The following is a 69183-nucleotide window of genomic DNA, read 5'->3' as shown; positions in this document are numbered from 1 at the left end:
ATATTTCTTACAATTAGCAAAAATACTTCATATCTCTTGAACAAACAAATAATATTGACTAAAATGACATACATGTCAATGAAACATCAACCTCAATTTTAAATAATAAATTTAAATATTAAACAAAACTTATACTGAGACTACAAAATTAAACATATATCAAACATAGAAAAACACAAACAAATAAACAATATAGGAAAATTAGAAAAATTAATAGAAAATTTAATTAATAAATCAAATTAATTATGTTAAAGCTAAAAAAATTCATAATGTTATAGAAAGAAAATTCAAAAGTAAAAGAGTAAAATAGTAATGGACTATAAAATAGATTATCCTAATTAAAAGTAATATCAAATTATCAAAATATTATTATTTTATCGAATTTTGTTATTGTTATTTTATCGAATTTTTGAAAAAGGATAAATTGCACTTAAAAATTCTAAATTATAATTTTTATGGCATCGTACATCTCAGTAAAAAAAGCACAAGAAACAAGTATCTATATTAAAAAAATATATATCAAGCATATCCAAAAGAAACCTATACGGAACAAAAAATGTTATTCATGGTAAAATAAATATTGTCTATCGATATTGTTGTTTATTATCTATCAATATATAGAATAACTGAGGAAGAATATAAAGAATTCTTTGAATATTTCAGTACAAAATTCTTAGCAAATAAATAATTTTAATGCAAAACATAATTACTAACATGATTTCAGAACAAATAATCCTCTATAATATTCTATATTATTTTATAATAAGTAATAAATATAAAAAATCAATTAAAATGTTCTAATAGCTATTTTTGTCTGAAAGATCCGTATACGGGCTTACGAATACAAATAAAATACTTATTGTACCATATTATATATCGCAATTACTAGTACAAATTTCGATATTAATAATATATAATAAAGGAACTATTATTTGAACTATCATTTGATCGGATCATATACTTATGATTTTTGATAAAAAATTTTTACAAATAAGCCGCCAGTTTTTTCATGCAATAGTAATATTATCAATAGTATATAAAAGCAAAGAACAGTAAAAAAGAAATAAATATATATGTTATTATAAAAAAATTAAAAAATAATAAAATATTAAATTAGAATCTCATAATAATAAAGATGTTAAAGGGATAAAAGGATAAGGAATAACTTAGCTGACGCAATCTTGAAATAAAATATTTTCTATAAATTTGGAAATATGCAGAAATACTATTGCAAAAAATTCTAAGTTATCTTTTTTGTAACCGACTGATATCCCTCCTTTCAATTATTTTTAAGATAATAGAAAAAAGCATGCATAAGAAACTAATGTATAAAAATAATGTAAATGATGTATGAAAATAATATATAATGTAAAATTATTATCAAATAGTTAATCTCAGACTATTAATTTGGATTTAGGAAAAGTCATAATACATTAGCATAAATACAATAAAAAATACAATAAAATAATCCACATATGAAAGAAAATAAATATTGCACAGCAGTTTTTTCAGATGTAGAAAAAGCAATCAATAAAGTATGACATAGATTATAAAAAAATCAATATCTTCTATTTCTTTCAAACAGATACTTTTACATTAAAACAATCTCGTTGCTTAAAAAAATTCATATATAGTACCGCAAAAAAATGTCTATTTTATTCTTTATTTATTGATATATCAATCGAAGCAGACACCGAAATGTACACTTTTGCAGATGATATGATTAAACTTTTTATACACAAAAATATTGAAAATAAGAAAATTACAGAATCATTTTAAAAAGATTAAAAGATAATAAAATCAAAATAAATTCAATTAACTCTTATATTAATTTTACGCTTAATCGTAAGGAAACTGATTCCCAAAATCAGAAACAGAATCTTTCAAATATCTTATCTCTCTTATATCATTTAGATAGCAAATTAAAACTGGAAAAAATATATATAAGAAAAAAATAAATACAACAAATAAAAATAGGAGAAATATATATCGGAGAAATATATATAACCAATATAATATATATTGGTTCATAGCAAAAAGATTCAAATTAGATAGATATAAATAATAAACTTCTGATCTATGAAACTATAATAAAATCAATATGGACGCATGAACTGCAAATCTGTATAGAATCAAAAGTGCAAAATCAAATCATTAGAAAAATGCATAATTTTTTGTTTCAAAAACTATTTTAAATGCATCGTGATTTGTGAGAAATAATGATCAAAAAAACTCTAGAAATTTCTACGAAAAAAAATCAGACGATATTTAAAAACATATCAACAAAATTCTAGTCAAACATAGAAATCTACTAATTGCAAATTATTATTCGGATATTTCTACAAAACTTAAAAAAAAAACATTCATCTGATCTTATCAATTAAATTTAATAAATGATATAACAACTAATGTTGCTGTAATTGTAACAAAAAAAAAAAATAAAAAGAAAATAAATATTACAAACAAACACAAGATTTATTAAGAATTAAGAGAAATTTCATGTATTTTAAACAGTGAATTTGTTGACTAATCGATGTATGTGCCAACATTGCTTGAATAAATTTCAATATGCATTGATCATATGATATGAAACGATTATTTTTAGCGTAAAAATTTTTATTAATTTCATCAAATGCTATCAACTAACATTATCATATTTACAAAAAATTGTAATTTATTGTTATTCTAAGTATAATACATTATAACTATAAAACATTTATTCATATTTAATATCATATTTAACTTAATATAATACAGGTCAAAAAAATATTTTTAAGTAGAGATTTTTGAAATAATTTGAATATTTTTCTTTACAAAAACTTTCATACTAAATTAGATTATGTACTACGTGATTATATTTTTTTGTTAATAATTCATTAACAAAGCTGTAAAAAAAGTTTTTATAAAGAAAAATATTGCTTGAAATTATCGAATTTTCAATTAATTATAATATTTTTGAGATATTTTGTATATTGTACATTTTTACATTTTTTTCATATAAATATCATATACATTTTGCATTTATCGTACATAAATATAAACAATCTAATAATGACACTTATTCATTTTTGTTAGCATTGAGTACAAAATCTTTTTGTGAATGATTCTTTTAAAATTAATAAAATATCTTAATAATTAGCATTCAAATTACACTATAATTAAAATTATAAAACTATTGTAAAACTGATTAATTATTTTACGTAATTTAGATATAAAGATAGTCTAAAATTTTATTTTATACTCTAATATTTTTAAATCACTATATTACATATAATGTTCGCGAACACTTATTATTCGCGAGATTTATAAAAGCTTATTTGAAAAAGTTTTTCATATAAAAAATTCTTTTTGTTCTTATGGTATTTGAGCCTCTATTAAGCCTAAACAAAGGACGATGTTATCTGAGAAGATTATGTTTGAGAATTTAGTCAACATTTATAATTATATTTGTATATTTGTATATTCGTATATAATTATATTTATATATTTTATTTATATATTTTATAATTGAACTATTTTATATATTTTGTATATTTTAGAATTGAACTGATCTTAATCAGTGATATATTCCAGACATGGCTGATTCAAAGATAAATAACATTCTAATTCGAGGAATATATAAGAGAGATGCACTGATCTGTTCCTATTTATCGTGAGATCTTTGTATACAGATCATTACGCGAAGAATTTCTTCGAATTTGATGGGTATCGCGAATCGGGCATCAGTCACGATATTATTGGTTATTGGCATGTTCCACCGAAAAACTGTAACCCTTTCAATTGAATCAAAAAAAGATTTTTCTAAGGGCACGGACATCATTTGCTAAGATCTAATTGTGAACACCTCATAGTCCGATACGATAATTACATTAGTTTTGTTTTAACACCTCATCGTGCTCTAACCGTGGATACAATTATCTATTGCAACTTTATGAGAGATCTGGCTCTCTAATAGATATGCGCTCCGCACGTGTAATCATTTATACAGTTCACTCATCTTTAAGAAGTATATTATATTTATTGCGAATTTGTCAACAAGTATCTAACTAATGGCTTATCACCAAACCATTGCAATACTATTATTGGGAGTGGGGGGGCGATATATAACATTCTATTATTCTATTATTAATATGAGCCAAGAAGCGCATATATGTACTTTTTTCTGTCTTTATGTCTTCTGTCTATATGATAGAGTGCGTTTGCAATTGCATTACTTTTGAATTAAGTATATGTACAATTATGACAATAATAGAATCTTTTTTAAATAAGCATAATGGCATCATTTTTATTCTGACAATTTTTATAATAGTGTTAAATTAGCATCTAGTTTATTATTAAAAAAGATTAAAATTTACAACAGGATTAAAAATAATAGAAAATTATTAATTTTTTTAAAAAATATAAAGTTGTAATCAGGAAAAAATAAAAGAAAACGAAACATATTATTGAGAAATCAAATAATAAAAATTGTTAATAATAAAAGTTTAAAAAGAACAAATAATTGTACAATGTCTATTCTTCGAATTATTAAAAAACTGTTAACTGATTAAAAATTATGATATTTTTTTATCAAATATAACTTTTTCGTAAAATTTTCAAATTTGTACTTGTCACCAATAGCAGGATATAAAATTTTGATACTATTTTGATGTGCATATTAAGATTGCGATGTTTTACAATGAATATAAGAAATATGTATGTCATATGTATATATATATGTCATTATATCATATTATCATATATATAAATATAATAGATTTTACATTAAATTAACTACATTAATTACATTAATTAAATGTGGGCATTTTCAATAAATTATCAAAAAAATATTTATATAAAATAAATATATAAGTAAAATAAATAAAATAAATAGAAAATAAAATTATTTATAAACAAAAAAATTGTGTTTTTATTTTTTAAAATCAAAATTGATATAAAAATAAAAAAATCTGAAATAATGTTTATTGACAAAAATGAATTAGTTTCAGAAAATTAATAACACATAAATAATTAATTGATAGAATTGAAAATTGTTATAATATTATTACTTCTGCAGAAATTATCAAGTTATTGAATTAATATTATTTAAAAAATAAATTGAACAATAATAATTCTTTAAGTAATTTATTAAGTAAGAGAAATTATTTTTACTAATAAATTTTTTCAATTTCAATAAATCTAATTTTTATAACTTTTTCATAATTTTTATAACTTTAAATAATATTTTTATAAATTATTTATAATAAGATAAATCTGAAATTTTATTTTTATTTCATTCGTATTCTATTTTTAATCATATTTAATTATTCTTTTATTTTATTATTTGTGTATAATATATTTTATGTTTCAATATTTCAATCTTTTTATTAATTTATGATTAATAATTATTATGAATTAATTAATTATGAAAAATTAATTTTTTAATTCATTTCAATGCATTTCAATCTTAAAGAAGTTTAAGATTGAATTTACAAGTTATTAACTTTATAAGTTATTGTTTCATTCTACTTAAAAAATTATGTATAATTAAAAAACAATTAAATGATCAACATTGATTTATTTACATATTCTAATTGATGTATCGTATTTCATATTATTATTATATTTTATAGCTATATAAATTTGTTATGTTTATTTAATTAATTTTTAATTATGTCAATTATTATTAAAATAAAAGTTATCAAATCATTTTTATTTCTTATTAATATTTTCATAATTAATTAATTAGTAATAATTTTAATACTATTATAATATATACATGTATATATATTATTACATATACTATAATATATATAATTAAATATAATAACAATAATATAATATATATAATAATAATAATAATAATAATAATAATATATATAATAATAATAATAATAACAATAAAATAATTGTAATATTTGAAGTAAAATTCAATAAAACTAAAAATCAGAAAAAAAATTTTATTTTATTTAATTAATCTCAAAAAATTCACACATATTATTTATAAAAATAACTACTATATTCAAATATTGTATATTATATATATAAAATTTAACTTTATATATTTATATTTATATATATTTAATTTTAATAAATCTATGTCTTTGTTAATTATAGAAATAATAAATATAATAATAAATTCAAATTTGTTTTGATAGAATATTTATTCTATTAAGTATTTTACAAAATACAATTAGCAATTAATTTATAATAAAATAAAAATTAAATAAAATCATAAGTAATTTTCTGGCACAAAAATATTTAAATATTTAAAAATTTAAAATAAAATAACTAGTAATCTATTACTAGTAATAACTAGTAATCTAAAGTAGTAATAAATTTTTATAAGAATTAAATATTAATTTTGATATTTTTTTGATTTTATAACCTTTTTTTTGTTAAGTAGTCTAAAATATTAAAAATTATTTTTTGTTAACAACTTATTCTATATTATTTTCTTTATTTCTGTTTTACACAAATTTGTTATTTTTTTTTGATATATATTGTTATTTCTTACTTATTCGATGATTCACTTGTTTGCATATGGATATTTATGCAATTTCATTAATTTAATATTCATTAAATAATTTAATTTAAAAACTTATAAAAATTATATAATATTATTAAAATTATATAATAAATTTATAATATTTTGGAATATTCTTGCAAAAATAAAAACGCATTTTTTTTTCAATTTTTCCTGTTCAATATAATGTTCCTATCTTCTCCTATAATGTTCAAATCTGCAGACTTTTCATTTTTTAGTATTCTACAAATTATACAAATATGCAATAAAATAAAAATTATTATTTATAATTTTATAATAAAATATATAGATAAAAAAAATAAAGAGTTTATTAATTTATTATTTACTTAAAATTAAAAATTAAAAAATTATTATTTGAATATTATAAGATAAATCAAAGGAAAATGAATTTTAAATTTATTAATTTACAATTATAATGAAACATATTGCGAATTTAGATTATCAAACTAAATTAACAAATATCGTACACTTTCATAAATATTCTCACAAATAATTGGACTATCGAATGAGCAAAAAAACAAAAATAACAAATTACATGTATAAAACCTAAATAAAATATAAAATATATTATAAACAAAAAATAATTTTTAATATTTTGAAGTGCTCAAAATATGTTATATAAATAAAATTATATAAATAAAATTAAGAAAATATCAATACTTAATTTTTATAAAAAATTACTATTTTATTATAAATTTTTAAAGTATTTTTCTACCACAAAATTATGATTTAATTTAGTTTTTATTATTTTATTATATCAATACAATATAACAGTATAATAAATGCTCTATCCAAAGGAACAAGTTTAAATTCATTTCTTTTATAATTAATAAAGATATAAATCGATATAATAAGATATAAAAAGATATAATAAAGATATAATAAAATTAAAATTAAATATATTATATATTGTATAAAAATAAATATAATTAAATAAATTAATATATTTTTTGTGAGCAATTATAATAATTTTCATATAAATAATATATTTAAAAAAAACTATACTATTATCTTATGAGTAATATTCAATCTAATTTCTTAAAAAAAATTTTAAATATATTTAGAAATATAAAATAAATTAATCATGTTATATAATTTTATTATTTATTAGAACATAATTTTATTTTATTTCTACTTTCAATGAAATATGTTAAAAATAAATATATATTTTATTGTATAAATTATTTTAGTGTATTATTCAAAATTTACATTTTTCCACATTTTAAAATTTTTTTTTCCAAATAATATATGATATATGATATAATTCTCATTTAAATTAAAATGTATTTTTTGATAAATGGTTCCATATATTTGAAAATAAATATATATTTAAATATAATAAAATGTACATATCACATAAATAATATTGATAATTTTAAAAAATAATATAAACTTTTAATTAATAATTTAAACTTTTTTAATAAAATAATTGTAAATATATATTATAACACTAATTTTTTTGTCTATTTATAATTACGATTCATAAATAAATATTTCATATTTCATATTACGTATATTAATCTCAATCGTAATCATTAATAAGAACTTTATTTTTAATATGCTTTATTTATATACTATTTTTAAATAATATATCTGTTTCATATCTCTCATTCCATCATTTTATTTAATTATGTTTCTTTCAAATTTTCACTTTAAATTAAAATAATTACTAAAATACTTATCAAATATTTGGCATGTGGTTATCAATAGACATGACATAATAATTTAAATAATTCTTATGATTTATCATGAGATCATTTATCATTCAATACACGCGCTCCGCACATGTAACGACTTATACGGTCCATTCATCTTTAAGAAGTATATGTATGTAATATGAAATATTTATTTATGAATTGTAATTATAAATAGACAAGAAGATCATTAGTGTTAAAATATACATTTACAATTATTTTATTAAAAAAGTTTAAATTATTTATGTTTTAAAATTATCAATATTATGTATGTGGCATGTATTTCATTATATTTAAATATATATTTATTTGTTACGATATCTATCAAAGAGCATTTCATCTAGCTATTAGTTTGCTACCAAATCATTATAATAATATTGTTGCGGATGCATTATCGATTCGAATGTTATTTATAAAATTAATGATATGCTGAATTTGGCAAATTACTAATTTATCATATTCATTATGTCTATAGTTTAATTAATAAATAAAATTATTGTCTGTATGTACATGATGATTATTTAGATATAGTAAATAAACTTTGATTGCATATATTGTAAATGTTTTATTTTTCTGATTAAATTAATATTGTTTGCAACTAAATATTTTTTTTTCAATATTTTCAATATCTTTATGTAATGAATATCTTTTCTAAATTTTTTTTTAAATATTCATTTTTTTCAAGTTTATTATATTATATTCTTATTTTTAAATAACAGAAGTATGTAAATTAAAGTTTTTTTTAATTCACCAACAATTTAATGAATATACTTATTTATAGGAATAGCTATATATGTAGCTATTTATAGGAAAATAATATATTACACAACATTAATTGATGTAGTTAACCGATTTCATTACATGCATTATGAAAGAAATTTTAAAACATAAATAATGTATGTTCATATATTTGTACAATTTAGATGAATATTATGAATTTAAAATCGAATAAGAAGAAAAATTAGTATTATATATTTTGAAATACTGATATGAAATAAGAAAATGCAAATTAAAATATTTTTTATTTTTAATATGAATAAAATAAATTTTCGTTATTAAAAAACATTAAATTTAAAAAATATATTAAAATATATTATTAAATAGCTATAGTTATATTATACATATAGTTATATTATTACAACTTATAAAATCATAGTTATATTTGTATTATATTTATATTATATTTTAAATAATATATAAAATAATATTTGAAATATGACAATATTATATTTTAAATACATGAAATGTTTATTTTCCAAATGAATTCCTCAGTTATATATTTTTGTTTTATTTTTATCTATTAATGACTCGGAGTAGCTAAGTTATTAATTTTTATTGAATCGCAAAAAGATAGATAAATACTTTGAATATATATGAATATTTGAAAAAATATAATTTTAACTGCTTTTGTATGCATTACTTTTTTATAAAATGTATAATTTTTAAATTTTAATTAATTCTTAATATACTAATATATAATTACTTCGGCTATATTAAACTATTAGGCATTATTTATTTATTTATTTATAATATATTTTTTGTTGGTTTTATTATTCTGTTATGAAATATTAAATATTTAATAATATTGTGATGTTTATTAATTATTGTATAATTACTGTGATGTGTCATTCTTTTATAGAAGAAAACATCGATATTTTACATATTTTTTTTACAAATGCAGTAAGAATACAAAGAAACGCATAGAAAAATGTATTCAGAAAGGGTAAAATCAAGTGAATCTAAATTTTTTATTGTAAAAATCAATAATTCACTTAATGTTAAATAAATATCAGTTGAAAATTTTTCTTTCAAAAAACAAATTAAAATTGTTATCACATTTTGAAAGACATTTATTTATACAAATTAAAAATTTATAATTACAAATTACAAATTAAATATCGCAAAATTCAAAATCTACAAGAAACAGATTGTTTATTGAATTTTGTAATTAATTTTTAATAAATATTATGAATAATTATAATTTTTATAGAAAAATATATTGGAAAATGAATAAAAATTTAAAAATGATTATATTATATTATTTATATTATATTTATTATATATTTATATTATATTTATATTATATGATATTATATTATATTTAAATAATTGTTGTATATTTAAATAACAAATTTTTAAATACAATTTAAAATGTTTGATGTTATATTTCTGATAACATAATATTGTGTTAGAATTTATAGATATATAATATATTATATTAATATATTATAGATATAATATAAAAAAATCACTGCAATGGTTTGTAATAATATATATGTATTTGAAGATATATAGATTATAATAAGGAAATCAGATTGACTTACCGATTATTATTCAATTTTCTGATTTTTCTTTTGTATAATTTTTAAAAGTTTTTAAAATTAAAGAATGTATAGTGCTGAATATAGATTTAAATATACTTTTTTAGAAAGATGTTCTAAAAATATAGAATATGTATTAAGATTAATTGAGAATTCTTGAATTTTTCCTTTGCAAAAATTTTTACGATTTTATGAATGAATTATTAACAAAAAATGTTGACCAATCGCAGAGCATGTGGACTAGATGAGCACAAATACAAATGTCAAAGAAAATATTTTATATAATAAATTCTTTTTATTAATAAATAATTATATTAAATTATATCTTATTTCGAAATAATGAATATATTAATTAATTGTTATTCGTATCAGATAAATAAATCGAATTTATTATTCAAAATTAATAATGTCAAATTGTAATAACAAAAAAATAAATAATATAAAACTTTTATAATTTTTCCAATATATGAAAGAAGAAAATAATATACATTTGAAATAAAAAAATTAACAATTACATTTTACATTAAATTAAAAAACAATTGACAAAATAATTAAATAAAATTTGTCACTCACAGAAAATTCAATTCGAGCTAAAATTCCAATTTTTTCTTAAATTCCAAATTCTTAACAGATTTTTCTTGATAGATAACAATTAAATACAGATGAAACATCACCGAAAAGTGACACATACGAAACGTCGTTAGATCAACTTAGATATCTATTATTCATTTTCAATTATACGAATTATTATCAACTATATGATCAGCTATAATCACTCGTAATCCAGAGATTTGAATTTAATTTTTCTTCTAAAATATTAGATTTTAATATTAAAAAATTATTATTATATTAAAAAAATTATTATATTATTATAAATTATTATTATTATATAGTGTATGTTTTAATATATTGTATAATATTTTGTATTTTAAAATTTTGAATTTTATTTAAAAAATATTAAAATAATCTTGTTTTTTATTCAATAAAAATATTTTTACCATTTATTTTCAACATTTTACAGATAGTGAAAAATAGGTATTATAAATCTTGATTACAAACTATAACTTGCAATCTTAAATGCGATAAACAAATTTTAAAAAATTTCTTTAAAATGACAATCACTTTTATTATGTTATAAACTTTTATTTCATAATAAAAAATTAAAATAAATTAAAAAAATTTTTATTGAATAAAAAAAGATTATTTTAATATTTTTTAAATAAAAATTATATAATACATAACATGATACTATAGTAATAAGACTATTTAATTACTATTGTGATATACTTTACTATTTTTAATTTTTTTAAATTTGTTTATATTATATATTTTTGTTATTTATATTTATTTTATTATTTGTATATTTATATTTGTATTCTTATATTAATTATTTAATTCATTATGAAATTTTATAATATTATTATAAAAAAAATAATATAAAATGCTATTATGCTATTTCTATTCTATTCTATTTTTATTTTATTTTTTTATAGAAATATATATATTTAATATACGTATATTATGTATTATGTAATATTTATATTTATAATTATTATATATTTATATATTTATATTTATATTTATTATATTTATTGTATTGTATGTATATATTTTTATATCTTTTTCACATCTTCCAATTGTGCTTTTTGATATCATTATAAATATTTTCATTATTACAATTACATTATATATATATATATATATATATATATATATATATATATATATTTATAATATAATATATATCATTTGTTGCTAATACTCCCGTTCAATGTTACAATCTATATTTTTATAATTTTCTAATATTGTTGTTTTTGAATGTAAATTCCATTGAATTAAATGAGATATTTTAATATTATTTTTTTTTTAGTCTATTTCGATTGAATGTTTTTACAGAGTTAATCATATCTATTTCGCCATTTGATGATTGCATATTTTAATCAATTTTTTATATATATTCGATTCGACTTTATTATTGATATGTACGCATTATTTCTCGGTCACGTCATTTTAACATCATCGTTCTATTCGCGATATTTTGATATTGTGAATAATATTTTTAATTATAAATAAATTTTGTTTTTAATTGTTATTTAAATATAGAACAAGAACAAAAATAACGATATTTGATTCTGGCTTTTAATTTTGTAACAAAAAGAGAAAAATAAAGAAACAATGGATATTTAGATGAAGCTTTGCATTTTATTGCCTTTATATTTTTAAATACACATTGTAGGACCAAACTAATAATTAAATTTCTTGCTTCGTTTCATTATTTATGTTTAAAAATGATATAATAGAATAATACAGTAACAGTACAATACAGTATAGCCTTAAAGTTAACGACTGCTTCTGCATAATATTTTAAGGCTGCCTATACTATATTGATGTGCAGTGACAGATCAAGACGTTGAATAAATCTTTTTCTTATAAAAAAAAAAATATTGATATATTTATTACATAAAAATCATTGACGTTAATATTTATCTTATTTCAAAAATATAGAGTTTAATTTTTAATTTTATGATTTAAAATTTACATAATATTTAAGAACATTAAAGTCAAAATTTCTTTCACGATTTTCACAAGAAAACACAATACAGCAAAGTATTGTCATTTCATTACAAATTGTTGCATTTATTATATGATACAATTGATAATATGATAATATATCTTCGACAGATATCATAACAAGTAGTATATTTTTTAAAGATAACATGTAAGACTTTCTTTATTAATAACGATAAGTAATCATATCTGACGATTAGAGCACGATGTATTCATGAATTATCTAATTGTCGTATCCTGCAATCAGAGTACGACGTGATCACCATTAGACTCTACTTGCAAGTAATGATAGGTAATTGTATCCAGTGATCAGAATTCGATATATTCACAAACTATCTAATTATCGTATCCGGTCGTGATGTGATCATCATGAGATTCTATTTTCTATAACGCTTGTATCCTCAGAAAACCTTAGTTAAATTAGGAGGATTACAATTTCCGGTGGAACACCAATAATATTGCGATCAATGGCCATCTGTCAATGGTGACGTCCCCAAGTTAAAAAAAAATTCTTCGTTTAGAATAATGATACAAAAATCTCAAGACAAGTAGAACAGAACAGTATTTTTTGTATAAATCTCTTCGAACAGTGCTAGTTATCGTCAAGTCAATTATATCTGGAATATCTTATCCTTAGGATCGATCCAGCCAAACTGGGTCACGTCAAAATACACAATTATAAAAGTCGACTAAACTCCCGAAAACGGCAGATCTCCCAATATTTATTCAGATCCAAGAGAAGTCTATAAACAATAATAACAGGAAGATCTTTTTTAGGAGGAACTTTTTTGAATAAGTTGTTTATGTAATCTCACGAGCAGTGTGTAAGTGTTCATAAACAAAATTAATTATTATATAAATTAATTATTATACTATTAATATTTTCTTATTTTTTATTTTATATAGATAACATAGATAACATGGGATCGATATTATTTGTTGATTCTATGTTATGTATAATATTTATTAAAAATATAAAATAAAAGATTTTTGATACGCAATAACAATAAACATGTTGGTATATTTAATTAAATGTTTATTTTTATATTATTTCGAGATCAAAATTACTACAATAATATTAATGCTTAATTATTCAATTAGATGTTCTGATTTTATTATAATTAATTTTTAATGATTTTCATTAATTATATAATCTTTACTATAACTTTACATACTTATTACTGCGTAACTTCATTCAGATATATTATTCCTATAATAGTCCATCTAAAATATAATAAATAATATTGCAATTTAGAAATATTAATAACATTTTTCATAACATTTAAAAGTATTTATTCTCTTCTATTATTTTTATTACAGTTTATGTGAAATTGTTAGCAAGTCTTTTGTTTCCACTCTCTTTAAGTTTAGTCAAATTATATATGCAAAAAGTTACTTCATTTCTCTTCTAATTCTATATAATAAAGTGTGTCCCAAAATTCACACAGAAGAAATAATTTTAAGAAAACACAACTTTATAATTAAAAGTTGTAAATTTTTTATTGATTTATAAAATATAGAATTATATATAGAATAGCATATTGGATAAATGGTTTCCACGGCATTGTTGGCACATATATACTTTTTTGAAATTTTCCATGATCATTTTGCACAAATATGGCTGAATTTGATACAGCGTTCAATTTCCTCCTTCAAGGCATAGATAGTTGTGAGTTTGTCGACATAAATCTTAGATTTTAAAAAACCTTAAAGAAAAAAATCTAACATTAAATCGCATAATCTGGACGGCTAATTTTAATCACCAAAACGGGAAATTACACGATCAGAAAATGACTCATGCTGTAATTGAATTTTTCAAAACATGTCCACATCCATATCTTGCAATTTAGGTATAAAAAATTGGATTATTATATCGTGATAGCGAGCATCATTAACTGTTGTCAGACGCATTTTCAAAGAAGTATGGTCAGATGATGCCTCCAGCTTAAAATCTATATCATACAATGACACATTGTGGATGCATTTGTTTCTTAACAATCATTTGTGGATTTTCTGCCTCTACAATTTTGTCTATTAAGTAATCCATCAAAATGAAAATGAATCTCATTGCTGAAGATGATTTTGTTCGAAAAATCAACATTCATTTGTTGTTGTTCCATAATCCATTTTATTTGCTGTACATGGTTAGGCTTTAGTTCTTGAATCAATTGAGTCATTTGTAAGCATGAAGATGTAAATCTTTTGTAAAAATATGCTAGAGAGTTTTTCGAAATATCCAGTTCTTGATCACGGTGTTGAATTGATGTCCTTGGATTCTTAGCAACATTTTCACGAACGAAGTTTCGATGTTTTATGTCGAATGATTTGTTGAAGAACGGCTAGATTGTTTAAGATCATTAATTGATTCATTCTCCCTAAATTTTTTAATTAATCTCTTCACAGTTGATGAAGTTAAATCACTATTCCGACCATATTTTATACGAAAATTGCGAACTGTAACTACCAAACCTTCATTATTTTTAAAATTTTGCTCAACAATGAAAATGTTATTTTTTCATGTAACACTCCATTCAGAATTTTAATAATTCTGAACTATCATTTTTTTTTTCGTTTTTTTCGCAACACTTTACCGCACAAAATTCAAATCTTATGTTAATTTTGGAACTTTTTATTTGATTATTTAATTTTAATTGCATCTATTTTCAATCTTAATGGTATTTTCAACTTCAATATTTCATGATATTTCAACATTTCAACATATATATTTTTAATATTATTTTCAAGATTAAATTGTGCAAATGTAAATTTTATTCAATAAAATTCATACTTATTAATTGCTATTTTTCTTTTGTAGAACCAATCTACATGCATAAATATAAATTTAAAATTTTAATATATATTAATGTTAATGAGTAATTAATTACTATTATTCAAAAAAATAATTTAAAAAATTTAAACAATTTACATTAATTTATAATTAATTGATATCTTTCATTTATTAAGATTATATGTATATCATATATCATATACTATATAAAATACCATGATATCATATAAAAAAACAAAAAATATATTTTTTTTTACTAGAAATATTTTTATCCTTTATATTATTAACCATTTTTTAACAATAATGGAAAATACATTGATTAAAATAAAAACAAAAAATTATAAGAATAGAAGAAAGAAATACTAATTAAAAAAAGTAAATTATTAAATGATATTTAAAACATCATTTTTGAAAATTATTCATCCTCAATTTTTTTAAAAGAAATACAATAAAATAATAAATCTGTTTTATATGAAAAATCGTACATAAATCAATATGTTATAAGACATAAAAAATTCATAAAAAAAGTTACAGAAAGTTATGTTTCTTAATTAATTAGATTAATTAATTAGGTTGAAAACACACTTAAAAAAATAAAATATATATTTTTTTCTCATACCAATTATTTCATTTTCTTAGATCATTTATAATGCAAAGATGAAAGATTGGTTAGTCAAAAAAATACAAACCTAATTTATTTCTGATAAATTTTTAAGTAAAATATTACGTTACACGACTAAGAAAAAATATTTATATTTTCATTATCTTTATGAGCGTTTGTTAATTGTATTTTTATTTTTATATGATATGATATGTTAAAATCATTTTTATATATTTTATTTTTTTAATTCATATTTAAGAATTTGTAAAATTTTCTACTTATTCATAATATACATATGTATAAAAATTTATCTTGCTATTTATATATATTTCAAAATTAAAAATATAATTTAAAATTTGAATTAATTTCTTCGAATTTACTATTAACAAATATCGAAACTATACTACAGATATATAGATATTATAAAAGTCGATTGAATTCAAAAAAATCAACAATCACATGGCTAGCATTAACAATTTATAATAATTTATAGAATACGTCAAAAAATGCACTTTATTTCTTTATAATTGATTGGCAAAAGCGACAACAATGGTGTAGTAAAACTTTCAACAGTTTAGAAGATATTATAGCGAATCTGAAATATAGTGAAGAAGGGAAGGTAAGATTTATATAATTTTTTTTAAATATAATTTTAGATAATTTTTATTAATTTAATTTAATTATTTATTTAAAGTTAATGACTATTTTAAAGGATTATATATTCATATATATTCATGTATTTTATTATTAAAATATTTTATAACTTTAATATCATATTAACAAGAAATATATATTGAATTTATAATTTTTATAATAATTTAATTGAATTATAATTGTTTTTTTATAATTTTATATGTAGAATAATAGAAATAATAGAATATTTCTATAAGAAAAAAAATTTATATTGCCAAAACAAAAGATAGCAAGATTAAGTTCAAGAAAATAAAAGGCCTACAATTGGAAATTTGTCTGAAATAGAATTAAATGCAAAAAGAGAAGAAAAAAATGCCAACAAGAAATGCTAGAATTCATTATATTAATAAACTCTGTTATATTATGAGTTATATTTATGATATAACAATATATATTTCATATATTAAATTTTTTAAATTACTTTTTTGAAAGATCTTGATTAATTTATTTAATAACATTATTATTTATTATATAAATTGTAAATTGATTCTATAAAAGGGAAATAGGAATTGACAAATATGAATTTTGTCCAGAACTGCAGAATTTGTAATTGCACAATTTAATCTTAAAATTGATATTAAAAATATTTATCATAAAGTGCTGAAGATGAAAATATCATTAGGATGAAAAAGAGATGCAATTGAAACTAATCAATAAACATATTAAATCTTCATAGAATTGAAAAAGGGGCAAAGTGATTTTTTATATGTTTGATCAATTAATTAAATTATTAAAAAGAAATAAGATTGAAAATAAATTTCCTCTATTATTCACTATAAAAATTTAATTTCTATCATAGAATCACTATTAATAAAAATGATTAGCAATAAGAATAAAGATTAATAAATATTTTAAAATAATATAAAAAATATTATTAATATTTTGCAATTGTAATAATATTTCAAATTGATCAGTCCATGATTTTTTTAGTCTAATCAATAAAAGGAACATTTTTATTGAAGCATTGCGAAATACTGTAATAAATATGTACAAAAGATAAAGGGTCGAAGTATTCATTTAAAATTGCTGAAAATAAATTTTTAAAAGATTTTATGCAATAAACATTCGAGTATGATGTAAAAATAAAAATATTTATACATCAAAAATATTTATAATAAAAAAAAAATAATAAATATTTGTAATAAATTATATCTTTTTATTTATCTTCTTCTAAAAATAATTTTTTTATGCATTTTTTGATGTAGTTTCATAAAATTAAGATAAATCTCAATATTGTAATAAACTTATAGTGAAAAAATGGGATTTCACAATATGTGATTATTGTTATTAATATTTGAATTAATTGAAATCTGCATCGAAATAAACATTATTTTTACAAATCTACCAATCAATATATGAATATACAAGAACTTATTAATATTGATAATAATTTACATTGATAAAATATATTTCATAAAATATTTGATCAATAATAAAGTTCTTAAAATAAATGGAATAAACAATAAATCATTGATTTTTATCACATAAAAATTATGTCCAAATAATATTATTTCTATTTTAAATATTTTTTAAATGTAATTTATAGATATCTAAAGAATACAATAACAATACATCAAATTATGATTAATGACGACGTAACAAGTGTAAACTATAACACATAATTAGGAATTAATCATTATAAAGTTAATATATTTACTTTGTAATTCAACTTTGTAATTCAAATAAGCATTAATATTACTATAATTATTATTAATTTCGAAATAATATGAAAATAAATTTTTAGTTAAATATGTCAACACGTTCATTGCAAATATCAAACACAATACGTAAGCATTATACATATGTTTGGATATATTTATATGTTTATATTATATATATCATATCTTATATTATAAAATAATATTATACGTAATATATAATTAATATAATAGTAATTAATATATATTATTAATTATTTATATATAATAATAATTGATATAAAATAATTTTTATTAATAATTTTATTAAAATAATTATATTAATCATTATATATTAATAAAAATTATTTTGTAATATTTCAATTCAAACTCTTATTGAAATGTACGAAAATATTAATCCAAGAAATTTATTAATGCAAGAAAATATTAATGCAAGAAAATATTAATCCATTAATCCGTGTTGATTTTTTATTAATTTTATATTAATGATATTTATTTCTAGAAATTAGCTTCAAAAATATTTCAAAATACTAAAAAAAGAATAATTAAATAGAAAAATAATTTTAATTAAATTTTTTAGTTAACTTTTAAGTAAATATTATTTAATTTTTTTTAATTTTTAAAAATTTAATTTATATAGTTTCAGTAAGTATAATTAGTTTTTTTTTTATATTTTATATTTTTGATTACTAAGAAAAGAGCATATATAATGATTTTTTTCTTTATATTTTATTTTTTATTAGAAAAAAAAGGGATACATTATAAAAAAAAATTATTAATATCAAATTATATTCTTCTTTAGGGAAAAATTTATCAAATTTCAATTTATTATATTTGAATGTATTTTATTAAAAATTTATTAAAAATATAAATGAAATAATTTTTTATTTTTTTATGGAGAACATAATAAGCAGAAAATAATAAGCATGGATAATTTTGATATATTTGAATTTTTTTAATATAACAAATTTTTAAGCAGATTTTAGGATACTTTTTTATGGATAAGACTTATATAATTTATGTATAATAATTTTAATAAAAAATTACAATATTTTTTCTTTTCTTTCTTTTTTTTTTATTATATTTATGACAAGAAAAAAAAATAGAAAAGTATATATCAAATATATATATACATATCAATATATATAAAATATAAAATATAAGTTTATATAAATAATATTTTATTATCTGGCTATAAATTAAAGTTTCAATTATTTTTTGATAATCTTTATTTTGTATATATTTGATATCTAAAAATTTGAAATACATAAATAATTTTCATTATTAATGATTTTATTTAAAATAAGATAAAATGTATCGAATTAATTGATATATTCATTTAATTATTATTATACATATTATTATACGTTGAATTTATTTATTCTTAACATTCTGAAAAAATAAAAAGTGAAAGATATTTTTAATACAATTTTTAATACATTATTTTTAATACAAGATTAATACAAAGAATAAATAGATGTTTCTGTATTTTAAATGCATTTTAAAAAAGAAATAGATTTCATTAGATTTTAAATTAAAAATCATAATTTTGTTCCTGATTTGAATTTTTTTTGTATATTTTGTATATTTTTTATATATTGAATATATATTGTTTTATTTTGATAATGTTTGATTTCTAAACTGTAAGTTTCTAATAAATGAATAAAAATCAATATTGATGAAAAAAATAAATAAAAAAATTGTTTTAAGTTATAAATAATTTTAAATAATTTTAAATTAAATTTTATTTAAATATTGAAAACTTCTATAAAGAATATATTGATAGTAGATATATACATATATATATATATATATATATAGCATATGACCATTCTTCAGTATATATTTTAAATTAAAATAATATCATATCATCGTTATAAAATCAAATATCTAACATATATGGATTTAGCATAATAATGCGTACTATTTTTGAAGTATTTTTAATAATGCAAAAAAAAAAAAAAATAAAAGTTAATCTTCTGTTTTCCTTTGTTATTAATTCGAAATCAATGCTATAGATATTAATAGTAATTTCATTTACAATAGATAATCGATATAATAAAATCTTTTATAGTTACAAAATTTTAACTTAACTTTTTGATTAAGTTCTTGAATTTATGTAAAATGTTAACGATTATTTTTATTTAAAAATTAATAAAAACTACTAATATACTATAAAAAATACTATATTAAATACTATACTAAAAAATATATTAATATTAATACCAATATTCACTTTTAATTCATTTATTAATAAATTTTTTATATAAAAAAAAAAGAAAAGTTCTTTTGAATTTACAAAATTCTAACCTAACTTTTCTAACCTAAATTTTTAAATTTATAGAAAGATATAGTGATTTCAAATTTTTTTCTTTAATAGAATATATTAGTTCTAACTCATTTTTGGAATTATGATACATAGTAATAAAACTAATTTATTACAAAATTTGCTAACAAGTTTTATTGTAAGACAAAAACAAGCAAAGTTCATATGTTAATGAAAGTTTATGTTTATCACTAAATTCACAATGTTCTTAAATTCGAGATTACAAGTTTAGAAGAGTTCTAAAAGTTTAAAGATTAAATGTTAAAAAGATTTCCAAAGTTCTGACTTCAAAAGTTCAAAAAATTCTGAAATTAAAAAAATTCTCTTAAAACTCTCGTATTTTTTAAAACTCTTTCCATGTTCATCTCGCGAGATCACGAGTTTTTGGTAAGCTACATAAACGATCAATAAAATTATGAAGTTTTTTTATTGAATGATACCTTTAATTTAAGAAAAATTCCTAGAATGAGATTGAGGAGCTACATCACCCACAGAGTTTGTTATTTCCTAGAAAACTGATTCGGAAATGTTTGTAATAATTGTAAAATTCAAGGATGTTGATTTCTGTTAAGATTGGAATGGCTAAAAAATGTTGTTTCAAATTCCAAGACTTACGTTGATATTCTAGTCACGACGAATTGTTTCTAACAAATATATAAAGTGAAGAGTAATTTTTATCTCGTAAACGGCATTATCCTTGTAACATTATTCTATACTCTCTGAATAAAATATAAGATAAAATTAAAACTAATAATTATTATGAAACTTAAAAAAATTCACTATGATTTGATATTTTTTATTTAAATCAATTTTTGTACTTTGATAAAACCATGATGACTTTGTTATTATCGCAACTCTGATGGCGATCATATTCTTTGAGATGTATTTTCTATTACTATGTTCTTGATGATTGAAGATGGCCATTCCAAATTTCCGCTTGTCTATTTTATAGTTGATGAAAAAAAATATGAAAAATGTTTAAAAATTATTTTCAGAGTCAACATCATTATGATCATTGACAATGTAAAAAGTTAATTAAATTGGTTAAATAATAGTAAAATAATAATTTAATATATAGTTATATATAGTAATTTAAAATATATTTGTCACATTTTACATGAAATGGATATAATAATATTTTCAATTTATTTATAAAATTACCGAAAGAAAAAAGGAATTCATCTCACAATTCAAGTTTTCATTATTTAACAAACAAATTTACGCTTTCTTATTATTCTTGGAAGAGAATTTGTCATTGTCATCATTTCGCTTGGGAAGAAATTAATCAATTGAAATTCTTAAAATTATACCACTTAAAATTTCGTTTATTTTATTAATTTTTTTTTTTAATAATTTATAATAATATAATTTTGAAAGAATTTTTAAAAAAATGTTCATTTTGCAATTACTCTTGATTCGCTTAATATTAATCGTTTTAAAATATCATTAAATTCATATGAGAAAATATTACAATTGACATAAAATTAAAATCTTACAAAAACTTATCATATAAAATTTTTAATATTCTTTATTTTCATAATTATTGAAAAATAATTTTAATTTTCAATATAAATAGCGATTATTTATTATTATCATTATTTACAGCCAGAGAATTTATTTTCTACAAGAAGCGATGATGAAGAGGCTTTTATGTGTCATCCTTAATCTAACCACTCTGACAAAGATCTTCAGTCCAGCAATGGAATACAGCGTTCTCACTGATCTTTTTTTAGATTTAGTCTGACCAAACATGAAGAACATTTACGAAATAAGTGATCATTAAATAGGATCAGAAACTTAGATATTCGAAGACAAGACGATTTTTAACTTGAAGTCGCAGAATAATTTCGAACTAAAGTGATTTTCATTTTCTCGCTGGATCATTTAATAAGAAAGAAATTGCCAGATGTTGTAGAGCGCCGTGTTTTCTGAATGTATAAAATATTGTTCTGAATGTATAAAATATCTTGTAGATACTAGACATTGGAATTGTCAACATTTTTTAACACTCTATGCGCATATATCCGCTTAAAATCCTTGGGTACTCTGAAAAGCTAAGTTTGGATTTAGATTAGTGATTATGCGAATATAGAATTGGTTTTGGATTAATGTGATGTTTAAGCTTTCGAACTTATTTTGTTATTAACTTGACATTGATTTTGTTTTGATATCTTCAAGTGTAAGTTTTGATATCTAAAGTTAAAGTATGAATTAAGAAATGTATGAATTATATATAAATGTTTTTTTATACTTTCTTTTTATAGTTAAATATAAGCGTTACAATATGCTATTTTAAAATATTAAATAGTTGAAAGTAATTTTTGAAATTGGTTTTTATTGATCAATTGATATTAATTATATGAAAATAAGTAAATAATTAGTAAATTCTCTACATAATTAAAAACTCTATATATCTTTACAAATGGTCTTAATAATAATAAGAATTCAAAATTTTACTAATTCTCATTAAAGCACAGGCCATTATTGACCCATGTTTTTGATAGCATAAATATTCAAATATTGATAGTTAAAACTTAAATACAGATCAAAAGCAACTATAAGTTGTCAATTTTATTTTAGACACATTAAATAAGACTCAATAATTAATTCTTTATTCCAAAAGTGTTTGATGACTTAAAACTTAATAAACTTAATAAATAAATTAATTTTTGTATTCTAATTTATAAAAGTGATCGACTTGAATAAGAATCAAAAGTGATCCTGAATCGGCGATAAAATTAATAAATATTTTAATTCCAGATAAAAGTGATCCATTTGAGCTTCTTGATGGATATAAATTCTCAACTCTAATATATGACCATTGATTACGCGCAGGACGGCTATGCGTATGTATACATTTCGTATAATAATAATAATACAGATTAATGCCATAATCATTTATAACGGCACTATCGATATCATATCACTTCCTGCATCCATGGTAGGATGCATAGACAAATCTGATGCTTCCTATAAAGCATCGATCAAGAAAGAAAGCTGCGATGCAGTCCTTTATTTTACTTTCCTCGAATCTAATAGAATGTTCGCAATTAAGACAGTAAAATTGAGATTTGGAAACGCGAATCCACAAAAAAAAACAAGATCATTCTGGATACCGACAAAGCGGCCCTATTTTCTTCAGAATTAATATGAAGAATTTTAGAAATTATACGAAATATAATAGTAATTTAATCATCTGTTCTTTTTTTTACATTATCTTCAATTAATTATAGTCTAGTAATATGAATGTAATATGAATAAATTGTTTAAATTAGAAGAATAATGTTTAATCGATCATAAATATATTATGAATATTATGAATTATGCAAATTATATGGTTTTTATTATATTGATACGTATTTTCGATTTTAAATTTTATCTTAAAAAATCAAGATTTATATATTTCGATAATTAAAAATATGCAATTATAAAATTTATATTTATTTTCATTTGAATCTAATTATTTTTCTAATATTACTATAAAATTTTAATCTTATGTTTTATATTTATATTTCGGTCAGTAAGATAATTATTATATTATGTATATGTATTTAATTATTTCTATTCTAATCACATATCTATATCATTAATATGTTTAGATAACTTACGTATTATAAATACATATTTACTTCAAAACAAGCAAAATACTAGAACATTCATTTTTGTTTCTTTTAGATGATTCGAATATTTATATATGAAATATCGACACATCTTTCGTGACAACTTTTTATTAATAAAAAAAAATAAATAAATCGTCTGTCAACGGAAATTATTCCTGGCTACAGAGATTTGGGTAATCGAAAAAAATTATACATTTATACAAATTATAATATATACAAATTATATTAGATAACAATCAATTATTTTGGAACATTGGTAGTTGTTCATCTATTGTTCATCTAATGAACTTTACCAAAAAATATTAAAAAAAACTAATACCAAAACTAATATCATTCCATATTATATGTTTCTCATTAATTGTTTATTAGTCTTTTAAGTATTACAGAATTGAGATTTATCCTACTTACTCTAATATTAAAAAAAATTTTAAATATTAAAAAAAATTTAATATTACATAATATAAAATGAAACTTAAGATTAATTTAATAAAATATATAATAATAATTTAATAAAAAAATGTAAATAAAAGTCATTTTAATTATTTTATAAATAATTTTCTTTAACTTAAATATTCTATATATATAAATGATCATTATCTTCTAATGTACAATTCAATAATCAGTTTAATTTAATAAAAGATTAATTTTATGAATAATTGACATTAATCTTATAACAGATATATAATGCTTTCAATGAGAATTTCAACACGAATATCTATTTGATCAAACTTATTACATCACAATCATGAACGAAAAATTTATTACTATAATTATTTGATTGATATATTAATCATTAAATATGAATTCATTATTATATTTTACATATAAGTATATATTTTAATTCTGTTTTTTTTACGTAAAAAATAACTTTTAATTTCTTTGTATCAATATACTGACTATTTTAATTTTTTATATATATCTTTTTCATTTATATTTTTAAAACATATCTTATTTAATTTTGAATATTCAATTTTGAATATTAAGAATGCTGTTTTTTATACTGAATCGATAATGTTAAGAGTAATTCTAAAATGACAATAATAATTTAAGTTTAAGCACAGTCTTATACGTGCTTTAGATTTAAAAAATTTGGAATATAAAAATGTTTTGTTTGATTATCATTTTAATGTCATTCTCAATGTTATTAATGTAATTAATGCAGCATAAGATAAGATTACAATTATAGATGAGAAAAAGAATAAACACATTATTTTGCAGTATTTTATATGTATCAATATTCAATTCATATCTATTTAATTAAAAATTAACTATAAATTTATATATTTAAAAATTTAAATTTATAATTCATATATTTGTTTATTAAAAATATAATGATTCTCATTATTTCTTCGATTCGGACTTATAATCGTTTATATGCTTCAAAGAAAAAGAAGATATATATTAATAAATAAAAGAAAACGGGAAATAAAAAAAAATAGAAAAATTGTGCAATTGAATTTTGTTACTGCCATTTTTCTTTATTGTAAAGAACAATAATTGTTCAGATACTGAACACTAGATATGGAACAGATAGGCTTCTGCAAAGACAGTGTCGTTTTTGAGAAAAAAACTTGATAACCCTTCGCTTTGTACATTTAAAAACAATTTGGCATAATTGGAGTGTCAATACGGTTCTGGAACCTAAGACTATACTTCTAACGGTACACTACACATCTCAACGGTAATAGAAGAACTTTACTGCAAATACGTGTGCAATAGCTTCTTGAGAAACGACGAACTTGTGAGTGGTCCTTAACTCATTCTAGGAATTTTTTTTGGATTAAGAATAATTACTCAATCAGGTAATTAATCCATAGAATTATTGAATAGTGTACCCTACTGAAATGTACCTGCAAGCTCGCGAGATTAATATAGAGAGGGCTTTAGAGAATACCACCATTTTAGGAGAACTTTTTGAATTGTTAGAACTTCGAGAACTAGAACCGTTAAAATTTTCTGAACTGTTAAATCTTTCGAATTTTTTGAATTTTATATCTTTCAAGAACTTTTTGAATTTAGAACTTTTTCTTAACATGTAATTTCGATTCTTAATGACAACTGTGATTAACATATAGACTAATATATATATAATAGCTAATCCTTGCAAAGAACTTCTCTTCCATCCTATTCCATCCTGTGAGGTTTTTTTTCAACAATGAATTATATATTCCACTTGGTCTAAGTTTCAAATTTGACTATTTTATTTTAATATTTCCTCTAACAAATTTTATTCTTTTCTTTTACTTCACTTATTTTTATATATTTTCTTTCAAAATTATCTACGACTAATATCTTCGAACGTCATCTTCATTTTCCAGATCGAAATCTTATATTCATATTTTAAATAGTTTGATTTATATTAAATCAATTTTTTTTTCAATTTTTTTCAACGTCCTGAATGATATTTCTTTTTTAAATCAACGATAAAAATCATCATACTCGACAAATAGTTAATCTTTCATTTCAATGATTAAATATATTTATATATATTATATAATAATAAAAGACAAAGAATAAAACAAAAATTTAAACTCTTCGGACTTTCGTTTCTTTTGTTTTATTTTCAATTTACATATTCTTTTTTCTTTTATATTTCGAGTATTAAGATATCGAAAATTAAAATTAAAATATGTTTTAGTCGTATTCTGTAGAGAAAGGGAACATTTTTCTTAGATTCTATATTTATAAAATTGCAAAATTATTTTTCTTTACCTAAAAATAATACCGAAGATAATAAATCCAAAGATTTACAGTAACGATTAACGTTTCAAAGAGAAATATTTCTTGTTTACAACTATCTTAAAAAATCACATGCATTTCCTTTATATTCGGAGATACAATGATTCAAAAATTCTGATTTTAAAAATTACAAAATTATATCATTTTTATTCGATGATAACACATCATCAATGTTACAAACACCACAGAAAATCATTTAAATATTTCAAAATTTAAAAAATTGCAAACTTATGTCTTCTTTCTTCTAATATAATCCCTTCTTCTAATATAATCCTTCTAATATAATCCCTGAAGTCATAGGTGTAGAGAAAGGATTGAGAGTCTGTTGCAAAATATTAAATAATATTACTACAAATTATTAATATAGAGAATTAAATCTCGTTTGCAAAAATATATTTAAAATAGAATATTATGAATAAGAAAGTTTACAAAGATTTATAATTATAAAAATTATTATGAGTTACAGTATGTCTACATTTTTATAATTAATTTAAATTTGTAATTATAACGTTTAATTTTAAAAGATTTCATCAAATCAACAAAACTATATAGATATAGATTAAGAATCTCCGTGAGATTAATATTTTTTTATATGTTATAATCCTATAATATAAACTATTGTTATGTTTCTAATGTAAATTTGAAAAATATTCATAAGGAAAATATTTAAAATATTTACACCTTTAAAATTATAAATTATACAGATAAAAAAACTAAATATACTTCAAAATGATTTGTTAAAACATTTATTATTTCATCGATTGATATTTGTTTTTCATTATTTCTTAATAACAAATCCTATACTTTCATATAGGTTATGTTCATTAATGTTACATATTATATATTCATTATATATATATACAATGTGTTAAAATTTTAAAACAAATGTTCTTACATTTTATATTTTATATTATATATTGGATTTTTATATATATTATTATATATGAATAAAAATTATATATTATATATTCGCAGAAGTTATATTAAAAAATAAACATGACGGCCGAATAAAATATAAATAATATAAATTTATATTAGTTAATAGCTAAAATAATATTCGATATCAAACTACTATACTTTAAAAATTAAACAAACGTGTTGCTAATATAATTTTAATACAATTTTTTATATATATAAATTATAAAAATTAATTAAGAAATATAATAATAGAAAAGTATCATGTAATTATTAACTGAATGAAAAATACCGATATCAACAAAAGATATAAAAGAAAATTTTTAACGATATATATATAAATAACGATAAAAACTATTTATTTCATCACAATTTGACGTTTATACGACAATTTTTTAGATATATAAAAGAATACAATACAAATTGCAAACATATATATATGTACATATATAGATATATTCACTTCTTTATTATTATTGAAGATAGAAAAATAAAAAATAAATTTTCAAAAAAATTTTAAAAGATCAAAAACGCTGCTACCGCGAATTCGGGTTCGAGAACAAGCAGAAATACGACATCGAACAAAAACTAGCAAAATTATGTGAAATTCAAGCATGAAAAGTTGATTTTGATCAAAATTGTAACTTTTCGTCACGAAAATCGAAAATCTTACGTTTGGCGAATTCTCCATCGAAAACGTTCAGAGAGATGTTATCCGACACAAACTCGCCCTGTCACGTTAAATTCTGGAACAAAAAATTGATTTCGATACGTTATTTACTGCTTTACTGCACGAAAATCGAAGTTTCGCCAAACTCTGCTTTGATAATAGTTCAGAGTGACGTTTTCTAGCTGACGCCCTCGACTTACGTTCAATTCTGCCACGAAAATTCGATTTTGATCAAAAATTGTAGCTTTCCGACGCTAAAAACGCTGCTACCGCGAATTCGGGTTCGAGAACAAGCAGAAATACGACATCGAACAAAAACTAACAAAATTATGTGAAATTCAAGCATGAAAAGTTGATTTTGATCAAAATTGTAACTTTTCGTCACGAAAATCGAAAGTCTTACGTTTGGCGAATTCTCCATCGAAAACGTTCAGAGAGACGTTATCCGACACAAACTCGCCCTGTCACGTTAAATTCTGGAACAAAAAATTGATTTCGATACGTTATTTACTGCTTTACTGCACGAAAATCGAAGTTTCGCCAAACTCTGCTTTGATAATAGTTCAGAGTGACGTTTTCTAGCTGACGCCCTCGACTTACGTTCAATTCTGCCACGAAAATTCGATTTTGATCAAAAATTGTAGCTTTCCGACGCTAAAAACGCTGCTACCGCGAATTCGGGTTCGAGAACAAGCAGAAATACGACATCGAACAAAAACTAACAAAATTATGTGAAATTCAAGCATGAAAAGTTGATTTTGATCAAAATTGTAACTTTTCGTCACGAAAATCGAAAGTCTTACGTTTGGCGAATTCTCCATCGAAAACGTTCAGAGAGACGTTATCCGACACAAACTCGCCCTGTCACGTTAAATTCTGGAACAAAAAATTGATTTCGATACGTTATTTACTGCTTTACTGCACGAAAATCGAAGTTTCGCCAAACTCTGCTTTGATAATAGTTCAGAGTGACGTTTTCTAGCTGACGCCCTCGACTTACGTTCAATTCTGCCACGAAAATTCGATTTTGATCAAAAATTGTAGCTTTCCGACGCTAAAAACGCTGCTACCGCGAATTCGGGTTCGAGAACAAGCAGAAATACGACATCGAACAAAAACTAACAAAATTATGTGAAATTCAAGCATGAAAAGTTGATTTTGATCAAAATTGTAACTTTTCGTCACGAAAATCGAAAGTCTTACGTTTGGCGAATTCTCCATCGAAAACGTTCAGAGAGACGTTATCCGACACAAACTCGCCCTGTCACGTTAAATTCTGGAACAAAAAATTGATTTCGATACGTTATTTACTGCTTTACTGCACGAAAATCGAAGTTTCGCCAAACTTTGCTTTGATAATAGTTCAGAGTGACGTTTTCTAGCTGACGCCCTCGACTTACGTTCAATTCTGCCACGAAAATTCGATTTTGATCAAAAATTGTAGCTTTCCGACGCTAAAAACGCTGCTACCGCGAATTCGGGTTCGAGAACAAGCAGAAATACGACATCGAACAAAAACTAACAAAATTATGTGAAATTCAAGCATGAAAAGTTGATTTTGATCAAAATTGTAACTTTTCGTCACGAAAATCGAAAGTCTTACGTTTGGCGAATTCTCCATCGAAAACGTTCAGAGAGACGTTATCCGACACAAACTCGCCCTGTCACGTTAAATTCTGGAACAAAAAATTGATTTCGATACGTTATTTACTGCTTTACTGCACGAAAATCGAAGTTTCGCCAAACTCTGCTTTGATAATAGTTCAGAGTGACGTTTTCTAGCTGACGCCCTCGACTTACGTTCAATTCTGCCACGAAAATTCGATTTTGATCAAAATTGTAGCTTTTCGACGCTAAAAACGCTAAAAACCGCGAATTCGGATTCGAAAGCGAACAGAAATACGACATCGAACAACAAATACGACATATCACGTCAAATTCTGCCATGAGAAATTGATTTTGATTAAAATTGTAGCTTTTCGACAAGAAAATCGCTGTTACGGCGAATTGGGGATCGAAAATGATCAGAGAGACGTTAGTTAATCAAACACAACAAATTCGCATTGTTGAATGATTAAATTCTTCCATGAAAAATCAATTTGGACGAAAAATGTTGCTTTTCGTCACGAGAAACGCTCCTACGGCGAATTCTGCATCGAAAGAAAACGTTCGGAACAGAACGCGGTTAAACCGATCTCTCCAACACAAACTCGCCCTGTTACCGTCAAATTCTGGAACGAAAAATTGATTTCGATAAGTTACAGTAGCATTTCGGCACGAAAATCGCTGTTACGGCGAATTTGTTGTTCGATGTCGTATTTCTGTTCGCTTTCGAATCCGAATTCGCGGTTTTTAACGTTTTTAGCGTCCAAAAGCTACAATTTTGATCAAAATCAATTTTTCATGCCAGAATTTCACGTGATATGTCGTATTTGTTGTTCGATGTCGTATTTCTGTTCGCTTTCGAATCCGAATTCGCAGTTTTTAGCGTTTTTAGTTTTTAGTTTTTATTGGAATATTAAAAAATAGGAAGTGAGAGAGTACTTAAAAAATAAATAAATAATTAAAAAATTCTAATTTTTTAAATTATTATATAAATTATTACATAAATTTTAAACGTAATATATCGAAATTTAAAATTTTGGAAATGTGAAGTTGAATATACTATATATGATATAATTAGTAAATTAAATTTACTAAAGATAAAAGAAAGCTACAATTTAATTTTCAAGATAATTAAATATACTTGAGAGTTAAAAATACTCATTGAAAATTTTAAAAAGAATAAAGAATAGAAAAAATTAATATATAAAACACTTCGATTATTTATTATAATTTAAACATTAAAATTTTTGCTTCAAATTTAAATATTATGTTGTACTAATAAATTAAATATATCGAAATTTTGCGAATTTTAAATAATAATTATGTGATAATTATGTAATAAATTAAACGTAAAATAATTTTACGATGTTAAATAACTTAACACACGATAGGCTTGTTTAATTTGTATAACCTGTCTTTCGGAAAGAAATTAACACGAAGAAAATGGAATACGATTTTAATTTTTTGTCATTCTTGTCACGAAGAATTATCTTATTGCAATAAGTCGAAGATACCAAATATAGAAGTAATTTAAAATATGAATATAATATTTACTTAAAAAGAATTCAATAATTTTTTCTCTACAACTTTTTTCTATCTTTCCAAGTAATTAATTAATTACAGTAATTAATTAATATAATTCTTAAAATTTAAATTGTATTTTTTGCAAAATATATATTTTATCTTTATTATTCAATTTTGAGTCATATCAATCTTTTAATTTTGAACATACTTTGAAGTAATTATTTATAATTTTTCATAGAGTATTAGTATATAATGCATTAATATATTTGTGACGGTATCTTTGAAGATTTTAAAGATTTAAAATTCAAAATAAAAATTGTTATATAAAAATTTCTCTATGACTTATTAATTAAGTTATAATAGTTTAAATTGATGTTTGTTGAAGCGAGATGAAGATAATTCAAATTGCTTATAATTTAAATAAATATTATTTAAATGTATTTTAAATAAATATCAATCGACATTTTATACTAATTAATTTTTGCATTTATTTTAAAATCCATTTGGACTCTCTAAAGATAAATATATTTATTTGTTTTATTTTATGTTGAACTGTGTATAGGTATTATGTAAATTGAAATTAATAAACACACACACGCACACACGTATAAAATTATTGATACAAATTACAAATTTAATCTGCACTAATAAGTTATAATGACGAAATAAAAATTTTTTCTATGTTTGCACGATATATAATGACAAATATTTTATACAATTTTATATATTTTATACTTTAGTACAAATTATCATTTCGTTTTATTATTATTGAATAGATAATGGTTTTCTCTAATAAGTATTCCTAATTTACTATTACTGTCCAAGAATTTCAAGAAGGAAAAGAATTAAAAAATGATAAACAATAACAAAATAAAAACTTGAAAATAATATCTTATGCATTCCATGTTATGTTATGTTATAAATTGTACTTTCTTTACGAATTTTTAATCGCATCACTTATTCCAATTCGAATAATTCCATTTGCAACTTTCTTGATATAAAATAAATCCTATCTTATTTACCTCGTTCAATCTGTATGATCTGTTCGATTTAACAATTTGTTATCGATAAATCGAAGTAACGAACGACAGATTGTAAGACGAAAAGTTTTTTGTCAAATTATATTCGAAATATAGAATACACACGGTCAACTTCATGAAATCATTTATGCTCCTATATTAAGCCTTGCAGAAATGTAAAAATAACCATTTATATTTTATAATTTTTTAATTTACAATTAAAATTATAAAAATAGGAATTACGAGTAATTATCGACAAAATTAACGTTATATTCTAACGTTATAAAAAAAACGTTCTAAATATTCTACTAAATATTCAAAATATTCAATTTTTCAACAATATTTATTATGTTAAATTATGTTAACTTTCGAGAGTTTTAGTTTAGAGAAAAAAAAAGGTCTATCTTGATCTTATCTTATCGGTTGTTTCCTCTTATTTAGCTAGTATTTAATTTCCATTTCCTTGATTTTTTAGATTTATAGGCGGGATTTTCACCCGGCAGAGCATCCGCCGATGCTGTGCGGTATGATTTCGTTACTTTAGCGAGGACTAGGCGCTGGGCTTGGCCTAGGATGCGCAATCCTGATTTATTAAGTCTATCGCACTATGACGCCGCTGCATACGTTGGAATAAATATACCATTGTACAGCATTGACATACATGCGTGGTCCAAGCCCCAGTCTCTTTTCGCTATCGTTAAGGTTACTGCAAGAGCGTTGAATTTTTCTTCTCGCTTTGATTCTTCGCACGTGTGTCATTATTCGCAGGCCAGTATCCAGATATACGCCCAAGTATCTGATGCTCGTTTTCATTCTCACCTGGCGACCTTACAACTTTAGAATTGGTGGTCTTCTGGAATTCAGCGTGCCTTTTAGCAAAATCATTTCGGTCTTCTGCGCCGAGAGGATGAGTTTCTTCTTTTCCCATCATTCCTCAATTATTCCAATGACGATCTGTCCCGCCGTTTCGATTTGGGCGCGACTATTTCCGGAAATTATTATCAAGAGGTCGTCCATATATGCGACCGCACGCCCCTCCGTCCGAGAGTGTCGTCGAAAACTAGGTTCCAGAGACTTGGGCCCAGGAATATGGATTCTTGCGAGTATCTCCTTGTGGCGTTCTTTGTAACGAGCCCGCGTTTGCCTACCATACGTCTCGCAAGTAGTCGGCAATAAGAAGGAATAGGTTCCTCGGACAACCTCTCTCTCGCAAGCGGTACAACATGCTCGGCCACATACATGGTTAAGTGCTCCCTTGATGTCAAATAAGATGGCGAGGACATACTTGTCCGTTAATTCTTTTACCATTTTCCTCATTTTTAGGATTGCGTCTGTCGTCGATTTTCCCCTTCGAAATCCGTATTGGTTTGTGGCCGCGTACCGACTGTCTGAAAACAACGGTCTTTCTGCCAGCAATTTCTCCAGACACTTCCCAATTACTGAAAGGAGACGACAGATCGGGTGATACGAGGCCGAATCCGATGCGTCCTTGTCGGGATCCTTTAGTAGGCCACGGAGCCTTCTTTCCAAGTCTCGGGGAAGGTACCGTAGCACAGATAGGCAGAAGGTACCGTAGACAGACGTTAAAGAAATCTTGCAGCTCTTTGCAAATGATGACGTGGGAGGCCTTAAGAATTTCGACCTCGATTCTATCTAAGTTCGGGAACACGCTCCATCTGGAACGCCTTTCTCGCCGCGTACATCCTCCTCTTGCGCTTGGTCAAGAATTCCGTCCACCATGAAACTGATTTCACATGCGCCTTTTTCGGTTTCATCGCATGATTGTACGCCTCGATGGCGATATCCCGCAGGGCAATCAACGCAGAGGAAACTCTCTCAGCCGAAAGGATCTCGGCGTTTAGGCGTTCCCCACTCCGCAACTCCGCGATACACATCCGGAATTTTTCCCAGTCTGCTGTTTTTATGTTATATCTGAGGAGTATCAATTGGTATTGCTGGCCTCGCTGCGGTGCCACACTTGTCAATATCACATTATGGTCGCCGATTGTCCATCCTTCCATGACAAAACACTTCCTGACGAGTTTACTTCGAACACCTCAGGACACAAAAGTTATATCAATAATCGAGGCGTCAGAGTGCAGAAGTGGGGGGTGATTACGACTCGTTCAGCATCGTGAGATCAAGACTCGCCAGGGCAAGCTCGATCTCCTCGCCACGGGTATCCGCATGACGACAGTGCCATAGAGGTGATCTTGCGTTTACATCGGCCGAAATGATTAATTTCTCTCCGGGAAAGGTGGATGTGATTCAATGCTATCGAAGCATTGAAAATAAATGCTTGCGAGATATATTCGTCCGAAGGACTCGATCACTTCTACACACACGCAATAAACGTCACAGATGAGTCAACTTGGTCGTCGTGATCATTGTTATTCCGGCCATGACCGCAGTGCCGGATTTGCCTCCGGAGACCACGAGTACACGCCGCCCGAATCCGATGAATTTCCCTTTCGGGTTATATAGTTCCTGCATGAGCAGGATGTCGATGCATTCATCGTCCATGATCCGTGCAATCTCGAGGGTGACACATTGCGCTCTCCGCATGTTGAGAGCCAAACGTAGTTCGCATACATCTTTATAGATCTTACTGATCATAGTTCGTTCGTAGTAGGATCTGATTCAAAACCACCTTATAAGAAGGAGAGGCCTTATCCATCACGGCGTGTGATGATGTCTTTCCGCTTCTCTTGCACTTATGGCAAATTAGATTTTTGTTTTTGTTAGGGCAATTTTTGAAGGCATGGCCTTCCTCCGCGCAATGGCCTCCTTATCGTTCCGGCAATACTTAGCTGTATGTCCAAAGTTGTGGCACTTGTAGCATTTCGTCGCCACTAGATAATCCTGTACTCTGCAGCAGTTCCAGCCAATGTAGATCCTCTCTTTTTTAATAAGAATTTCGCGTGCTTCTTTCGAGATTTTGAACATTCAATTACATCTTTCTTTTTTCCTGTCATCGGTTTTAAATGTTAACTTTGTTAATTTGTCGGCGGAACATTTCTTTCGTGTTTGTTCTGCTCTATAAGAGTTTTCATTATCTCCTCGTCATTATTAGCTCTGGAAACGTCATATATTATCACTCGTGGATATTTCTTCGCCGGGACACCGACCACGAAATCAGCCTCTCTCAGTTTTGGGTACTCGAGGAGGGTCGTAAGGTCTTTTTGACCTGCCATTTCTACGAGGATTCCTGCTTTTTTTTTATATGCTGCTAATTTTTTTTATATGCTTAACTTTAAGTTTTTCCGCTACAGGCGAGATGATCTTTAAAACAGCTTCCTTTGTTTTCTCGGAGCTATTCCCGATTCCTGCATCAGATGGAATCATTGTTATAGAGTTCTGTGGGTCTTGTTTCGTGTTTGTGAACGTCGCAATCCGCGCTCCGTTTATGTCATATTAAGTTTGCCCAATTGTTGTTGTATGACTTTTTCCACTGCGCTTTCCAGCGTTTGTTGCTGATCCTGTTTCCCTGTTGCAATACCATTATCTCTAAATCGCTATTGTAAATTAGACTCCACTAAAGTAGTATCTGGATTTTTGCCACCCTTGATGTTCCTCGGTCATGTCGCTTCGGCGCCATTCTATCGTTCGGGACTATTTCCCCACGTCGTCTCGATGCCATCTTATTGTTCGCGATTATTTCCCCGGTCACGTCGTTTCAGCACCATTTAATCGTTTGGATTGAAATTCCCGGTCACGTCGTTTTAGCACCATCTAATCGTTTGGATTAAAGTTCCCAGTCATGTCGGTTCGCGCCGCTTAATTCTATTTAGTAAATTCGATTTCTATTAGTGCCGTATTGCTTTGCATCGCGAATGCCCTTTCAATGTCCTAACGACGTATTACTTCTATTTTATAAGAAATACCAACTAAAATTACTTTAATTAAAGATAGTTTTAGTTTTAAAAAGTGTACAAACCGCCCGTTTATTATTAAAGTTGAAATAAGTTGTAACGTAATAAAAATACTAGAAAGTATTTTTAGATTTAAAATTTTAGTTTAAAAAAAATATTTCTTTTACATTGAAAAAATTAAAAAAATTTTTAAATTTTATAAATTAATTTATTAAATTTTCTTTTGAAGTTTAAAATTATAATTTTTAAAAGTTTAAAAATGTTTGATTCTGTTTGTTTTAATTTTCTAATGAAAAGTGAATATTTTAATCTTAATGATGAATATTTAATCCAAGCTTAGTATTTTATTGCCATTATATTTTCAGATATGTGTTTTACCAAAGGACCAAAGGTTCCTATATCTAATCTAACCAAATTTCTTGCTTCGTTTCATTATTTACGTTTAAAAGTGATAGAAAAGAATAGCTTTAAAGTTAACAGTCATGCTTCTGCATAACATCTTAGGGCTGCCTATGTACTTTGACAGTATGCAATGACAGGCACATTGAATGAATTTTTTCCTTATAAAAGAGAAAAAAAATATTGATATATTTATTACATAAAAGTCAGATGTTAATGTTTGACTTATTCCAATAATATATATAAAGGTTAATTTTTAGTTTTATGATTTTATAAAAACTTATACGACATTTAAGAACACAAACCACGAGATTAGACTACTGTAAGTTCCACATTGTCGAATATTTACACATTCTCGATTTCCACGTAATAGAGTTAAATAATATTATTTTTAATTAGTAATATAGACAATTAAATCTTGCTACAAAATATATTTAAAATGAATTATTATTATTACGAATGTTTATCAATATATTTAAACACCAAAATTATTATGAATTTAAATATTTCTGCATTATTATAATTCTTCTAATTATATCGTATAATTTTAAAAAGTATAATCTTCAAAATAACAAAACCATGAAAATTAATATGGAGAGAAACTATATGTGAGATTTATATTTACGTATGTTCTAAAATTCTATTATATAAACAATTGTTATAATTGTTATAATTGTTATAATTTTATAATACAAATTGGTAAAAATATTCCACAGAAAAATAGTTAAATTATTTACATTTTCACACTTTCAAATTAAATAAATAAAGAAAACTAAAAAACACTTCACTAAGCACTTATTAAAATATTTATTGTTTCAAACCACTGATTTTCTTTTTTTATTTTTTTTACTGTCAAATTTTCAACATTCATATAGGTTATAATCATTAACGTTACATATCTTTACGTATTATTCTTAGCAATATTTTGAAATTATGCATTAAATTTGTTTACATTTTTATAATTTATATTTCACATCGTATTTTTAAATATATTATTAATATATGTATGTGTATATATATACGAATATGATTTACAAAATATAAATTCACAGAATATCTAATTGGAATATAATTAAACGTGACGGCAAAAAACGACATTTAAATTGAATATTCTAAACGTATTTTAGCTGTTCTATAACAGCATTCGATTTAAAATATTTTATATATATATATATATATGTATACATATATTTACAACATATTGATCATACTGTTATAAATTAATAATGTATCACGTCTGTTAACAATATTAATATAATTTTGATATATATTTAATTTTAATTAATTAACTAATTAATTAATTATGAAATATATGGTATCATGAATTTATTTATCAACAAATAATACTAATAATTCTAATATTGTCAGACTATATATATGACTGTTTTTCATAAAAATATATATTATTTATAGTATCAAAAATCTTTATTTTTCTCTAATTTTCAGCTTTGTAAAAGGATATTAAATATATATATATATATATATATGAACACAAAAAATAAAATCGGCCTTAATTTTTTTAAATTAATTTAGATAAAATGTCGAAACAAAATATTTTTTTTAATTTAAAGATAATCCACTTCGTATAAAATTTATTTTTCTTTTTCATTATTAACTTGTTAATAAGAACAGTATATATATAGTTGGTCGCAGAAGTTTTCGTATATTTTATACAAATTCAATTGTATTTGTGTTATCGAAATCAAACATAATTTTTTATATAAAATATTGCGTGTATAATAATATGAAATTTTTTTTTATTATGAAATATCATTTCAAAGCAGTGAAATCGATTTTTGAAGTTTTAATATTATTTTCATTTCTTTATATACTTTCATTTCGTGATTCGAGATAAAACAAAGTTTTAAATTATAAAATATTGAATTCTAACTCTATTATCGGAGATAGATAGATTATCTATCTATCAGATAGAACAAAATATATTTCTAGAAGAAATTATATGCAAGACATGGAAAAATGAGATTTGATTTCACATACTCAAAGAAATTTGTCCAAAAATAAGTTATTTTATATATGATATTTTAATATAATGTTATATATATTTTTTCATTGAAATCAAATATTTCATAATAATTCAATTTCTTTATTAAGATAGTAAAAAAAAGTTTGTGATATGCATTAAATTACAAGTAAAGTCTCGAATAATCAAACTAATAGTAGTAATATCAGTAGTCTAAATGTATAGTATAATTTATTAATCCAATAATTTATATTAATGTGTTTTATGTGAAATATGACAATTTTAATGTATACTACCCGTTTATATACATTATAAAAAAAATATATATAAATATATATATATATATACACACGCTTTTTTCAATCAATTTTTTCAGCGTTTTCATCTCTTATTTTTTTATCTTCAAGTTATTTTTCAAATTGCTAGTACCATTTTGCATTTTTTTTCAATGCTTCTTTTTTTTTTAATTGCGTCTTTTTAAATGCGTACAAATACGCATGTTTACTGAAAACACCATCAGATTTATATTTATTTTCGCTCATAAAATTATCTTCAATATTTTTCCATGACTTAGATGTTCAATTAAATATCTTTTATAATATCAATTTCAAACATCTATCTAATTTCATCAAGCCAATCTCTATCATTGTCTATCATTGAATATATGTTAAATATAAATATAAAATATAAAAAAATACAATATATAGATATCGAATCCTCTAATAAGGAACGATTGCTTTCATCTTAAAATTTTCAACGATATTGTGTGGTAAAAATGTAGATTCTAAATTGAGACGTTGAATTCAAATAAAATCTATTTCTATCCTAACTTTTAATTGCTAATGTATAATCTCCAAACATGTATATCCGCATCATCCGTAGATAGACTGTCGAGAACTAAAATTTTATTTAAGTAAAATGAATATTTCAAGAAAAATTAATACCAATCTTCTTATCAAAGCTAATATGTTCATTCCGTTACGTGATACGTCCTTTAGATAAACGAATTTGAACTGAAAAATATTCGCAAATAAATTCTTCTGATATCTCCTTCGATATCGTTGAGAGTGACGTTTTCAAGCCGATACTCGCGAATTACGTCGAATTCTGCCACGAGAATTCGATTTTGATCAAAATTGTAGCTTTTCGACGCTAAAAACGCTAAAAACCGCGAATTCGGATTCGAAAGCGAACAGAAATATATATCGAACAAAAACTCGCCATATCATGTGAAATTCTGGCATGAAAAATTGATCTTGATTAAAACTGTAACTTTTCGACAAGAAAATCGCTGTTACGGCGAATCGGGGATCGAAAACGATCAGAGAGACGTTAGTTAATCCAACACAACAAATTCGCATTGTTGAATGATTAAATTCTTCCATGAAAAATCAATTTGGACGAAAAATGTTGCTTTTCGTCACGAGAAACGCTCCTACGGCGAATCCTGCATCGAAAGAAAACGTTCGGAACAGAGACGGATAACAACGATCTCCAACACAAACTCGCCCTGTTACCAATTCTGGAACGAAAAATTGATTTCGATAAGTTATGTGACATTTCGGCACGAAAATCGCAGTTTCGGCGAATTCTGCTCTCATATCGTTGAGAATGATTATTATATAGTATTATTTTCGAGCGGCCAAGTATCACGGGGTTAGTGGAGTCGGAGAAACGGAACGAAGAAGAAACGTGAATTAATTCAGATAGAGGAAGCCGATATACGGGATGACAGCGCGTGAGCCGGGACGGAAAGACCAGGTGGGTGAGCAGCCGAATGGACTTTCACTTCCGGCGGAGATAATAGCGCGTGTCTAGAATCTACTAAGCAGACACGTTCCGGGGCCAACTTCGCGTACACTGTGTTTCGCTGTTTGCAAACACCCATATTTCGGACTAATTATTCCTTTCGTCGATGCCACACCGATAAATTTGTCATTTGTCCCACCGAGCATCTTAATTAAACGACGGTTCGAGGAAGAACGATCGCTGATTATCTTGTCGGCGACGGTGATTAAAGTTTAATAGGGAGTGTCGTTTGAATGAAAGAGATTTTACGTGAAAGAATACGAGTAACGTGAAGCTTGGAAAATTGTCATCAGTAGATATTCCTTCTTTGTTTCGAATTATTTCTCATTCTACGATTCTCAAAATGTATTTTGTGTATTTTAAATATTATACGTGTATTAGATCCTTGGATATTTTCTTTTAATAAGTATTTTTTTATCGAATAAAATGTTCAAATTATCTATACGATGCCCAAATTAGTTCACACAACAAGCGCTCCCATCGTAAAAAGATAAAAAATTCATCTTATCGTATCCAAAACCGATAACCGTCTCGAACTACCACCATAATCATATTCAAATTCGCCGATCCATTTAAAAATTCATCAGACGATCTACCAAACTTTCCCCGGTTTATCAGCCGATACACTTTTCCGGAAATTAGCTCTCGGCTAATTGGTATTAAATTTCTGCTGCGAGCTAAAGGATTATCATCGTAACAGAAACGATTATTCGCGCTTGCGGGAAAGCAGATATGGAAGAGAGAGAAAGAGAAAGAGAGAGAGCGCTAATAAATTCCTACGCGTTGCTCTAGCTATCGCAAAAGGGAGAATTCCAAAGCAGACCGCATGTTGAATTCCGCGATGTCTGCAAGTTTGATGCAATTTGAGCTTGTGTCGCTTTTCTCACTCGTTTGAACGGTGAATATTTTTCTTCGAATAGCTGACATTGTCGAAAAAGATGGCGCAGAGAACGTGAGATTTTCGAACAAAAACTCGAAACCTAATTCATTCAAACCAAATTCGTATTCTGATCATGAGTCAGAGGCATTGTGAATTCTGAATAACATCGAATACTTTTATATTATATATATTCTAAGATATCTTTGAATATTTTTGAGAATTTCTTAATACAAGTTTAGTACGCGTTTGAATGTTTCCAAATGTCTGAAAATCTTTGTAATTATCTGCAAATGGTTTCCAATATAATATAAATATTTCTAGATAAACATGTTTGAAACATTTTGATAGCTTGGACAGATTCGAATATTTGCAAATTCAATTGTGAAATTATCGAAAGTAATTTTAAACAAAAAACGATATAGATATAAAAATCTGTCCCAAAAAATAAAATCACTTACAATTTTTATTTATTTTTGTAATTAATAAAATTAATAAAATTTAAAAGATATTTAGTTGAAAATTTATTTGAAATATCTGCATACAAATATCATCAGTCATCATATTCATAGTTATTTTGAAGAAAAGAATTTTAACAATACGTACAATTAAATATAAAAATTAACTAATAAACGCCATAGACACGAAAAATATGAAAAATTTTTGAACGGTTCATTATCGAGGCGCGTGAAAATTCTTGATTGCCGATTGTGAAATTTTGTCGCCTCTAAATTATAATAATCTATCGGTTATTCGGTGGATTCGAGAACGGGTTGGTGAAATGAATCGTTCCGATTTCATTTCAATTATATCATTTGTTGTGTATCTCGAAATGATTCGATTACAATGGGTAAAATATGACGCGATTAAACGATTCACCGTGAAGATAATTTAATTTCACGATGCAGAGTGGACAGAGAATGATAATTGACGTTTGACAGTTTCGAGAGCTACACGCTACACTTCACTACGAATGTTTTTTAATCGTAAGAGAACCGATCGAGTGGCCATTAAAATGATTCGACAGATATATTTATAAAATTCGAAAATCTTGTTAATCGTTGCGATTTATTCGCTATCGTGGTGTTACGGAATTATCGTTATCACGCCAACGGTGTTAATATCTCGAATGAAAAATTTTCGATTAAACGCGAGCAATTGTGAATCGAAAGTAATTGTCCTGGAAATAATGAATTCGTTTTATTTTTCATCGTTGGCCACAGAGAATTTTTCATAAATGCTAAACGTTCACGCTAAACGTTCATTTGATAAAATGAATTGTAAATAATTATAAATTTGTTAGTTCGAAATTATTTCCGTTCCTTTATGTCATTGACAATTCTATTGATTTGTTATTGATTCGAGAAATCTCTCGAAATAGAATTTTCATGGATTATCTCCAATTTCTATTATAGAGTTCTAGTTCAATCGTTTCTTAAAGATTTTTAAGAAAATTCAGAATAATTAAACGATTATTTAAATAACTGAGTATTCTCCGAGTAAACAACAGAGCTCAAAATTGTTTAAATTGCAATTTGAAGATTTATAAATTCAATTAAATCGTTATTTGACACGTTTCGAATTTGATTTAGCGAGAAAATTTATTACTAAAATTAAAACTGAATGAGAATTGTAAGTATTGATTAATATTATTCAAATTAGTTTTTTAATTTTAAAATATTAATTTTTATTTTAACTTGTAATTTTTGAAAAATTTATCTAAGAAACTTTTATATTAAAGAATTTTTTAATCTCTTCGTTTTACGCGTATAATATTTTCGAAATATTTATTTTTACGTTCCTTTTAGCTTCGACGAAACGATTAAATTTACATAGAAAACATGAATTTCGTTTAAAAAATAATTATTACTAGTTATTCATCTATGTAAATTTTAAACTTCATATTTGGAGATGTTATATTTGGTAAAAAAAAAAAAGGAAAAAAATAAAATTATAATACGATATATAGAATAACTATAACTGTAACTTAATGAAATATTCGTTATTTACTCCTATATCATTTACAATTAATATATTTGATTAATTTTTATTTATTTTGTAATTTTATATTATATTCGTATATTTTTTCAAAAAAAAATAAACAAATAAATAAAATCCATCGCTTCTTATTTTCGTGTCAAATTATATAACGAGACGTATAAAAATTAATAAAATTTATAAAATTTATAAAAATCGATACATTATTATGCGTAACATTTTCCTTTCGGATAATTTTTCTTTTTACTTTACTTTATTATTCTTGCGTTTCGAAAAGAAAAATTGTGGCAACGCAGAGAAAAAAGCTACGAGCAATAAAAGTAACTACTAGATAATTAAGATTTTAAGCTTTACAGAGCTAGCTGCTAGTTGCATTGCCTTTTGTTCGCTATTATCCAAATCTTGTATAATATGCATCGACATTGCTCGTGATTATCCATTGCTCTGCCTATATGGGAAACTGGTAAACAACATTGCTCTAAGGTAAACAATTGTTTTTCATCGCTAGATATCGATCATCGAGACCTAATTACAGTAAATATATAAAAGATTCAATAAGAAATTAAAAAAAAAAATATTTAATAAAAAATAAAAGATTTTTATTTCGAAAAATAGCAAGGAATCTTACTTTTCGATGCATTGAATTCGCCTGAAAAAAATAAACAAAAATTCGAAAATAAAAGTTAATCATCGCCTATTTAAAATTTAATAAATGAATGTATTTCGGTTCAAATTTTTTTTGTTCATTTTTGCATCGCTATATTTTATAGCCACTCTCTATCGATTTTAATAATTTTAATTTTTCGTGATTTATATTAACAAGGTAAGGCGATAAAAAGAGGGCGACAATCTTCAGAGATTGTTCTTTCAACATCGAAGCGCACCAAGAACTTTAAATTATATATATTAAGCTCTTCTCTAAAATTAAACATTCGACCGAATTTTCTTCCCCCAGTCTACATAAAATTAATTCAGAGCGTAATCTCGTATTAGCACGCGACAGATAATTTAATTCTCATTCGCGTAAACATTTCTCATCCACTAGGCGAACTACACACCATAAAAAGAAAAGTCATTTTTAATTTCAGAATTAAACGATAATTGACGCGAATGGAATTTCGAAGACGATTAAATTTATCGAGCTTGGCGCAAAATTCTAGCGCGAAAACAGTTTTGCGAAACTCCGTGGCGAGACGAAAGAAAGCGTCGAGCGATTCACAGCGTTGCACGAGTTCGTATCAGGCGAGCCACGTGCAAATTCGATGAATCGTTTGTTTCCGTACGAAGCACGTACTTTCTGCATATACAATAAACGCGTCGCACGCGTGCAAACAGTCGCTCGCTCTTTCCTCGTTTCCAGCCAAACCTCTCTGCGCGTACTTTCGATCGTTTCCACATTCCGGACACGTAGCGGCATTATCGATGACAGATCAACCCTCCTTCCAATCCGTCCTCATTTTTTTTTTTCCGTACTTTCGTCGACGCTCTCTTCGTTCGATCGATCGGATCGACGATAAATTTTCGCCGAGGCCGATTACGCCGTTGTTGCGTTATCCTCGATTAACCTCGAGCTTTTCACAGAATGCCGAGGACGGGGATAAAGGGGATACTAGGGAAGAATTAATTTAAATCACTTCACGGATTGCGGGATAATGAATCCTCAACCGCTACGAAACAATTCGTAAAATCGAATTTCTAATTTTCATTGCATTCTTTTTTTCTTTACATTGGTCCTCCTTGTTGATTCTTTACTTTATTTCCTTTTATTCTTTTGTTCGATTTTTATCCCCGTAAATTGGTTTTATTTTTCTCTCAAAATTGAATCTATCACTAGCTTCCTTTTTATATTCCTGTTTGTTGAAGAAAGAATTTTCGATACAATTGTTCAATCAGGCTTGATCGTTTTCTTCTTCGTGTGCAAAGTAACAACAGTTGAATTTGATTCGCATGTACATAAAAATGAAAGTGAAATTAGCAAGTTTGTTTAAATTTCAATTAATTTTTAGTAATTATTGTACATTTGAAATAATACATTTTTATTATATACACGTATATTGTATTTATATGTTAATTAATTATTTACGATTAGTAAAATTAGTTACAATTCAACCGTATTTTTTTATTCCTTTATCAACTATTTTAACTTTCGTAAAAATTTATTTCTGTAATAATATATTTATATGCATATATAATTTTTTTTAAAAAATATATATCTTGACTACGATATTTAAATGAATTAAATATTGTGCAGAAATATAACGTAAAAATCGGACTACTTTTTCCCTGAGCAATGCCATATTCTCTCGTATAAACAATATACAGTTTATACAGATTTTATTTTTGCGATTGAAAAGGCAAACGAAATAATAGACTTGTTCCATTATTATTCTTAGATTCTCGATTAATATTCGCTCTTTTTAATTAAACGATGAAGCATAGATGACACAGAATTCTTGCGTAAAAATTCGCAGCGGTATTTAAGTATATTTCCAATACATCCAATACATGACCAGAGAAATTTCCTGAAATTCCGTTACTTATCCGAGAATCGAACGTGACGTGAAAACGAACGAGGCAAATCTCGTTTGCAGCTCGACATTTAACAAAATGAAACGTCAAACGTGTTTTTCGACGAACGAAGACATTATGACGTTTATCTCATTGTTGCAACTATCGATTAGTCCAATGACTATTATTCTTAACTTTTTAACTATCCATCTATAGGGTATCGATAAATATATCGTAAAAATAATTTTGGATGAAAGTGTCTGTACGTTTCTTTTTACAATTGCAAAAAGCAAAGAATATAAAGTTGATCAATATTGGCAGTTTCGATAGTTTCGATATTAATATTTTTTTCGTTATGTTTCTTGATCATAAGTTTTCAAATGTTTAAAATCAAAATGAATACTTTACAAGATATTTTTTCATTATCTGTTAATAAATATTTTTCTAAAATAATAATAATAATAATAATTGTTATAAAGTTTATTTCGATAAAACAATATTTTCCGAGAGAATGTAAGACTATTATTATGAAGACTATTATTATTATTATTCTTTTATATTATAATTATAGATAATAATTACATTTCAAAAAGAAAAGATAACATTCAATGATAATAAATAACATTATTAACAAATTATTAACAAATATTATTTTTATTAAAATTTCATATCAAGAAATTTCCACATCATTTAGCATCTTCTCTCTTTCATTTTCCTATTCTAGAGAAAACTATAAATAAGAATTTTGTATTTATACATATCGTTATTTGAAGCAATTAAATCCATTCATAATGTGTTTTTTTCATATTTTTATACATAATAGTCACAATAATTAATTTATTTACAACTACTCGTACGATACCAATTCATTCAATAACTAATGTAATGTTCTAGGAGCAGAGAGTTGTTCCACCCCGTGACCAAAGAACGACTTCATTAAATCGATATTTCGATGTCACTTCTTGTACCGTGATTTCTGTTCCACATTATGGCTCGTCAACCCTAATAAAAATATTACAAACAATTCTATAAATATTTTCTGGATTTTTGACACCAGAAATCCTACAACAATATTCAAAGGATCAAATTTTCTTTTGAGTCTAAAATACGCAAAGCTTCGTGCGAAACTGCATTTTGTGTTTAGCCATGGCCAACAGGGGTTCCGAAACTTTTCGTACTCTCGTTTCCTTCGAACGGTGGCTTCTAATTACTTTCCGTAAGTTTCCCTTCTCCCAGCTGACGCTACGCTTGTACCTTTTTTTCTTCTTTCTATCATTTTTTTTTTGGAAAATCGTTTTCCTTTTCACTTTCCCTTCCCGAACTTCACTTAAAAAGAAAAATCCTTGCTCAACCATCCTCGAGTGTTCTTTTGCCAGTTCGTTCGAAGAAGAAAAAAGAGATAGAGATACTGAGAGAGAGGAGAAGGGAGAGAAAGAGAGAGAAAAGCTGTATAACGCGCATAAGTGGAATATTGAGATATAATCCACCTTTTTTAGCGCTCGCCTTTCTTTTCTCCTTTTTTCCCCTCTTGGTCGAATGAAAGCGGTGGCGGCCGGCTATTTCCGGTTTTACCCGCTCGCACCCTCGAGTTACTTTCGTGCGTATAAAACTTATTTTTATCGCGGTGACCACGGATCGAAGCTTTTCATGCGTGCAACAAGTGCGCGTATACGTCTATCAATGACTACTTGTGTTTCATACGCTTCAATCGAAAAAAGAAAAAAAAAAAAAAAAGAAAAAAAATGATATTTCACTAATTAATCTTTTATTAAGACAGATAATTTTAATAGGATGAAATCTTTAATTTTTTCCTAGTTTCTTCTAGTATTATAAATCTTTTCCATGAAACGCGTTCCATTTATTTTGAAAGGAAAAAAATATTGGAGTTTGGTCGGAATGAATATATTGTATGGATTTTTTCCGGAACCATTATCGAGTCTTGTATGCGTACGATGGAATACAGAGATAAATTGATCAATCGAGAGTTTGGAAAAATTTTTTTTTTATGCTACAAAAATAATTTTATATCAGAAACAATGCGAATATCGTACATTCTTTCTAATTGTCATTAATAATCCTTACGTGTGTATCGAAAAAGATATTTCAATAAATTTGGATACTAATATTACCATTGATATATTTGCGATAAAAATAGCGATTTTTATATATTAAATTACGGCAACATAGGTATCAAAGTGCTTAATAAATAAATTCATATACCGTGAAAAGAATCTTTATTTTGTTTAAAGTTGAAATGAATTATAGTATGTTAAATTTAACGATGATTTATTATTCCTTTGTATTACTTATTTTTCATATTCTCTATTAATTAAATTCGTTTATTACAGAAAAATCGTTCATAAAAATTTAAGTTTTAAGAATCTTTTTGTAAATATTCTCGTATTAATTATATTATAAATTTAATATATTGCTGGACGAAATATTCCATTGAAATAGCTGGTTTTTAATACACGAGATAAAATCGCAAAACGAATATATTATAAAAAAAAGAAAGCGAAATTAGCACTTAATTATTCTGTTTTTGTAAATCATGATCAATAATTTGATAATAAATGTTAAAGTTTAAGAAAAAAATAATATGTAACAATATTAGTAATAAATGATGCAAAAATAGTGTTATAAATAAAGAATTTTATATATATGAATAAAATATAGATATAAATACAAGAAGTAGCTTTTGAATGCACAAGACTGAATATTAAAAAAATGTTTAATTTTATATTAAATATTCTTTAATTACTTGGTAATTTCAATTTTGTTTTTATCTCTTTCTTCTATCCGAGTTTTTATCCTCTATTTTTTTTCTCTTAGATGATTCAAACCGATACTTTTCCTACTTTCAAGATGCTAAAAATCATTGGCATGAAGAAGACATTGGCAGTTGATAATGTTGAAAGATTGCAGAGTGAGAAAGAAAAAGAAAAAGAATGGAAGGAGAGAGGATGAAAAGTGGACATGGTTGATCGATCTTTCCACGAAAATATTTCGAAGAAAGACTGTTGTCGAGGGTGGATTTTCGTACGTAAGATAATTCCTCGTATCACAATGGCGGAGAGTTGAAAGAACGATGAAAAGGAAGCAGATTGTTCGCTTCTTCTGTTATCGAATTCCACGTGAAAAGAACCAATGTTTCTCGATTACACTTTTATATTCATATTTCTCGTTCTCTCGATTTCTTCCATTGCATAAAACGTTATCTTCCTCGATATTTGCCTAATTATTTTCGATCTTTGCGACATTTAATTCCCCATAAAATATCGTCGTTTAAAGATAAAATTTAAATAACAATTGATTCCAATGTGATTGCAGGATGATAAAAAAAAGTTGAAACATTAACATTAAATAATCGAAAGAATTTTATTCGCAGAAACAAATGTTAATTTCACGTTTTAAATCGAATTATTCGAACATTTATACTTTTTAATTAAAATATATGTTTGAAATTTAAAATTTAAACATTTAAAATTGTAAAGCTTTTAGTTTATACACGTACACACATATATAAATATATATTTAAAATTTCAAATTGAAATATTCAAATGTGCCGAAAAAATATACTTGAATTTTAAAATAAAAAAATCAATTAAAAATCAAAATCATTGTACTTTTTATTGCTCGAATATTTTTTCATGTAAATAAGGGATCCTTCTTTACTTTTCGTTCGAAAATTTCAAAGCTCGTAAAAATGTAATTTATCCTAAGAAGAATAGCACACACACAAAAAGAATTTTTATTTTTCAAAAGTTACGAAATAAGATAAGAAATTATAAGAATAAATAAGAAATTTTAACAAAGAAAATTATCTTCACATATTTCCTCGCAACTTTGTGAATGGTCTTTATTGTTCGCCGAAGAATTTTTTTTCACCGAAACATTTTTGATTACATATCGCGTTTCCATAAAACGTGTTCAAAAGTTTCACGGATTATGATATGTTCCAGGTACGTACACATCGAAGCATCAACCGTGTGACAAGCGTGGCTTGATGCGAACTGAATTTCCCACGTGGCCGGCAGACACCAACGCAATTTTATCACCATTCATTGTACGTATCACGGTGTCATTGATACGAAATACACGCCACTATTGTTCGCGCGAAAAATCGCCCGAATGACGGATACAATGAACATTACACCGTTTATTGCATCGATTTTAATCGTTTTAACGAATTTCGATACCGTCATTCGTGTTATTCTTCCTTGTAATTGATTTTCTACAAACGAAAAATAGAACTTTTTTTTTCTTTTTACGAAGATTTGTCACGATAAATCTAAAAATGAAAGATGAACAATTTGGTGATCTTCATAATTTTAGCTTTTTTCAGCATATAGTTTATTATACGAAAAATGTAAATAGAAAATGACATTGTACTTTTTAATGTTAAATATTAAAAGTTATATGATATAATAATTTGCACGATATTATTTTGTAACTGATTTATAGAAATATTTTGAAAAACAAAAAAGATAATTTAATTATTAATTCTAAAGCTCCTTTAACAAATTACATAAATTTCTTACTCCTATTCAAAATTTATTTCAAATATTCAACATTACGATTTACGAACAAAATTATACGTGTACCTTTTTATCGAAGTGAAGAAGTCGCCGGGCCCGATTCAATAAACGTCCCTCCTCGATCAACGAACGGCCGTATTTGCTTTTCCATTATAAAAAACATCGCTCGATAATGCGACGCACACACGCCTGTTTATCAACTTTTTCCGCTCTTTTATTGCGTGATAGAGACTCGGATATCAGCCAGGGATCAGAATAGGTGGAATTTCTCCATTCTACGCGGATTTATTCGCGTCGAATTACGTATAAAATTTATTATATTAATTCTTAATAAGTATCTTGAATGAACTGGTTGGAATAAACTTTTTAAAAATGCACCATCTTAATAGTTGGCTTCGTGTATTTTGCACTTAAAATATAAACTTCCAAATTGTTGGATTGCATATTCGTGGTAATAGTATTATATTACGCTGACATCTACTTTGGTTGAGTACGTATAATAAATATGAGACTATAAAATAATTAAATTCTTCGTTTCTCTCTTCTTCTTATTATCGCTACAGAATAGCGCGAAAGGAGAGTAATTTTACGATTAATAAGAAAAGGATAATCCTAAGGAAGCTGGTTCGTAAGACTGTTTAGCACGACTTTGAAAACACGAGACATGTTTACGGAGGATTTGTTAAAGCTGAATTGCACTTTAAGCAAAAAGGGAGCATAGAAAGAGAGAGAATATTTGGTTCCGGAAATTGATCGATTTATAAAAATTCAATAACAATTAAATTCGTACGAAAGAAATTTAACAGTAAATATAAATTCATGTTACGATCAAAATAATCTAAATTTAATATCGAAACTATTTGACAATTTATATATTTTCAAAACCAAAGTTGAATTTCTAATATTATTTCAACGTTGATATCAAATTCTGTTTACGGAAAATCTGATTTTCATGTACACGTATATTTAGAAATTACACATACGATCTTCAAACATTTGACAAAATATTACGTCATATCACGAGATAAAATTATAAACGTTTATAAACAAAATTAAGATATACCTATATATAATAATATAAATATTAGAATACAATTTACTATATTATAAATTTAGAATAAAAGAGTCAAAGTTTGATCATATAATTTATTTCATTCTATTTATTTTTCCAAAGAAACAACCAAATAATAATAATAATAATAATTATCATAAAATAAAAACATTCGATAATTAAATTCATTTTTCTTTACTTTCAAAGTAAACATATAAAATGTCCGATAAATTTTGAACGTCCGCGACAAAATTAATCGCACTAATTCGAAATTCCAAGATCTCTTGATAATACGAGTATTATTGTAATCGAATTTCGAGGATCTACTATATTATATCAACGTTATAACAAGTGGCAGGGAAAAAATATATCGCGTTTACCGGTGGTCGGCGCGCAACATGATTCGCGTGTCACCGAACGTTCGACTACGACGACAAGTGATTCATCATCGAATAGGGTCCGGAAAGAAAATTATAGGTTTCGCTGATCGTGACCGGCCCAGCTTGAACGCGTAGAGTTGTCCGACGTTGCATTTTTCTACAGTGTCAGTAGTGCTCGCTACAGTTCTTGCTATTCGATTAATCTCTTCTCGAGAAAATTTATCACTATGAGGATTGTATGCCTCGTTTCGTTTTTTTTAAAAATTGAAATATAAGCAAAAATATACACGTGCATGATACAATTTCCAGTAATGAATTATAATCCTATTTTAATGTTTATTATTTCACGGAGAAGTTAAAAATTTGAATTAATAAAGCAAAATAAACGGTTTCTTAGAAGAATTATATGGTAATAATATTATTCTTTTTCCCTAGAAATCTCATTGCGAAATTCATTTCTCGCTTAAGAATCGGATAATGAAAAAGAAAGGGAAAATTGACGATAGAGTCTTATGTAAAGAGGGTTCATAAGGGAGTACGTTGACCGGTTCTAATGGTTGGAAAGTTTACCCTTGGCTCGATAATAAACTCGCCTCGTTCACCTTCATTTCCGATAATTTAGCTGACCAAATATTTGCGGTAACTTAATTATACGTTGCCAAACTTGTCGACAAACTTTAAGTAATTAACAAAAAGTTCAAGAGTGTAGGCTGATGATTGCCGAAAATCAATAAATTCTTCCGTATGATTCTTCGATTAGATTTAAAAATAGAAAGAGAATTATAGATAGTTGAAGAATTATTCAAATATCCTTTTTACGTTCTAATTTTCGGACAAGCGTTTTTCGTTATTCATTATTATTATACGGTCAAAAACTTGGCCAAGATTTTGAAAATAAAGATTAAAGTTTAAAAAGTTTTTGAAATTAAATATTAAATACGTAATATTCCTAATGTAAGTTCTCTTTCCTTTCTTATATATTAAGATTCTTACGTATCCACTTAAAATCAATCTTTTAATCTTAAAGAATAATCATTTGCATATTAATAATTCAAATAATATATTTCTGAAGAAACATTGTGCAAATCAGTTACAAATTAAAATAAATTTATTGCTTAAACAGAAATTCTTTTCCTTAATTTCTTTTGATAATTCTTTTTTAGCAATAATTTTTTATTTTTATTTATATTAATATTTCAAATTTTAAACTGCACTCCAATAAGAAAAATTGAAGATTTAGAAATGGATTCGAGAATTTTATCGAATAACAAACTCTCAAAAAATTATGAAATATTAAGTGGATATACAGCTTTAATAATTTCAAATTAGGAAGTTAAAATATCAATTTTATTTTATATTAATTATATATGTCGTATCTTGAAACGAAAAATAATACAAAAAGTAAATATCAAAGAATAACAAAGCAACGTAAATTCTCTTTTAACAATGGTCGTAGGAGCCTAATACATACTCAACAATCCGGAAGATAGAGGATAAAGTCAAAGGTAAGAACCTCGGTTAATTGCGTTTCGTTTGTCGCGGGATAAGTTAGCGAGCGGATGAAATTTTCAACGGGAGAACTCTGCTCCAACTTTCGAGCCTTGTACGCAAGCGTAACAAACATGACAATGTTTAATAAACCGAATACCGAAGCTCCGTGGGAGCGAAATTGAAATAGTTTTAGCCGGCAAGAAATGTTGTTCGATAATTACGCTTTTCTCCTTTCAGCGGAGAAACCATTTATGCCAAGTATAGAATCCCGATGGCACAGCTCTCAAGTTTCCCGACAAGTCTCTTGATTGGCGCTGCACGGGCAAAATCTCGAATCGGTCAACCAACGAAGTTTTGACGCATTAATCAGATCACGACACAATCGTTCCAACTTGCGCACCAGCGTCGGAGTTGGTAATAATTATCGATGCCACCAATTAAAATATATCTGTATCTCCTTCAGATGTGGGTCGAACGACGCAAGAAAGGATCGTGTAATAATAAAGCTGTGCGAAAAGAATGATTTTAATCTTCTCGTTTAGTCAAACAATATTTTTAGACGAAAATATAAACTTTTAAATATCCTCGATACAATTTAAAATAATAATAAATTATTTAAATAAAAAAGAAACAAAAGTATTTAACATATTTATTATAAATTTTATTTTATTATAACAAATATATACTTGTTCCTTAATGTGTGCCAGTAAGAAAAAATTTATTTTATAAATTTACTTGTATCGAATTCAAACTCTGAAATAATGGAAATATAACGATATTTGTTTTATTTTATTAAAATCAATTCTATTTTATTATAGCTCGTATTCTATGGTCTCTAGTTGCACTCCATATATTTTATTTCACATCTCTCCGTAATCGTATATTTCGATATATGAAACATGTTCTCTTATTTTGATTTAATTCGATAAAAATATACCGATGTAATAGATGTATTATTGATGAAATACGAAGCTATAAAACATTTTTGTTTTTATTTATTCATAGAATTCGTTGATTTTATTTATTTATAGAATTCTTTTCGATCTACCATTTTTATTCAAAAATACTCTATAAATTTTATTTACGATTCAATCATTCAATTTGTGATCATTAGTTTTTATTATTAAGCTTATTGTTAATCACATTTCCTAACGCGAAATATATTTATTGTATATCATTGTTATTTTTTTATGAATTGACGCTCTGATGAATAAATCTCAAATGTTTTATTATAAATTTAAATAATTTATAAAATTTTGGATTTTAGTAAATGGATTCTGAAAAATAAGTATATCGTATATATAAGTATATCATAATAATTTATAAATTCTTATGGACTCTTCTGCTTATATATTTTATGACTTAATATATCAACTATTAATTTATATTCAGAATGCTAATAAAATATCCCAAAAATCAATCGAAAATGCTCAACTGATGATTCGTTCTTTTCAAATTTTTCTCTCTTCGAAAATTGCCATTTTAGCTTTATTGAAAAGTTATTAATGAGAAATACTAGCCAAACACAAGCCGCATAAACCTGTCGTGCCGCAGTAATAGCGTTGGGTATGTGCTGTCAACAAGTCAGAATTGAACAAACAATCGACAACTACTCTACTTTTCTGCCACATAGTATAAAACAACAATTAATAAAATTTATTATCGATTATTAATTATATACGATTCTTCTGCCTGATTTTATTCAGAATTTCCTTTTTATTTCAATTTAATAAGAAATTGCAATTAATCGCACATTGAAAAAGTATCGATGAAAATAAATAAGTATAATATATAAGAAAATAATAAAGCAATAAATAAAGCCACGACAAGCTCTACCGCTTGCTTCATGATTGGCCAATGAGTTCTCTAACAAGTTCTTAACAAAACTGGAATGAAAATTTTCGTAAAAAGAAGAATTGTCGAGCGAAATCATCTCGGAAATTACAAGTTGATCGAATGATTTCTGGAACACGATTTTTACAGAATCGATTTTAAAAACTAAAACGACCAAAGTGATATACTTTTTGTTTATTAAATTATAAACAATTTAAATCTGTTACACATTTCTATTTTTGCATCGAAACGTTTACAAACCATAAAAATGAGATTTGATTACTTTTAAATCGTTTCAATATTATTCGAATATTTCAGTTTAAATAACGTTTCAAATATATCAATGGACGATTTTTCCACGTATGGAAAGTGTTCAGCTATTCGTTACAAGGGGACACGTGTTAAGAGTGCTCATGAAGCGTAGAATCGTTCGAGTAAATTGAACGATCAAAGAGGGTAGGAGAGATGGAATGTCATTAAGAAACGCGGGAAATAAGAGTGTTCGGATTCCTCTTTCACGAGATCCGGACTCAACCTTCTCGTTCGGTCTTTAGCACAAATCATGTTCTTAATAGAAATTTAAATGACTCTGGAGGATCGCGGGAATGGCTAAAATATCCGACACGATCTTCAGGAATTTTTTACATAAATAATTTTAATGGACCGTCACGATGAGTCGTTGAATTTCCCATTTTATTCCTTGTCATTTTTTCCCCAAGGAATAATGGATTTTATCCATGCATAATTTGCTCAATTCGCGAGTGGAATAATTGTGGCTCGAAGTATCGATGTAGGAGTTGTATATTATGAATAAAAATTTTCTTATGTATATTGGGATGATATTTCGGAATAAACAAATATATCGATCTATTTGTATAAATTAATTATTGTCGTGAATTTATGAAAATATTTCACGAATAGTCATCTTCAATCAAGAAATTATGAAACATCACTTTGAGACTCGATTCTAAGAAAAGTTGTTGCATTGAATCAATCAAGTACAAGCAATCGTTCATCAACTTTTTCATTTGTTTTGAATTTTCAAAAAATATATTCGTTGTTTGAAATAGAATATCTTTAAAAACATTTTTATATCGGTTTTGAGACAAAAGAAAAATAAAAAAACAATTATTTGAACATTATAAAAGATTCCAAATATTCTTCCAAAAATATAACTGCCAGTTTCATGGTAGGAAATCAAATAAATTTCGTTTAAATTAAAAAGGAATAATAACACTTTAAACCCACGTTGAATATTCTGCTCTCGAATAATTTTGCTCTTCGACGAATTTGCGAATTCGTTATAAATAACGAATTCTTTAAGCCTTTTTTTAAACTCTTAAATGATTACAACTCGAATCCACGATAAATGTGAAAGCTTGAATCAATCATTGATCGAATTCAATTCACCAGTTCTCAAAATGTCAAACTAATAAACTAGCGAGTGTTGTTGTCCGTTATTGGACAAATTTAAACCTGTCACTGCTACTGCACAAATGAATCGTCCTATTTGTCAAAAATAGAGATTAGTTCCACTTTTGTTCGTTGCTCATTTTGAATGAAAGTAGATAAAAATTATTTTTATATCTTTCTCTGTAAATTATCCCGGATCAAAACGAAAAAATATAAATTCAATTTTATGATACACTGTCCGACGACAAATTTGAATTTAAATTCGAATTACTATTTTCTACATTCATTTCTTTCTTTTCTGATATTTTCGAAATTGGAAAAAATTGTTCTTCAACAGAGCAATTCACTCGACAAATAAATTGTTTACAATTTGAATTAATTTTTGAATTCGCTTCAGTACAATTTTTCCTCTTCGTTTGATTACGAATCCTTCATCTCACATTCGTTTTATTTTTAAATTTTATTGTTATATCGTTAAATATTATTATTAGCTAGAGGAAACTCGAATTGTGAAATTTAAAACAAGCGTAAGAGAGCACGAAACGATCAGATCTTTAAAAAAGAATGAAAAAAAGAAAATACGGAAAACCGTATACTTTTCAGGAAAACGAGCATTAAAGTTAATAAATATACGCGTTCGAAAGGCGGAATACGGATAAAGGAAATTAAAATTTCCGCGTTCGAATGCCACGGAAGGATACGGAAGGATTCTTCGTTTGCATTTAAAACGAAGCTCACGTCACTCGCCACTCAAGATATTTGAATAGCTGTTGTCTCGGTCCCACATTCGAAGGTATTATTACATTCTCGTTCGTGCAACACATTCCTCTTTAGAACGACGGTTCTCTCTCGAGAGAGAAAAATACACGAAGAAAATGAAACCGAACAGAGATACACGTGTACCCTAGGATTTTAATCGAGAGATTCGAATAAAATCGAGGGAAATAAATTTTGACGAAATGAATCATTGTACTATATTATTGCAAAACTATATAAAAAAAATTTAGTTTTACAAATGCTTTTATGTTTGGTAAAAAAAAAAAGAATTCGCAATGAAGATCTCATTTTAAAAATGGCCACGCGCTTTGTATTTCTGTTCAATGTACATTAAAGAGAACGATCGGAACAAAGGAGGTAATGCTCAGATTTACGCATGCAAAGGCACGTAATGCGCGCTTTCACGAAATCATTAGTATACAGAGATACCTCTCTGTTTGACGTAAATTTCACTTAATGTTTTATCCAAATTGGTTCGCAATTTACGATGTAAAAATATCAATTATTCTAACTTGCAAATATGTGAATATTTAAGAGTATTTTATCTTTTTAAAACTTAACGTACGAACAGTGAGTTGTTATTATAGTGTCGGGAACAATTAAAATTTTGAACTTTTTATGATAAATTATTTGAATCGAATTAAAAAAAAATCTGTGCTAATTTGTGATTCGACGCGAATTCCTTCTTTTTCCATCTATCTATCCATCTCTTCTTTCCTTGCAATTAACTCGCGCTCGAAGAACGCTTATAGTGCGTGTTAACGCGATTCATATCTAATAACTGTAGGCTCGTGTGCAAGCGCGCTCGGTGAATTTCATTAAGATTACTACTATGTAGCGGAGGTGAAAATTAATGATCGATGATTTCAATATCTGTATCGTTCGTTTGAAAATTTTACTCCGTTAATTGGATTCAATTAAGGGAATAAAACGATACAAATTCGAGGAATAATTTGATTTTACGTTATTAATGCTCTAGATCTTGTCTCGTGCATTTGATAAATAGTGTGGGATAGCACGAAATACCGTAATAAATATTCTTTTGAACTAGGAGTAAGAAGATTAGAAGACTAATTGTACCGAGTGTATCGACTTATTTAAACATGTAATATGTAAATATCATTGATTGTCGAGAAAAAAGAAACAGAAAAAATATCATAGAAACGTAGATTCCTTGATTTTTATATCATTTAGTTAATAAAATTCTTTTGTAACAAATAAGTCTAGATGATGTGCTGAAAAACATCAATAAAATAATTAAAAAAAAAAAAGAATTAAATAAGAAAATATATCAACTGTCGGCTCAAGATTATTTATCAAATTATCAAGCAACGAAACGTCGAATTATTTATATTTTAACAAATAAGATTTAATCGATATCTTTATGTACCGATTATTCCATTTTTCTATAATTAACTCTTGTTAAATAATATTAACATTCTATATAATTAATCGGATTCATCGAACATTTCGAAGCAACAATTTCCAAATTGTGAAAACCTATTTCTTACCGCAACATCGCAGCACATGTGCAATCGAATCGAAATTCATGTTCAGTTCTAAGCGTTGAAAGCGCGCGAAAAATAAACGATCTGCAAAAGAGAGCGGTGTGCTGCGGTTCCGACTCAATTTTTCATCCGGAATTCATTCGGTCGGCTATTATCGGGACGAATAATACGGGTCGCGGATTGATGACCGAAAATAGTTCATTGCCAGGTGTCGGGCGGACGTAGTATCGTTATCGTTGCAAATTACGCACGGCGGGTATGCATACACGGGAGCGCCGACTCGTGTGTGTACATAACTGAAAATTCAATATAGCATCGCGAACCGGGAAAATGGATTGCCTTGGACCGCGATGCGGTGAACGATTTAATACGATTCACGAATGCTTATTGTTGCACCCTCGATACACGAGTCGGCGAACGAGTGACGTTATTTTCGATGATTGGGGGAATTTACCTGTTACCAACGATTAAACGGCGAATTCGTAACGCGACCCTTTGCGGGTCGAATTAATTTACAGGACTTTGAACAAAGAGTGGACGGAAAAAATAACGTTCTAACGAATTTATAAGTAATTCGAGATTTCAAGTAACTTTTTTCTTCTTTTATAATTTTTTTTAATTTTGAAATAGATGCAAAAGCATAGCTGCGAGGAATTGTTTTGACAATTTGAATTGAATCAAAGTTACGTAAGATCGCGATGTAAACAGATTAAGTAAGATGAAAAGAAAATAAAAACGAGGTGATCGATGCAAATATTCTCGTTGAGGAGTTGTCACTCAGCTCGAGCTTGTTACGTGGAGAGAAGAATTTCACGATTTCTTGCAATGCGACGAAATTCGATGTTTATTCCAGGAATTTCGTAAACGCGCAAGAATTTGAATGGAATACGGTATAAAATTCCTCGGAACGCGTGTTTGTTGGTTTCGTTAGAATTACGAGAGAGTCTCTCGTATTTTTCTTATATCTTTTCCTCGGTTTTCGAATCTCTTTCTTCTTACGAACGATTTCTTTAAACATTCGAAGATACAGAATTTTGCGAAAATTTTGAGAAAAAAGTAAATTCTGAATATGTCACGAGTTGAATATAATCTTATAAAAAAAATAACTGAAATTCTGATACGTATAATTATCTCAAATTTATTCCTTTTACCGAATTTTTTATTTTTCGTTTTTATATACAAGCATATATAAATATAAAGAGAATTTAACATATTTCCAGGTATGAAATTACTATTCGTTAATTAATACGAATTAAAACCAAAGCTAAATGCGTTGAAGTAAATAAAATTTCAGATATTCTTACTCGTAAATTAAACACGGGATATATATATTCTATAAAAGTATCAAATAACATCGAACCTGATAAATTAACGAGAGTTTAATTTCACGTTCAATCTTTGATCCTTCTCCGAAAATAGCTTTGTAAAATCGTATCCTGCGAGGATAAGCATCGAAACGAAAATTTTTTCGCTAGTATCAATAAACATATTCCATTTCATCCCCGCTCCTTTTCTTTTTCAACTTGATTAAAACGTAATTCAAGCAACGAGTCGAATATTTTAACAAATTTTCGCGGACGAATTATCGATAGAACAGAGAAAGGAGGGGGGGAAAATAAATAAATAAAATTCAATCGTGTCATAAAAGGCGATGCCTTTTGTTAATCCGAAACAAATTCGAGCTTTGTCGCGTATCATTTCGAAACGAAAACGAAACAAAAGGAATCTCGTTCCAAGAGTGAAATATCCGCGCGGGTGAGGGTAGGTTGTTTCTCCTTTGCATGAAACTTTTCCTCGGTTATAAACTGTTTGGCCGATATTTTTTACGAAAGCCGGCCTCGAGCACTTGCAAAATATTACCCGCGGCGGCATTTTAAATTAACGCGGCTTCTCGTAAGGTTGTCGATTTTAAAACGACATCCAATTTCCAAGAGAAATCTGCCTCGAATGAAAAAGAAAAAAGAAAAAAAAAACATGCGAGACGAAACAGATCGCGCGCAATTTAATTAATGCTTCCTTCCTAACTAATAAATCATTTACTCTCGTGTATCCACGAGTTTCACAAACTGGTCCGTTAAAAATAGGTAATCGAGCGCATCCAAGTTTTTTTTTTAAAACATTAAACCAGGTTATTTATTTATTTATTTATTTATTTATTTATTTATTTACCTTTTCCTCTGTATTTATTTCGCTTGTAAGATTAAATGTTCGAGAAGGGAAGGAAAGCGTGTATTATAAAATATATAGAAACGCGATAAAGGGGATGCATTTTGGGAATAATTTGAAATTTGAGCCGAATGCTTTCGTGCTTTTCATTATATCCGTTAGTTGAAGTGTTTCTCGATTTTCGAGCATTTTGTTGGTATCGTTTTCAAACTAAATATAATATTATTATATCGAAATAAATATCGTTGTGTTAACGTAATTCGTAACTGAATAATTGTTCGGTTAAATCGATAAAATCTGCCAGGTATTTCAAAGATTTTGTTATAATATTTATAAATAAACGTTTCTCAATTTTCAATAAATTCTCGTTTATTTTTATTTTCGATAGGATACGTTTACCGTGACATTGATTTTTATGCGATCGTAAAAAATTCTGTAAAATTTCGTTAAATTAAATCTTGCATAATTTCATAATGGAAAAACTCTTCTCGTTATTATTACTCGATATTAAAAATTCCTCTTGGAAACACTTGATACAACTTGATAAAACACTCGATAAAACAGAAACTATTAATTCGAAATGGGGATCGAAACTGTTCATGTTCTAGATTTATGACAGAGTTCAGAAACTGGTGTCAAATAGTAATAGAGAACGGAGCATTATAAATTCGATCTGGCCTTTGAGCGTTCCTCTGTACTCCCCCGGCTTCCTTTTACGAGCCGGAAACCGTGAAAATTACGAATTAAACCGGAGAGAAACTGCGCGTGCATAAGGGATCCACCACACACGATCTTTGTGAACGTTTCGCGTTATTAAAATCTCTTTAACACGTCCGATTCGAACGCAACACTTGGGACACACTGTGCATCCCCTCAAAGCGACGTTAATTTTCTTGTTTATTGTAAATCGAGCGCGACACACTCTTCTCTTTCTTTCTCTCTATTAGTATTCGATAGATTTCGATCTGACAAACTGGTAATTGGTAATTGGTAAGAGGAACGCGTTACACAGGAAACTGATCCATGAATTGCAATGTTCGAAGTGGTAGACGCATAATAAAATTAAAATTTAAAATCATCGCCTGGGAGACAACGAACTTTCGCTCTGATAGTTTCGATTTAATACAGCAATTTTACTAATATGATACAATTTTATTTTTACTTTGAGAAACGATTCGTTTTTCCAGCAAATGAGCAATAAAGCAATGGGTCTTTAAATATCGAAGGATAAATATTTTTCATCGTGTAATATCAAATATCACGTTCAATTAAAAATGTTAATTGTATTTTTAAACTTATTTCTGTATCATTGAAAAAGAGATATTTTATAGGTATATATAAAATTTAAATAATCTTACAAGATTATTTTGCTATTTCATTTATACAGAAATTTTATTCGAGAGCGAAATAAAGTTATTTAATATTTCAAATTCTCTGCAATTTTTTTCTTATCCTTAATCTAAGATTTCCTATGTAATTATACACTATTATATTGTGTTTTAAAATAAAATTTTTATTGGAATTTTAATTACTCTAATTAAAAAAGAAAATCTTTAAAAAAATATTTTTTTGTTATTATAATAATAATAACAATATAATAACATTTACAACAATAAACACATATAATGTGTTTTTATTTATAATTTTCACAATAATTACAATAAATAGTTAATTCATAATTAATTACACAAAATTAATTTATTAAACGATACATGCTCTTGCAAAAAATTGAAAGCAACGTTTCTTTTGCTCCATGTTTGAACACTATTGCGTTAAATCGATATTTTGGATATAATGATAACCAAGAGATGTCGCGGTCATGTAGATCGTAACGTTCCACGCTATGGCTGTTAAAGCTCGAAAAAGAAAAATGTATTTTTCACACAGACGAATGGAAGAACAGATCTTAATTATAATTATATCGAACATTTTAAAACACACGAAATTTAGGATTACCATGATCAATTGAAGTTTGTTATTTAAAATTAAATTTGTAAAAGAAAATAGGGAATCGTAAAATTTATAAACTGAGAAAATAAATTTTTTAAATGTATCGACTATGTAGAAGGAATATCGAATTGACCAATTTTAAAACGTAAAATTAGAATTCATTAATATGAAAAGAAATTAGAAACAATTATAAATTGGATACTAGAAAATTTATTTAACTTAAAATCTAAAATTGCCCTATTCCAAAATTAAAATTTCGAAACGAAAGAATCGTGAGAAAAACTTGTATAATTTAATTTATAATTGATGTTCATTTAATACATGTCTAATGAATATCTATATAAAAAAATCAAGAATATATTTCCATTATATTGGAATTCAACGTGTATCACAATTAATTATGAAATTTGAACAATTTTTCTCAAATAAAACGAAATAACAATTTGGAAACACAAGATAATTTATTTACTTTAAAACAACTTATTTTATCTCATAATAAAATAAATTATTATTTATATAATTTCTTATTTGAATTAATTACGTGAAATTAAATAAGAGATAATTTCATTACAACCTCTCACGATGAAATATTTTAAGTAAATCTGCATTTTCGATATAATTGATAAAATCAACGTAATAAAATATTGTTCATCTTCTAAAATTGTAATAAATGAAATTTAATAAATTTTATTAAATGAAATTTAATAAAATTGAATAAAAAAAAATTCAAAATTATTACTTACAAAAATAGATGAATAATCTTAATAAATTTTTAAAAAATAAAATATCAATTAATTATCTTAAATATTTTTTTCGAATAATGATTAAAAGTTAATTACATCTGATAAGACTTCATTTTTCATCGCTTTTTTATTGTCTCATGAATGATATACGGTTGGAAAAAAATGAAAAGCTTTTAATAAAAACCAGACCGTCTTATTTTTTCTTGTCGCACGAACTTTCCTCCTTTTAAAAATATAGAGACGATGGTACCCTTTCATATTTGGGGCGTGCAAACGAGCTGCATACCCTTATGTTCCTTGAACTGAGTATTTCTTTGCCACGTTTTGAGAACGGAAATCGAAGAAGCTCACGTTAATGACTCTAGATAATGAATAGAAATATAGGTGGTTGCTTAAAGCACGCTTTCGCCAAGAATTCCTCTTTCTCGTGAAAATAATCAACTTTTTACTTCTTTCGAAACAAAGCTCGTATCTTTTTCACGCATTCGTAATTATACTCTTTCATTTTAAAGTTTTCTAAACCAACCATTCGTAATTGTTCGTTTACTCAATAGTATTGCTAATAAGCATTTTAAATTTTTCAACTAATCACAATCGAAATTTTATCAATGATCAGGATCGATCACCGATCAAGAAATGTTTTTAGTTAAAATTTAATTGAAATTATGATATGAATAATACGAAAAAAAATGAAAATGAAAAATGAAAGTGTATCTTTCTTATACTTTTTTAAAATTTTTTTTTTCAAATTTATCGTTATACTTGCATATACAAATAATATAAAGAATTATTGTAAAATATTTTCATAGATAATGATTTATTTTTTTTTTTAAATAAGAAACATTGTTACTTTCTATTAAACGAATTATTACAAGTTAATAGAAAATCACAATGGAAATAAGATCGAATGATATCATTTAACGCGCACAATCCGACATTCTTTCTGAAATTCGTTAAAAAGTAGATGCTGTAACGACAATGAAATATCTTTATTGCAACAATTTTTTACGTTTGACGATCGATTCATCGAAGAAACGATTCAACTTTTATCTACCATTTTTAATGGATTTTGTAGCTCTTTAATTCTAGCATTGAATATCTTTGAGTCCATTAAATGGTTTTACCGGCGATGGAATCCATTAGAAATTCTGAAACAAAACGTATACGCTTTCATCTTCTACTTCCGACATGATTTTTCTCTTGGTTTCTACGTTTCGTTTCGATCATTCGTTAATTGCAAATTTGCTTTTCATTAAGACTCGTGATATATACCATATTAAGAAAGATGTATAGAAGGAAAAATCTTGCGAAAAATTTTGAAATAAAATTGGATTCACATTTTTATTTAATCCAAAGGAATTTTACTTTTTTAGAATATTTTATTAGATTCTTTTATTTTGTAGCTAAATAACACGGTTCGTCCAAGTTTTCATCACTTATTCTTAAGACACCGCGAAACTTTTTTCCTCGTCGACTCGAAAGTTCCACGAACGATTGCCACGTGGAAGTTTAAGAGACTGTGTGAAAAAGCAGGATATAAGTTTGTCATGAATAAAACAGAAGCATCGGCGTCACTTCGAACAAGATCTCGAGCCGCCATAAATCCTCGAATCCAATGGCGCGGGTAACGTCGTTCCAAGTTGCCGCGAATTATGAAACGAAAGAGATTTGTGGAAAAATTCTCACTACGTCGGCGAATATCGTGACCGATCTCTTCCTGTCATAATTCGTGAATCCCTCCTACTTACAAATCCGAACAAAAAGAAAAACTCGATCGAATTCGAACCAAGAAATCGAGTTGATGATTTTCTTGTAAGAGTAATAATAAGAAATAACGATTAATGGTTACAAAATTGATCACAACGAAACGTATTTTTCTTTTGCTTGTACACTCTCGTTTGCTAGATTTTTGGAAAATCAGAATTCAATTGAAAGAAGTGAAAAAAAAGTTTTTATAAGAGGTTACTTTTTATACGAAAATAATGAAATTTCCATCAATTCCAAGATCAAAATTTAAAAAGAAAAAGTCAAGTTTAATCCCAGGAGAGTTCATTAAAAAAAAAAAGCAGAATCGAAAGTAAAGAAGAACTCGACAACTACTTGGAACAACCAACCAAAGAAAAATCCTTCTTCAATGCGCCAACTTAAAAGTGGCTAAGCTTGCATGTAAAGCGGGAAAGGAAGAAGCGGTTGGAAAGACGTGAAAACGAGATGCAAACGATCCGCCGGAACGGAATCATCGAAGTTTGAAACTGGTCGTGAAGGCGTTCTTCATACGGGTCATGTTAGAACTTTTGCGAAGCATCAGCAAACCATTCATGGTTAAACACGAGTTGTTTCGCTCGATTAGTATCACGAAACTCGGAATTGGCGAAATTTCCATCGATCGAACATATATATATTTCTCTCTACTCCCATTGTTTCATTTCGGATTGGAATCAAATCTCTCCATAAATCGTTGTGATCGTAGGTTAAAACGCATTCGATGCGGCGCCGAAAATTGAAAATTAAATCGAAAATCCTGATGACAGATATTGATTTTTCCAAAATTGTTGTAAAACGAAAAAATGATATCAAAAATAATTATTGCTATCTATATCGCGAATATCTATTACATTTATGCAAAATTTTAATATACAAAATAAATGAATACATAGAAAGACAGAGTATCAAGATATTTAAAAAATAAAAAACATGATTTCAAAAAATGATCTCGAAATATGTTATAGATTATCACTTGATAAAGGAAGATCATGTTCTTGATAATATATTTCAAGATCATTAAAATTGAACAAGTACCTTTTCTAAATAGTTACTAAAATAATTAACAAGTATATTTCGAATTTGAAATATTAAAACGCTCAAATCTGACAAAGAATATGAATTACGCGCCAATAAGATAGATAGAAAATTTCCACGCTATCAACATTCATCGAATTTGTTAATTGACTAAAAAAGAAAAGTCAACATGGCATGATTTTCGTGAAAATTTCATGTTTTGAGGCAATTTTCCAATTGGAAACAGAATTGAATTGGAAACAGAATTAACGTTTCAGTTTGTTTCTCTCCAAAATCCGGTATTTTGGAATTTATCACGATCTTCGCATGAATTTACAATAATTTAATTTCAACGAATTTTACATTGGATACCGCGTTTTAAACCGTGATGGTTTGGAGCTGCTAGAATTTTTGATGAAAACTCGTTATTGAATAAACGATACACTTGATTTTCGTTAGATCGATATCGTTTTCATTAATAAAATAGACATTATGTTTATATTAACTCCTGTGAACATAAAACCGCTATAAAGTTTGATTTGATGGAAAAATAAGCCAATTTCAATATGTGCAATCGATATTTTAATTTTTCACAAATAAACTATCTAAATAACTTTCTAAATATTAATTAAAAAAATTGTTTTTTGAAAGTTATAATCTATCTTCAGATCCTTATTTCTTTTATGTGTTTATCGTGTTACAAAAGATTATTTATGCTCTATTTATAGTATATTTCCTTGAATAATTATAATTATTACGTTTAATTATATTTATAATTATATGTATATCTGAAATCATTGTGCTAAATACTATTTATTCAGTTTTATACAATTTTGTATGTTCAAAAATTAAGCAAAATTAATCAGAAAGTATAATTGTTTTTCTTTTTTTAATTTTTCGAAGTTTTCATTTAAATTTATACAATTAACATGTATATGTAGTTTAAACAATCGCTAAATATAAGTGCACGTCATTTTCGTTGCGTTGTTTAACACAAAACATGACGTCCAAAATTTTCTAGGCAACGTATTATCCTATTTTTGTTTAAAAAATATATTTTTAAATAAATTCTAATAAATAGATAATATTTAAGTCTTCTTCTAGCAAACAATTTATTTTTATAATTTATGATTGACCAATGAACTTTCGTTATATTTTATAAAAAATTTTATCCTATACAGAGAGATCATTTAGTAAAATTATAAAATATTACTTATTTTTGTTTATACATGGATCAAATTATACATCGTATAATATACATAAACAAACTTAATAGACTTGTTTAAAAAACTAAAAATACGAAATTTTAAATTTCCACGTCTTTCCACGATTCGATGAAGAACTGATTATAAAATGATGGAATTTGAAAAAGGGAAGAAGAAAATTTTAACAACAAATGGAAAACAAATAATCCCTCCTCATCTCGAAACACGATAATAAACAAACTCAAAGGTGTCAAAATCCAAAGCAATAATCCACTCGACAAATCCTGTCTCGAGCCAAACCCGGTTACACAGTTTCACCCCCTTTTACCGACCGCACGAACAAAGAGCAAGTTTTCCATTCCCACTGGAAACAATCTCATTCGCCACTTTCATGCCGCACACAATATCCAACTCGTTACATCTCGACGGTAAAAAGAGCAAAAAGAGAGAGAAAGAGAGAGAGAGAGAGAGGGGAAAGAAAGGGGGAAAAACGAAACAGGCTATACGTAGTTTCATCTTCCTTCACCCGCTGCATTAACACGGAACGAGTTATCCCATTTCCACTAGAAACAATCTCATTCACCACCTACTACATCCACACACCCTTCCCTCTAATACCATATGATATTCATTTCTTCG

At 25.7% G+C, this 69183-nt stretch overlaps 1 long non-coding RNA gene and 1 pseudogene across 1 annotated transcript; both read left to right on the top strand.

The window, feature by feature from the left end:
* The first annotated feature begins 14899 nt into the window (after positions 1-14899).
* Positions 14900-18579, top strand: LOC133665762 (protein maelstrom 2-like; annotated as a pseudogene).
* Positions 18580-23935: 5356 nt separating this feature from the next.
* Positions 23936-51142, top strand: LOC133665865 (uncharacterized). The gene is made up of 3 exons (XR_009829293.1): positions 23936-24021; positions 49544-49750; positions 50674-51142. It is a non-coding gene; the product is annotated as an uncharacterized LOC133665865 (long non-coding RNA).
* Positions 51143-69183: the final 18041 nt, after the last annotated feature.

Source organism: Apis cerana, linkage group LG3 (assembly GCF_029169275.1).
Source record: "Apis cerana isolate GH-2021 linkage group LG3, AcerK_1.0, whole genome shotgun sequence".
In the NCBI taxonomy this organism is placed as follows: Eukaryota; Metazoa; Arthropoda; class Insecta; order Hymenoptera; family Apidae; genus Apis; species Apis cerana.
The sequence above is the reverse complement of the archived record's forward strand: the minus strand, read 5'-3'. Positions and strand labels throughout refer to the sequence as shown.